At 51.6% G+C, this 63,166-nt stretch overlaps 1 protein-coding gene across 1 annotated transcript; it reads right to left on the reverse strand.

The window, feature by feature from the left end:
• Window positions 1-30,202: 30,202 nt before the first annotated feature.
• On the reverse strand, window positions 30,203-52,647 carry PLEKHO2 (pleckstrin homology domain containing O2). The gene is made up of 6 exons (XM_069596184.1): window positions 52,492-52,647; window positions 46,416-46,565; window positions 41,439-41,555; window positions 36,723-36,827; window positions 35,139-35,237; window positions 30,203-33,192 (listed from the first exon to the last, which is right to left on the reverse strand). The coding sequence occupies exons 1-6, from the start codon at window positions 52,501-52,503 to the stop codon at window positions 32,176-32,178; spliced, it is 1,500 nt and encodes a 499-aa protein (XP_069452285.1). The 5' UTR covers window positions 52,504-52,647; the 3' UTR covers window positions 30,203-32,175.
• Between the last annotated feature and the right edge of the window lie 10,519 nt (window positions 52,648-63,166).

Below are 63,166 nucleotides of genomic sequence, written 5' to 3' on the forward strand. Positions count from 1 at the left end.
TCCAAGCTCTTTCATCTCCAAAGTACATCTATCACAGGTACATACCAGGCTTGTCATTTTAACTCATTTATTTCTCACCACAGGTGTCTGAAGTAGGGACTCTGATTATCATTCCCGTTTTACACGTGAGGTCATTATGGTATAGAGAGATTAAACAATTTTCCTAAAGTCACGCAGATCATAAATGGCAGAGCCAGGGTCTATGGCTCCAAAATCTATGCTCTCAACTCTTCCGTTATGTCACCCGAGGCTCACAGGACCATAAATAATAATTTTTCTTGTCTCAGGGTATCAGCAGGCACAGTATATAACATTAATCAGGTATACTGCTACTGCTGCTGCTAAGTCGCCTCAGTCGTGTCTGATTCTGTGTGACCCCAGAGACGGCAGCCCACCAGGCTCCCCCGTCCCTGGGATTCTCCAGGCAAGAACACTGGAGTGGGTTGCCATTTCCTTCTCCAGTGCATGAAAGTGAAAAGTGAAAGTGAAGTCGCTCAGTCATGTCCGACTCCTAGCGACCCCATGGACTGCAGCCTACCAGGCTCCTCCGTCCATGGGATTTTCCAGGCAAGAGTACTGGAGTGGGGTGCCATTGCCTTCTCCGATTAGATATGCTAGAATTAATTTAGCCATTTCCCTAATAATGGGCAGATAGATTTTTCCAGTCTCATGCTATCACAAACAATGCTGCGATGAATTTCTCCAGTCAGGTGTTTCTGTTGTGCTTTTGTGCACTTGTGGAAACATCTCAGTAGTTTAGATTCACGGAAGGGCAACTGCTAGCTCAAAGGATAAATTTAAGTTCCTCTCTTTTTAAAGTGTATCCATTTATTTATTTTTGGCTGTGTCTTCACTGTAGAGTGCAGGCTTCTCGTTGCAGTGGCTTTTCTTGCTGTGGAGCACAGGCTCTCGGGCGCACCGGCTCAGTAGTTGTGGTTCCCAGACTCTAGAGCACAGACAGAAGTTGTGACACGTCGGCTTGGCTGCTCTGAGGCATCTGGGATCTTCCTGGACCAGGGGTGGAACCCATGTCTCCTGCATTGGCAGGCAGATTCTTGAGCCGCCAGGGAAGCTCAAGAATAAACTTAAATCTGAATGTTCCAGATGCCTATGGTTGTATAACAAACTACCCCAAAACTCAGTATATAAAGCCACTATTTTATTTGAGCTATGATTCTTAGGTCAGGAATTCAGGAAGGGCTGAGCTGTGTGGCTCATCTTTGGTTCTCTTCCGAGCTGGTTTTAGCACTTATGCATCCGAGCCTCGGTGTTCCTCAACCTCCCTCTCTCTCTCCCATGTGGTGTCATATCCTCCAGGGATTCCCAAAGCCATGGTTTGGCTTCATCAGAGCAGGTAATCAGGTAATCACAGTTCAGGTAAGATGTAAGAAGTGAAGCCCACTGGACAAGCTAAGGGGATGTACTTGGAATTAGGAGAGTATCACTTTTGCTGCATTTTATTAGAGAACTCATAGACTAGCCAAGGTCCAGAAAAGGGGACACAGACCCCCATCTTTCTATGGGAGAAGTGTCAAAGAATCCATGGACACTTTCACTCTACCACAGTAGGCATTTCCAAATTGTCCTCCAAAATGTTAGTCAGTTTACATTTCCACCAACAGTGTTCAAGTCTGACTTTCCCCACTGATACTGCTCACTGTGAAACAGTTTGATTGGCACCAATCTGGCAGTTGAAATGGTATTTGTTATTTTGTTATGCATTTCTTTAATTATGAGGGAAGGTAAGTATCTTTCATGTAATGACTGTTCATTAAAAATTTTTTCTCTCCTTGTGAATTGTCTGTTCATATACTTGGCCCATTTTAAAATTTGGTTGTATTTTTAAATCCTGATCTCTAAAATGTGTATATTAAGATTAGCTCTTTATCTGACATTGTGTTACAAATAGTTTTCCCATTGTGGACTACAGTCTTTTGACACACATATTTGACATACATATATATAATTTTCTCCATTCAGGTTTTTCAGTGTTTTCACATGTTCAAATTATATTGACTTCTGAGTTTTATGTGGCACGTTCCTTTCCTTTTCCAGAACTTTCCTGCTGGTTTCAAATGTTTATTTTTCTAGAAGATTAATATCATTTTCCGAGGCTTCCTCTCCAAATCTATTGGTGTTTGGATTAACAGATCCCATAAAGAAAAAAAAAAAAACGTGAAAGTGTTAGTCGCTCAGTCTCTTTGCAACCCCATGGACTGTAGCCCATCAGGCTCCTCTGTCCATGGGATTCTCCAGGTAAGAATACTGGAGTAGGTTGCCATTCCCTTCTCCAGGGGATCTTCCTGACCAAGGGATGGAACCTGGGTCTCCCAAATTGCAGGCAAATTCTTTTACCATCTGAGCCACCTGGGAAGTCTCGTAAAGAAAATGCACAACTTTACAATTGTGGGGGCAGGGCTGCAAATCACTTTGTTGTCTTCCATAGGACATGGAGGCTTATTGAGGGGGGTGACAATGCCGTCTTGAGGAGACCCCAGCACTCTGGGTACCTAACAAGAAAGAGAGCCCAAGAGCCCAAAGGGCAGCGTGGGGTCAGGCAGGCTCCCCACAGCCCTGTCCGTCTGAACTTGAGGACTGGCCAGGGGAGGCCTGTGACTCCTAGACCTCCACCGCAGGGTGAACTCAGGCCTCCTTGAAAGGAACATTCCTTGCAAGTCCGGGAGAGGGGCCAGATGTACTCTCAAAGAGCTAATTCACAACGTAGGAGATTTTACAGAGTAGCATCCTGTTCAGGAGACCAAACACAGTAACACCTTTGCCAAGGACAGTCCTATGGACTCAACATCACAGACTTGCGGTGAGGCAAGGATCTGCTCTGGGAACCTCAGATACAGCAGGTTGCTCTGAGCACAGGCCGTCAGGCTTACCTCCTACCCAGCCGGGCTCCGCTGTCTTTACTCTGATCTGTAGCCCCAGACAATAGTGTCCTTCACCCAAACTTTCCCCAGGCAGGACCCAAAGGCCTTCTCCCCAGTGCCCCGGGAGACTGAGTAGGCATTCGTTTATTTTTTTTAATTTATTTATTTGGCTGCTTTGGGTCACAGTTTCGGCACACAGAATCTTCATGCATCACGAGGGCTCTTTTGTAGCAGCAAACGGGCTCTCCAGTTGTGGCGCACAGGAGCACACTTGCTACACAGGCCCACAGGTATAGCACCAGGGCCTACTTGCTCTGCTGCACGTGGGATCTCAGGTCCCTGACCAGGGATCCTTGCATCGGAAAGTGGATTCTTAAACAGGGAAGTCCCAGCATTCATGTATTCAGGGATTATTTATTGATGCCTGAACAACAACAAATATCCCAAGAACTCTGACTGGCACATAGTAGACATCAATTATTCAGTTGCTCTGTTGTGTCCGACTCTGCGACCCCATGGACTGCAGCATGCTGGGCCTCCCTGTCCTTCACTATCTCCCAGGGTTTGCTCAAACTCATGACATTGAGTTGGTGATACCATCCAACCATCTCATCCTCTGTCACCCCTTCTCTTCCTGCCCTCAATCTTTCCCAGCATCAGAGGCTTTTCCAATGGCTCTTGGCTCTTCAATTCAGGTGACCAAAGTATTGGAGCTTCAGCTCTAGCATCAGTCCCAGAGAATAAAAGAGATGAGATTTCTTGCCCTCCTGGAACAATACAATACAGACAATTGTATTGTACAGACAGTACAAATAACCAGAGTGAATATGTAAATATGATTTTCAGGAAATAACACTGAAAAAGAAACAGGGCAAAGTATGAGATCTTGGGAACTGGAGGCAAGCAGATGAGGGACATCCATTTGCCATCAGCCTGGTTAAGCGATGGGCAGCCCTCACAGAGGAGGCAAGAAGGAGAGAGAGGGGTTTATTCTCCCAGCTCTCTCCCTGTGGGGTCACAGCTCTGGCCTGCTGGCCCTCTCCCTCACCTTCTTTGTTCTGGCAGCCACTTCTTTCCTTCCCGCTCAGGCCTGGGAGTAGCTAAAGGCACCCCTCACTCCTGTGCCTGCGCACTGCTTTCTCCCTTGGGGTTTCCTTGCATCCCATCCACATTTCTGCCAATAGTCCTTCCATAATCCTGAGTGTTGTATTCTGCTGAAAGACTGAGAAGTAGAGTGACATTTGAGCAGGCTGAGGATCAGGCCATGCTGATATCCAAGGGAGGCGAGTCCTGGGCAGAGGGGACCATGCTGGAGATATGACAGTACACTTGACCCTTTTTAATTTTTTTTCATTTGGCTGTTTCAGCTAGTTGTAGCACATGGGCTCACTAGCTGCAGTGCAAGGACTCCGCAGCATGTAGGATCTTAGCTCCTAGATCACGGATTGAATCCACGCCCCCAGGATTGCAGATTGAAGATAAAAGGAGAAGAGGGCAGCAGAGGATGAGATGGTTGGATAGCATCACCAATTCAATGGACATGAACTTGGGCAAACTTCGGGAGATAGTGAGGGACAGGGAGGCCTGGTGTGCTGCAGTCCATGGGGTCACAAAGAGTCAGACACGACTTAGCCACTAAACAACAACAACAACCCCTGCAATGCAAGGCAGATCCTTAACCACTGGACCTCCAGGGAAGTCTCATACCTGACTGTTTTCGAAGAAAGTCTGGAGGGGCTGGAGCAGAGTGAAGGGAGCAACAGGAAATGGTATCTTAGTGGAGTGTGTTGAGGAAGAGGGCCACTGGAGGGCTTCAATCTGAGGAGTGATATGATCTTTTAACAGTCACTCTGGCTGCGGTGTTGAGAACAGACTATGGAGGTTAAGGATGGAAATAGGGAGGTCAGTGCGGGGGCTACTGCAGTGTCCCAGAGAGAGACAGTGGTGGCTAAGGTGGCAATGGGGACAGAGTGAGCCCATAGGGTTTGCTAACAGATTGGGTGTGGAGTATGAGAGAAAGGAAGCAAGGGTGAGCCAAGGACTCTGGCCTGTTGGATTTAGCTACTAGATTTCTTGGGATTTCTCTGCATCCACCCAGCCTGGGTTTCTGAGTGCTGTGGGCATGCGTGCCTGCGTGTATTTGTGTGTCCAGCCTCTGAGGCTGTACGCTGCAGACACATCTCCTCTTTGGCAGGCTGAGAGATTTGCCAGACTTAGCTGGGTACAGGGAGGGCGGTCCTTAAGCAAGCCACAGCTCCCTCTGCTCAGGGCCATCTCTGTGTGGGTCCTTGGTTCAGGATCAGTATGGATCCAGCTGCTGTGGCACTGGGAAGGGAGGCTAAGCCAGATCCCCAGAGGCAGCCCTGTGAGTAGACTGACGGTTGCCACATCGGTGACCTGCTTTCTGGGGCACTCCCAGGCCTATGCTCTTCAGCCTGGGGTTCTGAACTGAATGTGATCTGCTTCTTCTCCCATTACTTGCTCAGCTGGCTTCCTCTAAGGCTCCTGCCCTCAGTGGGGGCATCCGAGGGGAGGGGAGAATAATGATCTCACTCAGGGGTGGCCCAGCTCCCTTCCTTAGGGCTCTGAGCCTTCACCCTTCTTGCTGGCCATGTTTTTTATGAATCCTGGCTTGGAGGACCTTTTCCCACAGCATCCTGTGGGGTCACCTGGCTGGACTCTCCCTGCTCCAGCCCCTGAAGTCAGGCTGAGCACCTTCTAGCCCAGATGGGCCTGGCCTCCACGGAAAACAGCACCACCATCCTGAACTTTCCCTAAGCCGGTTCCATGCTGAGCTCTCCACAGGCCTGTCCTCCTGGCCCCCTGGGGTCCATTTAGTACAGTGATTTGGTTAGAAGTGTGGGTTCTGGGGTACAAGTTCTTCCACTCATCTGCACATAATCTTGGGAAGTCACCTAACTTCTCCAAACGTCCACGTCATCAGCTGACCTTGTAGTGGCCCTTGCACATTGGAAGCCCTTGTCAGTATTTCTGAACAAGCTACTACATGTAATATGCTTAACACAGTGCCCGACCCACAGTATATGCTCAAGAAAAGTCAGCTATTTAAGTAATCCCCATCTCCAGTTGAAGAAACTGAGGCTCAGAGAGGAACAGAACTTGTCCAAGACCACAGGGCTGAGAAATGATGGAGCCAGACCCCCTTAGGCCCTGCCCCTGCATTTGTCCCCTTCTTCCCTGTCTCTATGAGGCCAGCACAGAGTAGGTATCACCCGACAAACAGAGAACCCAGGAGCTTACACTCTGAGAACCCCAGGGGAAGGGGAGGCTCCTGTCATAATGGGAGATACAAAGATTAATTAAACACTAGAGGCTGCCCATTCTGGAGCCGAGAGACATGTGCTCTGGAAACAGCATCCCTCCCCACCTAAAGCATCCAGGAACCTCCATGGAGGGGTGACACCTGGGTCCCTGATACAGGACTGGCTCATCGAATCACAAAGGTCATAATAAATGGTGACCATACAAATTCCGAATTTCTAAAGGCAACCCAAGTTTCAAACATTCCATCTCATTGTTGGAATAAAGCAGCAAGAGCCTCAGAGTGAGGCTCCTAAACATTATGTCATCTAAATAATCCCTCCCAGCCAGATGGGTCACAAAAATCCATGTTACTTCACATGTCCTGAGCTCAACTTGGAGGAAATACAGTCCCCATTCTTTCAGGCACACTGATGCCAGCTGCCCCTGCTTCACCGGTGTGTGCATGTCCACACAAACACTAACATCAGCTAAGGCTATGGGTCACCTAGTCTTGGGACATTAGGTGACTCTGTGGCTTGAGAAGCGCCCTCCCCCGTATTCCAGCAAAGATTCTAACCCTAGAGTTGGGCACTGTAATGTCTAAAGGGGCCTTTTGAATCCTCGGACTTCCCTGGTGGCTCAGACAGTAAAAAAAAATCTGCCTCTAATATGAGAGACGAGCGTTTGATCCCTGGGTCAGAAAGATTCCCTAGAGAAGGGACTGGCAACCCAATCCGGGATTCTTGCCTGGAGAATTCCATGGACAGAGGAAAAGCCTCTGGCTTGGCACACTCCTTGTCAGCATGAATGGCAAGATCTGGTCTAGGTGACACAGCGTCGGGAGTCTCTGACCAGCTGGTTAGGGAGGCTGTGCTCTTTCAGTGTCGCCTTTCAATCTTAGCGTCTAGCTGCAGACCTGCCTTTCACATTGCCTTCTGCCAGAAGTTTCGGTTTTGGTTTCTGATAGCAGAATTGAGTCCTACCCTTTCCCTCTATTGCCCTCCACATTCTCCTTCCTCCTCCCTTGTCTCTGTCCCTCCTTCCCTCTCCCACGCTGGTGAGACGTGGCCCCCTTGCTCCCTGGCTCTGTGGGAAGAGGTAAGGGAAAGAAGAGAGGGGATAGAGAAGTGGGGAGAGTTAACATTTTCAGGGCTGGGCAGCCACTCACATTTGCACAAATTATGCACTGCACAACTCTAGGGGCACAGTCAGCTCAGTGTCACCAGGTTTTGCATAGTTATTAGCACACTTTTCAGGCAGATGGCAGTAAAGCATCCTGGGGTGGGGTGGGAAGGGCATCTGTCTGAAGGGAGCCGAGTGGGATAAAGGGGCTGAGTGCATTTTGGCTCTGAGTGCCTAGAAGTCCTAGGCCATTCTCTGTCCCACACACTCCACTACCCCCAGGCCAGTGCTCTAATCCACTTGTCCCTCACTGCTCAGCTTCTCAGCTGAGCTAGAGCCACAGTGAGAGGCTCTTGTTCCAAACAGGCTGGTCAATCACCACTAGTGGGAACCCAAGCAAGTCTCTTCCTTTTGGAGCCTCAGTTACCCCATCTATAATATGCAGAGGGGACAAAATGATCTCTAAGGGGCTTTCTGGATTGAACATCTGAGTCTGTACTACGGGTGCCTGGGAGGCAGGTGAGTAACAGCGAGGTTTGGCCTCAGGGTCCCCTTCTCACTGAAGAAGAAGGCTGTCATTGCCCTGACTGAAAGCAGAGCTCCAGAGGACCCTTTTGTTGAAGGATGTCAGTGGAGGCCTCATGAAGTCACCCAGAGGAGCTATATGACTTGGAGCAAGTCCCCTAACTTCTTGTTTCTTCTCTCACAAAACGGGGGTGACACTCACCTTGCAGGTATTTGTGAGGATTAAAGGGAACACTGTGTGCAAAGGTGCTGGCACAGAAGAGGCCTTCAGAGAAGGGCAGAGGAGAGGAGCCCTGGGGAGCACAGGGGAGCCTGGCGGCGCCAAGGCTCTGATGGAGGCGTAGCAGCCTGCAGGGCCCCTGGCTCACCACTGCCTGAGCTCAGGCTCCAGGACAGGAAACCCACCTGGTTTCCTCTGGGCCTAACGGCCCCCCCCAAACTACCTCCCACTGTGGGCTCCCCTCCCCTCTCTTTGTATGATTGCACTTCCGGGACAATGCCAAGGGCCTGCCCAGCTCTGCAGGAACCCCAAATAGCCCTAACCTCTCAGTCTGGCAAGCAAGGCCCCTCCCTAGCACCCTCAGCACCCCTGACACTCCCCAGTCACCTAGAGTTACCTGACCCTTCCCTCCCCACATCCCTGCCTCAACAAGCCATGCACTGTTACACCTCCAAGCCTTTGTCCATGCCATATCCCTCTGTGTCACAGGCCTTTCCTTCTCTCCTCTCCCTTCCCCACTAAGAGAGCTAAATCCTGCTCATTGTTTAGGGCCTGGCTCAAATGTCACCCTCTCTGGGAAGCCTTTCCCTATCCTTCCAGTAAAGAAAATAATCACCCTTCCTGTTGGCTCCCTCAGCTCAGGATTCATAGTCTGGAGTGCAGTGGAGCTGAGTCAGTCATATCCACATGGAGCCTAGGCGCCCTTATCTATAAGACCGAGGCAAGTCACCTCTACCTAAGCGGGAGGGTGTTGGGAAAATTCAAGTAAAGGAGATGCAAAGCCCATATCCACAGTGCGGACGCACAATCGGTTCCCAATAAACACTGCTTGGAACCTAAAGTTCAGCGGGCCAACCCGGCAGGGTGCCGGAAGGATGTGTCAGGTACGTTTCTGTCCTCTCTTTCCGCTATTTCCAGTGGTCCTCAGGTTCCCGCCCAGGGACACTGCCATCCCACAGCTCATTGGAAGATCAACTATGATTGACAGGCCCCGAGCCCAATGACTGACCTAGTCCTTCCTGGAGCCTGTAGTCCAGCCCTCGGCTCTCTTTGGCACCTCTACTGAGGAAGACAGAGGGTGAGAGTCATCTGGGGGGACTGGACTAATTTTCACGGCAGACTTGTGTCAGCTGTGCAGCCCCACTGATGACTCAGGTCTACTCCCCACCCTTCCCCTTCAGGAAGAGGCCCTGTCATAATCACAGTTGTGCTACATAAAAATAGCTTCAGTTCACAGTGCATGAATACTAGGCCTTCCCACCGAGGGAAGAGGAAGGCCATTTCCCCACCTACATTCCCCTAGCCCCCATTCAAAAGCGGATCCTTAGGGGTGGGGTCTTCACACTTCTCCTTGAATGGCTTGAGCAGCAACGTCCTCCCCAGCTTTGGGGCTGAAGGTTTTTTGCGGCTTTGCAATCAACTTCTCAAGTTTTCTCATTTGTCCCTCATACCAGAGATATGGGACATAGCAGCTGAGGTTATTGTACCCATTCTGCAGGTGTGGAGACCCAGACCAGGGGAGGGGAGGTGACTTGCCCTCCTCACACCGTGGGCTCATGGCGGAGCTGAGTTGCGGGCACCTGACTCCTGTTACAGGGTTCTCTCTGTTCCGGCATGTGCCTTCTCCTCAGAAAATGCTGTGGTCACAGCCAAGGCAAAGAAGAAAGCTGGAGGAGAGAAAGGCTGGGCAGAGCACAGCCTTGAGGAGCAAGACATTCATACAGCAAATATTTGTGGGACTTCCCTGGTGGTCCAGTGGTTAAGACTTTGCCTTCCAATGCAGGGGGTAGGTTTCTATCCCTAGTCGGGGAGCTAAGATCCCACATGCCTCACAGCCAAAAGCACAAAACGTAAAACAGAAACAATATTGTAACTAATTCAATAAAGACTTGTAAAATGATTCACTTTTTTTTTAATGAAAAATATTAAAAATTGCCAAGCTCTGCTACATGCCAGGCACCACACTAGGCACTAGGAGTACAGTAGAGAGCAGAAAAGAGGTCCAATTCCTGCCCTCATGAAGCTTACAATTTAATTGAGTGAGAGCTGACATTGACCAAGCCAATACCAGATGCTTTGCAAAACATGTGTACATGGAATAAATCATTTAATTCTCACAAACATCTCTATAAGGTAGCATATGGGACATTTGTCATTCGTGTTGGCCACTCAGCATCTGAAACCCCTTCCTATGTGTGGAGTAGTCTTCATGCATGAGGAGAAGCCCAACTTCCATGCCTGAGACTAAGTATGCCAGATACTCCTTTTCCCAGCCTTCCTTGCAGTTAAGGCTGGGCATGTGACCAGACCTGGCCAATCAGCATGACCATCCCATACCTACTATTGAAGCAATAACTGCACATATCCAACATGGCAATCAGGGCCCCACCTGACTTCCCAGAGGCATCAGCAGCCATTTGTAGGGGCAGGGCCCCTGGTTCACTGCTGGTGGAGCCAGTGTCTGTTGTCAGTGGTTGAGAGCTAGTGTTGTCCCTCCAGCTCTGCAGATAAATGTTTGTTTTGTTTGTCTTCTGAAATGGTAACCCACTCCAATATTCTTGTCTAGAGAATCCCATGGACAGAGAAGCCTGGTAGGCTACAGTCCACGGGGTCGCAAAGAGTCGGATACGACTGAGCGACTTCACTTTCACTTTCTGCAGAGAAATTTTGAGTATTCCTCCTTAGCTAGTAGAGAAAGGAGAAAATCCTGCCCTGCCTACAGGTGGGGTCCCTGCTGCTTCCCCCAGGGAAGTAGAGGAGATGGGCAGAACCTGGAAAGGGCAGGGAGTCTGGACAGAGGTAAGACTTTCTCTGAGGCCTTCCAGCCTAAACCCAGTGGCCTGGGTTGGGGAGGAGGTGGGCACTCGGTGGTTTTAGAAGCTCTGCCTGGTGGCTGCATGGTTCCCCCTTCCGCTGTCCATCCTCAGGCTGTCTCTCTTCTCCCAACATCCCCTCCTCTCCACTCCCTGTCCCAGGCCTGATTCTAGCTCCACAACCTCTGCCTGGACACTCCCCTCCTCAGCCTCTCCTCCTTGCTCCACTCACTAGCATCCTTCATCCTGGAGGCAGAGTGAGCCTCTGGAACACAGGACTGATGAAAGCACACCCTTCCTTACATACCTGCCAGGATATCCTGGCACCCAAATGCCTTTGCCTGGCACTCAAGGTTCTTCCAACCCCCCCTGACATGCACATCAATCCTCCAGTTCAACCCAGTGCTCTGACCACACACCTCTCTCGCCAGTTGCTCCCGTTCCATGGCTACTCTGCCCTGCCCTGTCCCTTGCACCTTCTCGCACTGCCTTGGCTTATGCCATTGCCACTGTTAGGGATACCCTTCCCTGTCCCCTCCCACTCACCTAATAATAAAGTCTCATTCATTCTTAAATCAGCTTCAAATGCCAACTCATCCATGAAGCTTCCCTCCACCCCACCTAGACACCCGCTAATACTGTTTCCTTTATTTTGTCCATGGAAGTTCTGTGGACCAGCTGCTTTGGAGAGGAAAAAAGGTGTGCCTGTGGAACCAGGAGCCTGGGCTTTTGGTCAAATAGACCCGGTTTCAAATCTAGGCTTTGCCATTTACATGCAGTTCACCTCCCCAGAGCCCCATCCTTCATCTTCTCTGACCTCCCCCAACCCATGCCACATTGGTGGTTTCCTGTTCATTCTGCCCTGTGAATGACACCCCCTCCAGGCCCAGCACTGTGGGCATCAGCTCTGGGGCCAAACCTGGGTCATGGAGGCCTTTGCTACCCATTGAAGCCATGCCTGATCCCCTTGGTTCAGTTCCACCCCTTCAAACCCACCCTCCACTACAGAATCATAAGGTAGGTCACAGAGCACCAGGCGAGAGCCTCTGATTGGGCCTCCCCTGGCACAACGGAGAGAAATGCACAGGTATGTCTTATCTGTGCACCCAAATGCCAACAAGTACAAGCAGGTGGCTCTGTGTGTGTGCATGCAGCTGTGTGCAGACTTGGGGGAGGTGTGTATGTGGGAGCATATGTTGCTTATCTGAGTATGTGTGTAGCTGCTGTGGTTGTCAACTCAGAGCAAAAAAAAAGAGCCCACATTTCCTGTTAAGAATCAATTAGAACATTTTTTTAAAAATAGAAACCCAAGTCTCCCCGGGTGTCATCAGAGCTTGGGGAATGAAAGGTGGGAAGGCAGGGCAGGAAGGATGGGAACAGGGGGCAGGACTCTGCTGCCAAGCCATTGTGTGACCCCCCAAACAACACTTCTCCTGGGCTTCAGCTTCCCTTTCTGTAATAGCAGGATGGAGACTAGGTGATCTCTGAACCCTCTCATTCATGGAGACAGATCAGTATACAGAGTACACTCTTCAGAGGGAAACACCATGCACAGTTCGATTTCTCTTTAGGCACACTGCCCACCTCACATTGATCTAACCCTTCCCAGACTACCCTTGGAAACCTGGGCTAGACTCTTCCGTGCGGCTGTATGGGGGAGGGGACAGGGAAGATGTTTCCAGGGGGAAAGGAGCAAAGTCTCCCACCCTCATCAGCAACTTCCTCTTCACTCCTACCTCGCCCTGCTCCCTCCTGGTTCCCACATCCCCAAACAGAAGAGAAACAAATTAGTTCCTCTGTAGGAAACAAATTAGTTCCCCTGGAGAAGGAAAGAGCGACCCACTCCAGCATTCTTGCCTGGGAAATCCCATAGACAGGAGCCTGGCGGACAAACACTCTTACCTTCAGGAAAGGGCAGGAATCCCTGTCCTTCCACCCACCCTATCTGCAGCGGGGGAAGTTGCATGGAGGAGAGGGCAGGTTCACACCCAAGTTCCCTCGCATTTCACAGATGAGAAAACACAGAGCGAGACAGTGGTGTTGTCAGGATTGCACCCAGCTTCCCACAAGCCTTTCCACACCATCAGTCTGCCCTTCCCTGAAGGAGGATGTGTGTTCAGTCGTGTCCAATTCTTTTGTGACCCTATGGACTATAGCCTGGCAGACTCCTCTGTCCATGGGATTTCCCAGGCAAGAATACTGGAGTAGGTTGCCATTTCCTCTCCAGGGGATCTTCCTGACCCAGGGATCAAACTTGAGTCTCTTGCATCTCCTGTATTGGCAGGTGGATTCTTTACCACTGTACCACCTGGGAAGCCCATGAAGGAGGGTCCCTAACTCATTTCCACTGAGGGTGGAATACAAGACAGGAACTGACATTGCAGCCAGGGACTTAGTACAGAAGCCAGGAAGCAGTTCCCCTGGGGTTCTCCAGTAAGGTGCCAAAGGAACACTCACCTCCTCACAGGCATGCCTTTAGAGTAGAGAATACCCTAGAAGGCAGTAGTTCCTTATGGTTAAGGAGAGAGCTGAAGAGGCTAGGATTTCTGCTTGTTATCCTGCACGGAAGTGGGCAGGATTCCCAGAGAAGGAGAAAAGCTACCATGGCTGGACTCTATGCTCAGTATTCACACCTGTGCCTATTTTACAGATGAGGAAACTGAAGTCCAGAGAGGCTAAGTGACTTTCCCAAGCTCACCTATGTGGTATGACCCCAAAATCTTTCTTTCCACTAAACAGTTCCTCCACACAGACCACAAAGTGAAGTGAAGTCGCTCAGTTGTATCCGACTCTTTGCGACCCCATGGACTGTAGCCTACCAGGCTCCTCTGTCCATGGGATTTTCCAGGCAATAGTACTTGAGTGGATTGCCATTTCCTTCTCCAGGGGATCTTCCCGACCCAGGGATCGAACCCAGGTCTCCCGCGTTGTAGACAGACGCTTTACCATCTGAGCCACCAGGGAAGTCCCACACAGGCCACAAGATGAGTTTAAAAACCTGATCTATAAGGTGAGTTTAGATGATATGTGGATGAATTGTTCATTGTTTTACTACTATATTGATCTGAGAATTCCCTGGTAATTCAGCGGTTAGGACTTCATGTTTTCACCGCCAAGGATGTGGGTTCAGTCCCTGGTTGGGGAAATAAGATCCCACAGACCACATTGTGTGGCTAAATTTAAAAAACAAAAACCGATATATTGATCCAAGTATAAATCAAGAAACAATAAATCTGCCATCAAACTCATGAATTCACAGATATTATTGCTTGAGACTAGACTAAGTTTTGAAAGGAGTTGAGAATTATCAAATGGTTAATCATTTAGGTAACAAAACTCTGGTAAGTAATGCATGAATGGCTGAAGCTTTAGAAGCAATCCTTGTAACCACTCCGAGAGGCATTAAATATGGGCCTCTTTTGGCAAACACCTGGGAGACTCCTGAGTGTGTGCCCCGTCCCCACCCTGTCTGCCTATCTGGTCCTAGCCAAGCAGCTCAGCCTCTGGTGTGTGTGTGGAGGGGCCAGTTCATCTGAGGTCACGCTGCCTGCCCTGGGGGAGGTGAGATGGAGGAGAGAGGAGCTGCTGGCTGCTGTGGAGGGAGGTGGGCATGAGGAAGGGCAGCCTGCATGGTTCGAGAGTGAGATGCTGTCCCTGGGAGCTGCAGTCAGCTCTGAGGAGAGCGCCACTCGGCATGTGGTATGTGCTGTGTGGGTGCGCCTTCCTCTCTAGGTTTTAGCTCCTCATTTTGGGTCCCAGTTCCCACTTTCCTATGTCCCTATCAGTTTCAGCCTTGCTCATTTTCTGAGGCGCCGTCCAGGCAGGAGGGAGACTCTGGACCTCACCCAGGAGGCAGCTCCACTCCTGGGCCTTTCCTCCTGGGTCTCCAGGCCTGGCCTAGAAGCCATGTCCACGCGCATCTGAGCATCAGGCCTGGCGGCAATCCAGGTGCCTTGACCCAGGGGACTGAGGGAGGACACAAAGCCTTCGAGGGCCTATCCGGTTGACCCTGCAGCCTGGGGTCAGCTCCACAGGGACTGGCCACGGGGAATGGCGAGTGCAAGCACCCCTAGGCCCTCTGGGCAGCATCTTCCCGGTGTCAGTAGGAAGCCCTGTAGTGTAGGTGGGGGAGAAGCTCCATTTCTCTTCAGCCTCCTCCCCACACTAGCCCTCTGGTGAGTCCAGCCTGCCTTAATGACTCATGGCCTAGTCACCCATCCAGGATTTGAATCCTGAAAGATCAAGATCATATTCATCAATAAACATTTTTCCAGTATTTTCCCCAAAGCTCGGCGTTAAGTGCTCTTGACACAGGTTTTTATTGAATCTTCATAACACTCAGGGTCAATCCTGTTATTGTCAACACTAAGCAAGTAGTAAACTGGGTCTCAGAGAAGTGAAACCATCTCGTCCAAGGTCAGACATCTGACAGGCAAGAGCCAGGATTCAATATGATTCTGAATCTGTGCTGTTTCCCCATCTGTGTGAAGGGAGAACTCACTATTAAAGAAGAAGATGGATTCTTCAACCTAACTCCATCCCCAATTTCAATACCAAGCACATTGATAATAGTCATCTTTTCCTTTCTTTTTTTTTGGCTGTGATGCATGTGGGATCTTAGTTCCCTGACCAGGGATGGAACCCACGCCCCCTGCACTGGAAGTGCAGAGTCTTAACCACTGGAGCGCCAGGCAAGTCCCAAGAGTAGTCATCCTTAGAGCGTTATCAGTTGCCTATACCTTAGTGTGAATGGATGATCATTGTGACCTTGTACCACTAATGTTTTCCCATTTAGGATCTTATTGAGTTCATGCCAAAAAGAGCAGATATCATTACGCCCATTTTACAGCTGAGAAGCACAAGACTCAGGGAGGTGTGGTGACTGGTCCTACAATGCCCTGGCTGGCACTGAAACCAGCTCTTCGGTGAGGCGGGCCACTCCCTCTACCCCAGCCCCTCTCATCCAGGACCCTTCTCCCAGCGCCCTTTTTAAAAATTAATTAATTGATTGGGCTGCACTGGCTATTGGCTGCAGCACTTAGGGTCTCTGATCTTCACTCTGGCACGCGAGGTCTCTAGTTGCAGCATGCAAACTCTTGGTTGCTGTGTGTGGAATCTAGTTCCCTGGCCAGGGATCACACCTGGGGCCCCCTGCTTTAGGACCATAAATTCTTAGCCACTGGACCACCAGGGAAGTCCCCCCAGAGCACATTTTGTTAAGAGGAACTGTTGCAGGAAGGGGGACCCCTTCCAGGGCCCAAAACTGGGCTCTTGTCTAACACTCGGAAATGAATTGTCCAAGGAGACACATGTGCTGACAAAGCAAGAGATTTTATTGGGAAAGGGCACCCGAGTGGAGAGCAGTAAGGTAAGGGAACCCAGGAGAACTGTTCTGCTGCGTGGCTCGCAGTCTCGGGTTTTATGGTGTTGGGATTAGTTTCCGGGTGGGCTTTGGCCAATCATTCTAATTCAGAGTATTTCCTAGTGGTGCACGCATCGCTCAGCCAAGATGGATGCTAGCAAGAGGGATTCTGGGAAGTGGACGGACACGTGGTGTCTCCTTTCGACCTTTCCCCAACTCTTCAGGTTGGTGGTGGCTTATTAGTTCCGTATTCCTTATCAGGATCTCCTGTCATAAAACAACTCATGCAAATAGTTACTATGGTGCCCGGCCAGGGTGGGCGGTTTCAATCAGTGTGCTTCCCCTAACAGAACCAGGACCCCAGAGAGACAGGGTGATGAAGGAGAGAAGTGGGTAGCAATGAGAGAACAGAGACTATCCAGACGATGGCTGGCCATCGTAGGCCGTCCCTCAGGGGAAAGACTTCTCTGCTAATAGGCTGTTACACACGCTCACCTGGAGAGCTATGGGTTGCTCTCCAGTGACAGCAGAAAGTTGAATTTCACTTTGTTTTTTTTTTTTTTTTGGTTGCCCAGCATGTGAGATCTTAGTTTCCTGACCAGGAATCAAACCTGTGCCCCTTGCAGTGGAAGTGCAGAGTCTTAACCACTGGACCACCAGGCAAATCCCTAAATTTCACTTGATTATGTAAAATAACCAGATCAGCATTCAACTTTCTGATGTAACTGGAAAATAGTCTTATAAAAAAATCAGGATCCTCCCAAAAGACAGTAAGGCAGACCTAGAATGGGGCTTCCCAGGTGCCGCAAGTGGTAAAGAACCTACCTGCCAATATGCAAGAGACATAAGAGATGTGAGTTCAATCCCTGGGTCAGAAAGATCCCCTGGAGGAGGGCATGGCAACCCACTCCAGTATTCTTGCCTGGAGAAGCCCATGGACAGAGGAGCCTGGAGGGCTACAGTCCACAGAGTTGCAAAGATCTGGACACGATAGAAGTGACTTGGCACTGGCACGTGCACACATACACAGGCCTAGATCAGGGGCTTGTAACCTTGTGTGAGTCTATGCCATAACCTCCTTTGTCATATGGAGAAGCCTATGGACCCTTTCTCAGAATAATGTTCTTAAATGCATAGCATAAATAACATAGGCCTATGAAGGCAACAAACTATATTAAAATGTAGTTATCAAATATTTAAAAATATTTTAATGTAGATAGTGCTTCCCAATCAATGCATAAAGTACCAAGATCTAGCAACAAGTATAATCACTAATGTAGTTTCAAAACAGCAATGAATGTAAACCATATTTTGAAGCATCTGAAAAAAAGTGATTTGAAAATAACTGTAATTCTCCCCATGACACTAGCACCATTCCTCCTAATACTGCCAGTGCTAATACTGCTACTGGCAATGATGTTGCCACATTATTGATGAGGAAAGGAATATTCAGGTAGAGGTCAGTGAAAAGAATAATTTTTATTTTCTCCTTCCAACTTTCAGACTCTTGAATTCTATCCTTTGACCTCTAGGGATCCCACAGACCCCAGATTAAGAATTGGCTTAGTTCTATCTTTTATAGCACATGTGTATAATGTGTAGATGTGGTTTTTAAAAATCTGATTAAGTTTACAAATAAATGAGACTAATTAAGAATGAGAATCTTAAATGAGAATAAATGAGAAATGAGAGTCTCTGTGCCTAAGGCCTAGAGCTCCTGCTAAGGTTACTCCATTTGTTCTTCTAGGAAAAACAGAGCCTCTGTTTGCTCATCCGCAAAGTGGAGCTTCCAGGGTTACATCAAGCACTGTGCCCCAGATGCCCACAGACCACTTGGCATGGAGCCAGGCCTTCCTCCACCAGTGGGGCCTCTGTGCCCGTCCTCACACTGATGCCACTTGGCAGGAGAAGAATTACATTGGATCTGGGAATATTTTGACTGGCCCCTGACCTGGAGGATGGAGGCTTCACAGCCAGCCCTGAGAGCCCCAGCCTCTCAGGCCCCCTGAGTCCTCTCACACCCAAACCTCAAATGGCCTGCATCCCGGGAATTCCCCAGAAGCCTTTAGGCGCCTGCTTCCCTTCTTGACTCATTTGTGGTCACATGAGGAACAGAGTCACGAGCCAGTGTGAGTAGGTCAGTGCTGACAGGCTCACAAGACACTTGGCCTGGAATCAGGCAGCAGACAGTGCAGAGCTGCAAGGCCCTCAGACCCCAGAGGACAGACGGAAGCCTAGAACAGAGGCTGACCCCAGGCCCTCGGGCTCTGACTCCCCAGATTTCAGGCCCTACTCCTCCTCTGCAGCCTCCCCCATGGCCAGGCCGGGATTTCCAGGTGGCGCTAGTGGTAAAGAACCCACCTGCCAATGCAGGAGACATAAGAGATGCAGGTTCGATTCCTGGGTTGGGAAGATCCCCTGGAGGAGGGCATGGCAACCCACTCCAGTATTCTTGCCTGGAGAATCCCATGGACAGAGGAGCCTGGAGGGCTGCAGTCCATGGGGTCGCAAAGAGTCGGACACGACTGAAGTGACTTAGCAGACACACATGCGGGGCCAGGCCGCTCTTTCCCCTGCCTGAATTGTCAATGCCGTGGGGCTCATTCCCTTCCCTCTAGCCAAGGTCTGCCATCCAGGTGCCCCTTCTCCAGAACCTTTCCCCCTCATCCTTTCCACATTCCTATCAAAACCCTCCTACTCTGCGTCCTGTCAGCCTCTGCTTTAAGGCAACTCCCAGTTATCTGAGGTAAGCGGAACTTGGAGTGAAAAGACCTGTATTCAAATATTGGCTCTGACTAGCTATGAAGTCCCCTCCTCTGTGAGCCTTGTTCAGTGTCCTCATCTATTACATGATGTGTTTTTCGTTAATTTATTTATTTATGGTTGTGCTGGGCCTTCGTTGCTGCACACAGTCTTCCTCTGGTTGCAGCAAACAGGGGCTACTCTCTAGTTGCTTCTTGTTGCAGCGGCTTCTCGTTGCAGAGCATGGGCTCTAGGCACGTGGGCTTCGGTAGTTCTGGCATTCGGACCCAGTTGCCCCACAGCATGTGGAATTTTCCTGGACCAGGGATTGAACTTGTGTCCCCTGCATTGGCAGGCAGATTCTTAACCACTGGATCACTAGGGAAGTCCCACATGATGTGTCTAAATTGCTGCCCTACCTTTCATAGCTGTTTTGAGGACCAAGAACATTTTTAGATGTGAAATCACTTCATAAACTCTAAAGCATTTTCAGAGCTATAATATGGGACTCATCCTGGTTGACAAGTTACAAGATGTATTTCGATTATCAGGATCCTATTGGAGAAATGAAAGTGGTGGTGTTTCAGGAAGAGTGTAGATCCATTTAACTTGAGGCCCTGCCACACAGTTCCACCCCGTCCCCTAAATCATATCCCAAATAAGACATGCCCTTGGAGGCAGAGTCTGGTCTTGGATCTGAGTGGGAGTTTGAAAACTCTGGAAAAATAACACCTATAAACCCAACACAGGAAATTGACTGAGAAGATGCTGTGGGTGATGCAGATTTGCTTCTGCTTTACAAGTGATTCATCCTGTTTGTCTCAACCACTGTCAAAGAGGGACAATGAGAAGAGGGAGATTTGGAAGGATGGGACCCATTTCTGAGGAGGAAAGAGGGAAAGGTGCTGCACCCCAGAAGCCAAGCTTGAGGCTCACAGGAGGGCATGTTCAAACTGTCGGCATGGGGGCCTGGAGAGTCATCTGCTGGGAATCACGCCGGGTTTCACAGCAGAAGGCCTGGATTCCAGACCCTGCTCTGCTGTGCCCAAACTGTGTATCTGTGGCAGGTCACTGGCCATCTCTGGGTCTGCACACCCTCTCTGTAAAGGGCCTGTGATAACCCCGATTCAGGAGGGTCTTCCTAGGATTCACATGTTCAGGAGATACAGAAATGCCTGCAGGGTGAAATGAGTTGCAGGGGGAAGTGCCCACCCACCCCAACTCCCAGCACAGCGTCTATCTAAGCCTCTTACATGTTCATCTCCTGAGTGGGCTGACCTGCAAGAGAAAGCAGTGCATCTCTTCTGTACTCACAACTGGGGGCACCTGTAATTACTATTCCAGAACTCACCTTACAGCAGGGCCCAAAGCCCAGGAAGGCCCCTTCCTCCCTGTGAGGCTATGATCACATGTCTACATCTGTACTATTCTCACATATATCATTTACCTCTCCCCTCTGGGGTCAGAGAAAACCTCAGCCCCAGCTTGCAGTTACCCCAGTGTCTGGGAGAATTTCATCAATGCCCTGTCTTCCTTCTTTGGGACTACAGAGTCTGGATCAGACCCCAGCTCTGACACTAGGTATAACCTTGGATAAGTCACTTAACCACTCTTTACCTTGATTTCCTCATTTGGGAATAATAAGTCAGCCTACTGCTGGGTAGATGTATATTCAGCCTGACAAGAAAATATCATATTGTTTTCTTTGGGGGACAGGGGGAGTGTGGTTGTGCCACTTGCCACAAACAGGATCTTAGTTCCCTGACTAGGGATCGAACTCATGCCCACTCTGCACTGAAAGCTCTTAACTACTGGACTGCCAGGAAAGTCCTTCAGATTGTTTTCTAGAGTGTTTTTGCCAATGTGTATTCCCAATAGCTGTGTTTTAAGAGATCTGATTGCCCACATCCTCTTCTGCCTTTGTATTATCAAACTTCAGGCAGCCAAGTGGATGTAAATGGTATTCATTATGATGTGTGTTTGTATTTTCTTGAATGCTCATGAGGTTAAGTACTTCTTCATGTTTACTAGTCAGATATATTTTCCCTTCAGGGAAAAGCCTATTCATATCTTTTGTTCACTTGTCTATTGTATTATATACCTTTTTGTTAATTGATTCATAGGAATTGTTTTTTTCTATACAATCTTTTTTTTCTTTTAGACATCTGTGTCCCTTTTTTATTTTGTTTAATTAATTTATTTACTTTTGGCTGTGCAGAGTCTTCACTGCTGCACGGGCTTTCTCTCGTTGTGGTGAGCGGGGCCGCTCTTCTTTGCAGTGCGCCGGCTTCTCGTGGTGGCTTCGTCTGTTGCGGAGCACAGGCTCTGAGGTGCACAGGCTGCCGTAGTTGCAGCATGTGGTCCCAGGAGCTGTGGTTCAGACTCTAGAGCACGGTCTCACTAGCTGTGGCACACTGGCTTGGTTGCTCTGAGACACGTGGGATCTTCCTGGATCAAGGATCCAACCCATGTGTCCTGCACTGGCAGGTGGATTCTGTACCCCTGAACCACCAGTGAAGCCGTCTATATATTCTTAATACTCATTGTTTGCTGGTTATATAAAATGATTATCTTCTGCCAGTTTGTAGCCTTGTCTTTCATTTTATTCAAGGTGTCTTTGATAAGCAGTTCTTTTTTTCAGATAATTGTATTTATTTATTTTTGACCACACTGGGTCATGGTTACTCTGCTCAGGCTTTCTCTAGTTGCGGAGACTGGGGGCTACTCTGTTGCAGCGCACAGTTTCTCATTGCAGTGGCTTCTCTTATTGGGGAGCACAGGCTCAGGTGCCTGGGCTCAGTGGTTGTGGCCCACCATGGGCTTAGTTGTTCCACATCATGTGGAATTTTCCCAAATCAGAAATCAAACCCGTGTCCCCTTCACTAGCAGGCAGACTCCTAACCACTGGGCCACAAAGGAAGTTCCCCTGGAGCCAATCTTCACAGATCTTGAGGGGGCAGGAAGGGAGGGCCCAGATACAGCCTGAATGACACAGAATTCCCTCTGCCTGACAAGCACTTCAGGGGGGATGTCACATCCGAGGAGCCTAGAGACGAATGAAGCCGCATTGTAGCTTTGCCCAAGCAGCCCCTGCCTGCCTTGGAGCTCAGCATTAACTATTTTATTAAAGATGTAACACACACATATGGCAAATAATGATGATAATACTTCAAATAGTGTTCCAAAGTATCAAATGAAGTTAAATTTTACCACTACCCAGAGGTCGTCACTTCAGTAATGGCTTAGTAATGATTTTTAGCTCTTGTGAATTCTCTCCCTGTCTGAAAATAATATGCTTGATGCTTCTTGTTGTTGTTTAGTTGCTAAGTTGTGTCTGACTCTTTTGCAACCCCCTGGACTGTAGCCCACCAGGCTCTACCTCCTGATTTATCAACTCTAGAATCACTCTGCTTATTCTCTGCAGCAAAAGTTAGTTTTCTTCCATCTCCCCCGTCGCTCCTCCCTTCTCAATCATTCTCAATGTTTGATTTTTTTTTTTTAATGAATGCTACATGCTTTGCCAACTCCTGCAGTTACTGCCACAACTGTATTTCAGGAAGCCCAGCCCTGTGAGGTTCCCACCCCGACCCCCCCATCCCAGCAGGAGGACGTCAGACAGGACACTTCCCATCACCCCGCTTCCTGATTCCAGACATCAACACTGAGCTGAACAGAAGGAAAACAGCCTGTTGGTATCTGGGGCTCTTCCCAACAATGGTGCAAATGAAAGCACTGGGCCTGTTTCCTGAGTGGGGGTGGAGAGCCCCAGGACAGGGCAGGAGAAGAATGTTGCCCAGACCGGTGATAGCCTTTCACAGGCTCCCTTGGGTGACATTGGGCAAGTCCCTTTCCAGTGTCTGAATCTGTAAAATGCAGGTTATTGAGGTCCCTCCTACCATGAACTTTCTGTGATAAGTTCAGAGTGACTTCTCTGAGGAGACCTTTTGATAAAGGGTAGAAAAACTTCAGGGTCCCTCGGGACTTCCAGAAACAGGTTGGGAGGAGGAGTTAACCCTTTCTGAGCTTGCAAAGACCGTACCACCTAGGCCTACTACAGGAACTGCCCCTGGCTCAGGCTCAATGGACGGTTCTGAGACCAGTTTCTTTCAGAAAGTCTTTTTCTCAGCCAGAGGAGAGTGGGGGACTGTTTGACCTGAGGAGACCTTTGCTCACCCATAGCAGGGACCCCAGACAGTTCAGAAGGGCCTGGGGCCTAGTTCTCTCTCTAGCCCTCCCCAGGGGCAGAGCCATTCACACACTCTCCACTCACAGTCAGGCACATTCTTGGCCACACCACGTCCTGGAGACTCTGGGGACCCACAGGCTAAGTCCAGCATGGCCTGGCACTGGCCGCAGTTGGGCAGGCCTATTTCCCTTCAGGCCCAAGGCCACAGCCCAGGAAGGAAATGAAGGTGGGAGGGGCCCAGAAATGCTGACTTGGCTAGAAGTCTGCCTGGGAGGGAGGAAGCACAGAGGCCCAGCCCGAAGCTGTGGGCAAAGCCAGCAAAGCTGCCCTGGCATCTCTGAATATCCAGGGCCACCAGGGCCTTACCTGGGCCACTCAGCCCTGGCTTGTGGCCAGGAGGCTGGAGGGAGGATCTTGACAAGGTCGCACTGTGAATGAAGGACTGAGCCCACGCCTGGCCTCAGCTGCCCAGAATATGTGTTTTTTTCCCTCACCAGCAGCAAGGGCCAGGGCTGGTGGCTCTTGGGCAAAGAAATGCCTATAGCTTAAACAAGCCCCTTCCCCAAGTGTCCAGCCTGGGAAACTGTACTTCTAAGCCCAATAGCAAGAAATGAGTAAAACAAAGAGACACAAATGAAACAAAGTCTTCGCTTTTGTAAGAGGGCAAAAGGCCCTCCAGGCTGGGGCAAATCTGAAAAATCCCCTGAGCCTAGGTCTGAGCACTTGGACCCTCCCTGATATGTGGCCTACTGGGGACAGATATCTTGCCAGCCCACCAGTGAGCACTCACTCTGCACACACATTTCTGGTTGTGGCAGTGGAACTATAAATTGTCTGCCAAGGTCAGGGTTTCTGAACCTCAGCACCACCTACATTTTGGGCCAGGTATTGTTGGGTGGGGCAGGGTGGGGGCTGTACTAGGCATTGTAGTATGTTTGACAGTGTCCCTGGTCTCTGTTCACTGAACGCCAGTAGCACCCCTCCCAGTTGTGACAAACAAAAATATCTCCAAGCTCTGCCCAATGTCCCCTGGAGGGCAACAGGGTCCCCAGTTGAGAAGCACTGCTCTAGATACATTCTTCCTATCTTTGGTAATAAGGTTTTTTTGGCTGCACTGGTCGCTCAGTGGTAAAGAACTAGCCTGCCAATGCAGGAAACATAAGAGACGCAGGTTCAATCCCTGGGTTAGGAAGATCCCCTGGAGGAGGAAATGGCAACCCACTCCAGTATTCTTGCCTGGAGAATCTCATGGACCGAGGAGCCCGGTGGACTACACAGTCCATGGGGTCGCAAAGAGTTGGGCACAGCTGAAGCGACTTAGCATGTACACATACATGAGGAATGTGGGATCTTCCCTGACCAGGGATTTAACCCATGCCCCTTGCGGTGGAAGTGTAGAGTCTTAACCACTGGACCACCAGGGAAGTCCTGGTAATACGACTTTTGATTTTCAGCTGACATGTAGTCACCAGGATCAAATTTCAAGACCACCACTGCAGTTATGTGTAGCCATGTGGCTAAGATCTGGCCAAGGAGAGGTAGGCAGAAGTGCAACTTCCAGGAACTGTCTTAAAGGGAAGGTGTGTGTCCTTATGACGCCTTCTCCATGCCCACTGGCTAGAATGCAAGTGTGGTAACCAGAGCAGTGCCACTCATGAGTTACGGAGGGTATCAAGAGCTAATATGGCAAAACACATGGTAAGGAAGGAATGCCGGGTTGTTGATGTCCGTGGAGATGCTGTGGTGGAGAGGGACTCTCCCGCTGGACTTAACTCATGGAGAGAAATAAACTTGAGTCACTGTTATCTTGGCTGTCTCTCCAGAGCTGATTATAGCCTCTGATGAACTCTCCTGATACCACGGCCTCTTGTCAGTCACAGTCAAATCTAATCCTAAGTAACATACATAACTCTGCCATACTTGTGGCTTCAATGACCCACTGTCCACATGTCTGTGAACTTGAGATTTGCCCCAGTCCAGTCCTGGTAGTTCACTGGACAGTTCCACACAGTAGCCATCCTCTGTCCAAGCTTCCCCTCCCCCAGTGCTCCCTGTCTTAGGAAAGGGCACCTCCACACTCCCAGCCCCGACCCCCAGAGTCATCTCTGATTTCCTGCCCCCTACTCCATCTCTCTTGTACTCGTAAGACCCCAAATCCCCCATTTTGCTTCCTATAATAAAAAGGATTTATTCCTTCATTCTACCTCAGGAGCAAGTGTCCCAGCTCAGCCCCTGACCGCTCCACACCTGGTTCATTGCAACCATCTCCTAACTGGTCTCTCTGCCTCCAGTCCCCACCCAGCCTGTCCCGGCCCTCTTGAGAACTATCCCATGACTCCCTTTAGTCACTAGGACAAAGTTCAAGCTTTCTGGGAAACATCATGACCCCCCTGCCTTCTGCCACCTCATTTCACATCCACTTACCCTTCCCTTAGCACCTCCTTCTACAGGATACTACCCAGAATTTGTCCCAGTTTCAGTAATAAGCTGTGATTCTGTTTTTGCACACTCTGTTCCCTCTCTCCAATGGTCTCCCCAACTCCTGTTTGTAAACTCTTACTCCTCCTTCAAGGCCCAAGCAAAGGTCACTTCCTTCATGAGGCCTTGCCTGATTTCGCCAGCAAAAGTAGCCTGTTGATCTCTCTTCTGTGCTACTGCAGAAACTTGCCCCTCTATCCCAGGGCTGATCCCACTGCATTCACTGAGTCAGGGTGTCTGTCTCATTTTAATGTGCTGGGAACCCACAGCACCTAATGTAATGTTGGCAAGGCATATGTGTCCAATACAGTAATGTCACCCATTTTCTAAGCCCTTACTCTGTGCCAGGCCCTGAGCTAGATGCTTTATTGAAACAATCTCACTTTATCCTCAAGATCACCCTTCCGGAAGAGATGAGACTGAGTTTCAGAGAGGCTGCAGCTGCTTCAGGTCACACAACTTGTGCACAGCAGTGTCAGAGGCTGATTCTCCACCTGCCACACTTGGTTCTTCCTTAGGATCTTGCCTCACCCCCACTGCCAACCTCAGAGGTCTCCAGCGAAGTACCAACACCCAGAGCTAACCGGACCTGGGTGCAGGAAAAGCTCTTTGCCCTTTTCTTCAACTAACAAGTTGAGATTTCTTGAAAAGTAATTTTAAATAGTAAACCAAGAAAAAGCACTCACAAACATATACGTACATGAAAACACAGCTGCTCAGTTGTGTCTGACCTTTGTGACCCCATGGAGTGTAGACTGCCAGGCTCCTCTATTCATGGAATTTTCAGGCAAGAATACTGGGATGGGTAAACCATTCCCTTCTCCAGGGTATCTTCCCAATCCAGGGATCAAACCCAGATCTCCTGCATTGCAGGCAGATTCTTTACTGTCTCTGCTACCAAGGAAGCCCCAAACACATATATACATACACATTAATATATGTATGTATGTATATTATATACATACATATCTATTTTAAACAAAATAGATGGGCAAGTTATTCAGGTCCTCCCTCCAAGCTCTTACTTCCCACACTCTAAAACCAGCAGGAGGGACTAGATGATCACAATGATCCATATCAGTCCTGATAACCTATGATTCTTCAACTAGTTGCCCAGATGGATCTGGACTGATAAGTTTTGTTGGGAAGGGCAGGCCACTAGGGACACAGCTAAGGAAAGAGGAGGGGAAGGTCTTGCTGCAAGCTGACCATTCCCCATCTGGGTCCCCACCCCTTTATGACTAGACCTTAGAGGTCTAAAGGGAGAAAGAGACTTGCCCAAGAACCTCTCCTCAGCCTCCTCCCTCTCACCTGGCCCTGCCTGGCCAACCTGGAGTCCAAACTGCGTGCTTCCTGCAGGACCTACAAGGGTCCTGTCCCCTCTCTTGTCCTGTTCCCGCATCTTCCCTCCATAGGCCACCGCCTACCCTGGGCTCCCGGGCCCTGGCTCCTCCTCCCCACTCTGGCTAGTGGGACCCTCTGGAAAGCCCCACTGAGTGCCGACACAGGAAGGGGAGAGGGGAGGCTCGTGGGCGAGTTCCTGCAGAGGCTGACTCTCAGCTGTAGCCGTTGGAGCCTGTCATTTCCCTTCCCCCGCCCACCCAGCTGAGAGGCCCAGAAGTTTCATCACTGCTGAGTTGCTGTCCTTATAAGGGAAGGGCCTCCTGAGCCTCTCCCTTGGGCCCTGGCTGGCTGGTAGAGAGCCAGACCAAACTCGGGGTGCCCTTTAGGGGCCAGGAAAGGTGGGGATGCCCAGGTCAGCCAGAATTTGTCACAGACTCTCCAGAGAAGAAACAGGAAGCAGTTGATTGTCACCCCAGGCCCGGAACCTAGGGTGTGGAATCCCAGGTCCCGACGCTTAACTTGTGGTCTCCTAGGCAAGTTAAGTCTCAGTTTCCTAATCTGTAAATGGACTGAACAGAAATCTTCCTCATGAGGCCACTGGTGACAGTGAGCGGCCAAAATAGGCCTGCCAAACAGCAGGGGCTCTGAGAGGCTGGGCTGCCGGAGCCTATTAGCCTCGTCTTCCGTGAGGCAGACCATGGGCTAAGTGTTCCACAATAATCCTGTGAAGAGGGAGATTAGCCCATTGACAAACAGGCAAAACAGAGGCACATTTTACCTAAGGTAAATGGCTTTACCTAAGGTAAACGCATCCATGGCTAGAATTTGAATCTAGATGTGTCTGCCTCCAAATCTAAAGTCACATTTTTCTACTTACACCCTGCTACTTCCTCCAGGAACTTTGTTCCTTTAATAAAATTATGACAACAGGGCGGAATTCTACCACGACCTCTCCACCCTCCATGTCCCCCCACACAGCCTCCTGGTAATGTCTCAGAAAACTCCACTTGAGTGAGTTCATGAGGTCTTTTTTTCTGACAGCCCTGCCTCATGTCTCTGACATGTCTCCTGTCTGGGATAGGAGAGAGGGGTTGGGAAGGTGGGGAGGCAGGAACACAAGATTGGGGGGACACAAAATATGGTGGCTCCAGAAAGACACAGGGAGGTTCCCGGGCTCGGGCTCAGGTGGGACCAGAGGCAGGGGCACTCTGGATGTCCCCTTCCCCACCTGATCCTCCCCCTCTGTCCTGAGTCCTGCTTGAAGGCAGTCATCTGTGGTTTGCAAAACCCCACAGGGCTTCAGACTCGTATTTAGAAGAAAAAGGCTCTGCTTCTCTGCACAGGCCTCCTGCCCCCAGGGCCAGGAGGAAAGAAAGTTCTCACCACATCCTTCCTCAGTCTTGCGGCTGGCTGGCCACTGACACCTTCCTGGCAGCTGCTCCCTTCAAGGCGGCCCTCAGCAGGAGACCTTGTTCCTGGGCCAGGGTGGGGGCACACCCCTGTCAGTGAAGAGACTTCTCTCTCCCACCTCCCTCACAGATGAAGTGAACCGATTCACCTGGGGTCCCCCTGCTTCTGCAGGCCACCCACTTGGTATGGTGGACACACGTCAGGCCAGTGACAGGGGAATTCCTGAGGGATAATATGAAGGTCAGAGAACAGTCAGTAAGTTCCGGGTCAGGTGCTTCCTGTTGTGCTGACCACCAGGCCTGTTCAGCAGCCCTCACAGATAAGGAAGGGAGCTGACCTTTGGGGAGTAAATTGCAGTGCTTTCCCACATTAGGAGTGGGTGGCACTGTGATCCCCTTTATGAGTGAGGAAACTGAGGCCTCCAGAGGCTGAGCTTCACTGAGGTCCCTGGTGGGACTCGACACCTTGCCAGCAGCTTGACTTGACTTGGTCGCTTGACTTGGAGCTGTCTGCTGGCCCAGGGGTTTCTAAAGAGCACTCAACAAAGCCCTGGGTCCTGCTGAGATGTGCCACAGGCATCACGTGAGGCCCAGGCTCACCCCAACCAGGACCAGGCTCTGAGGTTTAAAATGGCAGCTGGAATAATTTTGAACCATCATAGGAAATACCTGTTCAGGCAAGAATCATCAGTGGAGACTAGATCTAGAGGGAAATTTTGATGAGATGCAACACATTTATGAATGGTTCTTTTTTATTTTTTTAAGGCCGCACTATGTGACATGTGAGATCTTATTTCCCTGACCAGGATCGAACCAGTGGCCCCAGCAATGGAAGCACAGAGTCTTTGTCACCGGACCACCAGGGAAGTCCTGTCCATGGTCTCTAAATGTCTCCCAGATTGCTTATTAGTTACAAAAGAAAAATATGTAACTATATGGTAGAAAAATTAGACATTTTGGGTGATCAAAATTAACATTATCAGTGAAGGGCAGATGGAGATTGTCTCCAGATGTCCTGAGAAGGACCTAACATCACCTGCGCAGTTCTCTGGCTGAGACTCTATGACTTTGATCTAACTTGATATATGAGGAAACCGCAACAAACCCCAAATGAGGACTATTCTATTAAAAATCTGGGGAGGACTGTATTCTTCAAAAATACCCAAATCATGAAAAATAGAAGCTGTGGAAACATTTCCGATTAAAGGAGACTTAAAGGGACATGTATGCAATATTCAACCCTACCCTGGAGGCAACATATGATTAAAGGATATTAATGGGTCTAATGATAAAACCAGAATATGAACAGTATTCTATCATTGTTAAATTTCCTGAAGTTGCTAACTGTACTATGATTAATAATAGGATATGCTTATTTTTAGGAAATACACACTGAAGTATTTAGAGGAAAGGGGCCATGATAACTAATCCTCCAAAGTCTCCAAAAAAGAACTGTATGTCTATAACAGAAAAAAGGCACTCAAGAGATAAGCCAACAGGTCAACCTGAGCGTGTAGACGTTCTTTGTAACTGTACTTACTCTTGCAATGTTTCTCTATGTTTGAAATTGTTTCCAATGAAGTTTTTAAAAACTGTTCAGTACTGTTCCCTATGATACTTAGCCCTCAGGCTGTAGAAACGTGTTGGGTGGAAGGGGTGAGACTGCAAGGCCAGACCAAGTTTAGCGAAGATGGAGCACTGTGAGAAGGCAAGCCCCTCTAGCCTGGCCTATGAGAAGGGGGCCCTGGAACAGAGTTTGGAGGACTGGTGATGCCCTCATCAACCACCAACTATCCTCTGCTTCCATGAGGCCCTGGAGCCAGTCTCCACATCAACAAACAGGCTTGTGGTAGAGAAGTTCCATAAAAAGGGATTTATTGCCAAACTCTCAAGAAAGGCGCTTCATAAGCAGAAGACATGGAATGCCACCCTCCTCCAGGAGGCCAGCCAGGCAGTCCCTGCATATCCCGGATCCTCCTCCCCTCCCCTGGAAGCTGACGTCCCCCGTGCGTCCAGGCTGCCAAGGCACAGGCACCCCGTAGGAACCAATGGCATCAAGCCACTGAGGTGACCCCGGAGCTGCTTGCTCAGCCTGGTCACTTGTCAGAGCAGGAAACTGAGGCTCTAGTCCCAGGAAGGAGGTGATCTGGTGAATGCCTCACCCAGCCCAGGTGGCTGGTGAGGGAAGGCTGTTCCCCAAAGAAGACGGAAGGGGCCACGTGAAGGTGGGCCCCTGGTGACATTCTTGCTCTCATACTGGAGACATATGGAGAGATGGGTGGACCTTGATCTAATCTGATGTATGAAGAAACCTCATACAGGCTAGGTCTGGGAGCCTAGTCTGTCCAAGGAGTGTGGTTCAGGGAGGCCAATGGGGGCTCACGAGTCATGACATTGCTGCTCACCCACACCCCTGCAGAGTCAGGCTGCAGACTGGACATGTGCCCCTCCTGATACCTGCCACTACCCTCAAGAACCAAACAGAAGCAGAGCAAAGAAGGCAGGGACCTGCACCTGCAGGCCTCAGTGGGCATGACTAGTGGCTGGGGGTGGGGCGATGGACAGGAAGGCCAAAGCACACAGCTGTGAGCTTCCCTCTCTTTCAGTAAACAAAAGTGCACTTGCAGAAACCCCTGAGCAGGCCTGTCAGAAGCTGCTCCTACTCCCACAGGCCCCAGGGAGCGGCTGCGGCCCTCAGAGCCTCCGCACCTTACAAACCCTGCCCTCAGTCCAGCCGCTGCAGCAGGACAGAGACCGGATGTGCTCTGGAGCCAGAGATGATATTGCAGGGATGGGGTAGGGACAGGACGGACCAGGAAGGAGATAAAGCTCCTTCCATAGGGAAGCTCAGGAGGAGCAGTCCATGTGGGGCCAGAGCCACAGGAGGGGAAAGGGGAGAGGGAAGTGATTTCAGGCCCAACCGCTCCCGTCAGCATTTGAAGAAATAACTGGGGTACTGGACCTGTCTGGGTTGAGAAAAAACCAAGGAGACCCAGATATAAATCCCATCTGGAAAGCAGAGAAGTTGGGGCAGCTTCACTCCTGAACGTTGATTTATAATGAATTAAATACAGGATTTTCTGATGCTGACATCAGGTTTACCTGAACAGGAATGTGCAAGGCTGGACCCAAGCTGGTCCGGGGCAGGGAAAAGACTACGAGACCCTTTGAGTTCCTCCTCTACCCTGGAGTCCACCAAGCCCGGCTCACCAGAGGGGAAGGCCTGCAGAATAGGAAACGGGCCCAGGGAGGGGCCACACAGCTAATGGCTTTCTCACACAGATGCCTCCCACCTGCCTTCAGAGGCCCCAGCTGGGATCCAGGTCACACTCAACTGAAGGCCGAACCTCTGGTCTAGACCTGAGGCCCCAGCCACCTCTGGGAAGAGGTGGGTGGGGAGGGTCAGTTATGGCCTGAAGCTGCCTCTGCCACGAGGCTCTGCCTGGGAACATCTGGCCATGTGCTCTATTCAGAAGTCAGGAATGTAAACCATTGAGGGCGGGAAGTAGAGATGATGCCGCCCCCGGAAACCCCGAGCACTGTGCCAAGGCCCTCGGGCTGTTCGGAACAACCACACAAGCACAGACGTCCCGAGTGTGTGCTCCCAGCCCAAGCCCAGAACCGAAGGCCCAGCCAGACAGCAGCCCTGGGCGCTACCTGGCACCTCTGGCCAGGGCAGGGAGGGAAGGATCCCAGGAGTCTCTACAGGTCCTGGCCGAACCCAGACATGCCTGATGGCCCTTCTACAGCCTGAAGAAACACATTTCACAGCAGGGCTGGGCTCTGAGGGACTAAGCCAGCCAGCAGGGAAAGTCCCTGGCCCGGCAGGCCCTAGGGTGCGCTTCTCCTGTAGAGGGTCACCAGCTCCCTCCTCTTCTCCCGGAGCCCAGGTGCTTCCTGGCTCATCTCTTCCAGATCCCTGATCTCCTGCAGGACCTGGGTGGCCTGTCTCAGCTGCTCCACAGCCTGGCTGAGCAACGTCTCGGCGTTTACAGAGGCTGATTCACTGCCCAGCACCTTGTTCAACAGTTTCTCTGTCTTTTCTGAGGCCACCTTCACCTCCAGCTGAGCCCGATGCAGCTGCTCCCCAGGCTGCCACCGACGTCGGGGGCCTTCCCCCAGCAGGTCCCCCAGGGAGGAGCAGCGGGGATGGAACTGAGGTTGTGGGTCCCAGGGGGGCAGGGTGGTGGATGTCGTTGCAGCCTTTGGGGGAGTTCCTGGGGGTCCTGCAGCCTGGGATGACTGGAGGGGCTCAGGACTGTCATCCACACCATTCACTGAGACCTCTGCTGGGCCTGGAGCAGACACCTCAGAGGCCCCAGGACTCTGAGCTGGCCCAGAAGCTTCCACGCCATTCATGGACGCTTTCAGTTTCTCCGATAAGATCTTGGGCGGGGGGGTAGGGGGCTTCCCACCCTCCCTGGGCCCAGCCTCAGAAGTCTCAGCACCCGGCACCTGGGACAGTTCTGCACTCTCAGAGTCAGGGGCCTCCTCAGGGCTGGGGTTCTCCCAGCTCACCTTCAGCTTGTCAGGCAGGATCCTGTTGGGGGGCTGCTCAGAGTCACTGTCCTCCACCACTGGAGTCTCTGAGTCTTCCTGGCTTTCAGGGTGGGCCTCAGTGCTTGCTGGGGCAGGGGTAGGGGTGCTCTGCCCCACAGGGGTCTCCAACCTGTCACCAGCACTGCTGGTCTCAGGTGCTGGGGAAGGCTTGGCAGGAGGCATGGGCGGCCGGGGTGTCTCCCGGGGCTGGGCTGCATCGACATCGTCGCTAGGGGCTAACACTGGCGGCCCGCTGTTCGGAACATCGAGGTCCAGACGCAAAAGCCCATCAGATGCAGCACTGGCTACCTGCAAGGGCAGGACATGACATCAACTTGGATGACCGGCCACTGGGTCAGCTGTGCCCACCTACAAGAGTACTCAAGTCCTCTCATCCAGGCTTCCCATGCATCTGGCCTCCCATGCCGTCCATGCCCTTTGCTCTGGCTTCCAAAGCCACCTGATTAGTAGCTAAAGTGATTCTCTAATGAATCCTCTCATCTCTCTCACTTCCATAAAATACCTGGTTTTGGAATTACAGGCCAGGAAGCCAGAACCAAGGTGTCCTCTCAGGCCTCAGCCTGGCTCTTCCAGCTTGCGTAATAGGCTGGTCTTTTGAAAGGCAACTGTGCTGGCCTGGGTGGCAGGGAACATGGTTTCCAGCCCTATTTCAGCCCCCTAGTTGGCTGTAGGCCTTGGGAGGGCCCCTTCTCTGCAACCACCCACCCAGCAGGCGACAGGATCAGATCTCACACACGAGTCTCCTGCATCACCCTGCGCTCACTTGCTGTGGAGACTTCTGTCCAGCCTGCCAGCCCTCTGGGCCAGAGCTCTCCAGCCTTCCCCTGCCCAGCTGCTCAGCAGCCAGTGCCCTTTCTCCTCATGTCATCACACGTGGCCCCAGACATGGGCAGCCCGAGACCACAGCTGACCGCCAGAGGAGAACAGCTGCACCCAGCAGGCAGCTGTCCCCACCTGGCCCCAGGGGCCCACAGGGACACCCAGCAGCCCCAAGATCATGGGGACAACTCCTCGGAGGGCCTGGAGCGGGACTGGGCAGGAGGCCCCTTGCCCGAGGTCCCTCAAGGTCTTCACTCCCTTTCACACGCAAAGGGTGACCAGGCCTATACGTGTACTCAGTCACAGGACACGAGTCCCTCCCTAAATTCTTCTCAGAGGGTCCCCCTCCCCAAGGCTGGCCCTCCGCATAGCTCCCAGGCTTCCTCCCTCAGACACGCCTTTCCTCTCTGGCTGCTTCAGTCACTCCCTCTGCAGGATGTTTTCCCTCAGCTGACAGACATGAACAGGCTGTCTCATTTCAAAGGCAAACCATCCAATGAGCTAGACCCCCTTCTGTCTCCCTCCTTCCCCGCCACGGTTTCCTTCGCACCAGCACCCCCGGCTCTGCACGCCATGACAGCCCAAAGCCGACTCCTTCTCTGAGCAAATGTGCTGGAATCATCACCGTCTGCCTTTTCCCCAGTCCTGTCCCATGACCTGTGGCTGCCAACCTGGCTGATGACCCACGGTCCAGGGCCCTTCTCTCTGGATGCACCCCTCTCAGGCCTCCTCTTCCTTGGCTCCCTGTGCCCCTCATTCCTCAAAGGCAACATCTGCTGAGGTTCCTTCCTGTCCTCCAAGGTCTGAGGAAGGACTCCTCCCTTCCCCCTCCCACGCCCGAGTCTCCTGGCATGTGGGCACTCTGACAACCCTGCGTGTTCACTCTGCTTCCCTGAGCCCTGAATTCAGTCACAAGCCCAGGTGGCTCTTGCTGCCCAGTGTCTCTCCCACTGGCCCCTCCCTTTTCACCCCTCCTGGACCCTGTAGGCCGTACCTCTGCCTCTATTTCCTGGCCCCCTGGCTTTCCCTGCATCAACCCAACCCATACTACCCAGGGCCTCCAAACTGACATCTGGAACACACCCTTCCATCCATCCTGCCCCCAAACCCTGCTTTCAAGACCTCCACAATTCCGCCCCCCAACCCCGCCTTCCCACACCATCTCCCAGTCAAAGGGACAGAGCACATCTTAAACTCCCCTGCTGGGGCCTCAAACTCACACCATTCCTTATACCCAGGACCTCCCTCACTCCAAGTCTCCCTACTGAAACCCTTCCTGTGCTTCAAGGGTCAGCTCAGCCTGATGCCAAGAGTGCTTAGGAACAAGGTAGCCCCCTAGCCCGCTGCCACCTAAGCAGCTGCAGTCCCAGGCTCAACTGACCCCCAACCCTTCCAAGCTGAGGGCAAGGCCTTACCTCCTTCAGGTGGACTCTCGTAGGGGGCCGGCGCCGCTGGTCCCTACGTACGCGGTCCCGTGTCACATGCTCCAGGACACAGCTCTTGTCCACCTTGACCTAAGAACGAGGAAACCGTGTCAGTCCCCACCCAGCCTTGGGGAGGGGAAGAAATGGCCAGGTGTGATCTGACCCAGAGGTGGGGTCTGCACCTCCCCCTTGCTTGACAGGGTCCGGTGCCCCACACTGTCTCTCTGAGGCCTCTCCCTGCATCCAGGTCTCTGCTTTTCCACCCGTCTCTACATGGCCTTTGTCGTCCCTCTGCAACCTAAGGCTCGCCCTCTTCTGCAGCTACCCTCTGTGCCTCAGTCTTTCTGCCCAAAAGCAGGCCATCAGCCCTCACTTCTCAGTCCACTGCAAGTATATAAGCAGCTCTGTGACTGTTTTTGTGCCTAGCCGGGGGGAGTGGGGAGGAGACACCCCATGATCCCCTAGTACCTGGCTTCCAGAAAAGGCCTTCCTTGGCCCCAGTCACTCTCCCAGGACCCCTGAGGATCCTGAAAGAAAAGCTTAAGAAAGACCAGGGGCTCTACTCCCCCTGGGGCGGGAAGCCTGGAGGGCACCCTCTCTGCGGGTGAGGAATGTGGGCAAGGAGTATCCAGGAAGCCACAGTGAGTCATGTGGGAAATCCAGACTGAATCCCAGTGCAGCTGGTCCCTGTGATGGGGGGTGTTCTAAGACTCTTCTCCCCTGAGGTGAGACTCAGGCCCACCTGGGGGTCTTTGCAGTGGAGCAGCTGGTCCTGCTCCATCAAGGCTGTCGGCTGACACCATGCTCCTGTGGCCTCCAACATCCTCTCCCATGCAACGGGGACACTCTACCAAACTAGTGAAGGGCTGAATATGACACAGTCACATAAGACGTGACCTGGGAGCCATGGCTGCCAGTAAGGGAACCTGGGTGTTAAGAGGGAACTTGCCTGGGAGAATTCGTCCCCATCAACCTCAGTCTTCTGCAACCCAAGGGGTCACTCTAGGTGACCCCCTGGTCCATTAGAGCCCAAATAGCTATGAATCCACAATGTCAAAGATAAACCCTCCCTAGGAGATCTGGCCCTGTGGAACACCCTTCCTGCCCAGAGCCTGATCATGGCCCTGCTGGCATCAGGGAGAGGGGGCTGGATGGCCACTGCAGACAGGTAAGGAGGGCCTGGCCTAGAGCCAGCCAAGCTCGGACTTCACAGCCCAACTGAAGAGTAAGCTGTCAGGCTCTCAGCTCACCCCAGACCTCTCTGCCCTGGGCCCACCTGCTGTTACGGCTGGATCTGGGTTGGAAAGGAAGCATGGTTGCAACCATTTAAATTCTACCCATGTTTTAATTTAAAAATACGTACTTAAATTTCCTTACACCTCAGTTTCCTCATCTGCAATATGGGAACACAGACATTTACTTTGAAGTGTGTTGTGAGGATTAAATGAGGTAACAACAGCAGGTGCCCCAGTGTTTGTAGCAGCGACATAATCAAGGGGTTGTCTGGGGTGGGGGACAGGGTCCACTCTGAGATCACACGCGGAGGGAAAAGAGACCCAGAGGACTGCATCGCACCTCATCGAAAGCCTTGTTCTTGCCTCGGTTGATTCCTTCGTTGAGGGCTTTGATCCAGGATTCCTTCTCCTCCCCACTGGGTGCCTGGAACTTGATGTCATTGACCTGCAAAAGGCATGGGTATGATGAATGGCAGGCATTTATAAGGGTTCACACTTGGGGTCTTAGGGAAACTTACCACCACAGCCTGAAATCTACCTTCCCACAGCTGGTCAGGAGCAAACCAAAGTGACCCCCATATCAGGTCTCACATGGGGACTCCAGAGCAAGGGAGGAGACAGACCCATCCGAGAAGGGACCCTCTCCATGTATACAGCTGCCAGGGATTGGGATTCAAGTCGGCCTTGCCCAGATCTGGTCTCACCCTCTGTGACTCCCCCAGACTGCAGCCTGGCCTCTGAGATTTCTCTGTGAAGTAGGAATGTAGTCCCAGTCTACATCTGCCAGACTGAGTATGACACAGGTGACAGGCGTGAGGGGTGGCCATCAGAGAAGGCGTACGAGAACAATGGCCACCTACAGCTGCCCAGGGGCCTCACACCTAGTCCTTGCCAAGAGAAAAAGTCCCAGAGGCTCCGTTCTGGCCTTGAGTCATGGACTGAAAGAGAGAAAGGGCCTTAGGGGGCCCATTTCAGCCCCCTCATCATATAGACAAGGCTCATCAGAGAGACGGGACTTGGCCAAGGCGGCCTGAAGTAATCCCATGGCTCAGCCTCACATCCCCCCTTCACCCTACCCCAAGCCACAAGCTCCAAGCTCCTACATTAGAATCAGAGGCAGCTCAGAGAGGCCCCTCCTGGACAGGCCCCAAGGTCAGACAGGAAACAGTGGAAGGAGTGAAGCCACTCAGACCGAGGAGCTACCTTCCATGGCGGACACAGCAGGAGGGCCCCTGAGCTGGACAGACCAGCACTCACAGCTGGCTTACCCTGAACTTCAGGGAGCTGTGAAGATCAATGATGTAGCAAAGCGTTAAACGTGGAAGTGGGCACAGACAGGGTGCTCAGTCATGGGAATTGTCACCATTTCTCTCCTGCACAAAACAGTCCTAGTTTCCTTATCTGGAAAAAGGGGTGCCACTGCCTACTACAAAGCGATGCTGAGGGAACTGAACACCCTGGTGACTCAGTGGTAAAGAATCCGCCTGCCAATGCAGGTTATGCAGGTTCGATCCCTAGGTCAGGAGGACCCCCTGGAGGAGGAGATGGCAACTCACTGGGAAACCCCATGGACAGAGGAGCCTGGTTCACTACAGTCCATGGGGTCACACAAGAGATGGACAAGACTTAGCAACTAAACAACAACAAAGCCAGGGCCTGGCACATAGTGGGTACTCAGTAAGTAGTTACTGAATGAACAGCTCATCAATGAATGAGCTGGCCCTTGGTTCCCGTTTTGGGGCCTCTGCCCACTCTCCGACCTCGAGATGCCCTAGCTCTTTGTCGGGCAGGTCACCAGCTGCCCATCCCCGCCCGGGTGTTAGATCGTGCCTTCCCTCCTGCCGTTCTCCTGGTTATATAACACACGGCCCGCCTGGCCCCCTCAGCATCCTCGTTATATAACTTCCTCCTGGCTGCCTCTGAGTTCTCCTCATACAGGGCCCTGGTCCCACCCACCTCCCCATGCCAGGCACAGCCAAATGCTCATTTGCATGACCAGGGTAAATTCGATCCTGGCAGGAGATCGGCAGCTAAGTCAGAAACCCCAGGGCACCTTGGCAACTGCCTCAGCCCAGCCATCAGGGCTGCTCAGGGCTCAGGAAGAGACAGCACTGCATCAAGTTCTGAAAGGGCCCGCTCAACCCTTTGATGGGGTTTGTGAGTACGGTGGCCCCAGGCAGCCCATCAGCCCAGCTACTGCCCCTGCTTGCAGCCCCAGAGTCAGTGGGGTGGGGCCCCTGCCTGGTGCAGGACTTAGCATCCCAGACAGCTTGAGAAGCATACACTTGAACTCAGAAAAAGATGCAGCAAGAGTGGGGCAGAGAATGAGCACTGACTGAGGAGTCAACATCCGAGTTCTAGTCCCACTAACCTGCAATGAGAACTGCAAGGATCTCTTTACTAATTGGGGCCTCAATGGGACAAAAAATCCAATCACTGCACCCAACCCAAACTGTAACTCTTTCCCATTGGCCAGCCCATCTAAGCAGGCTGGGGGCAGTGTGCTGGCCCAGGGGTTCCCCAGGAGAGGGAATACGAAGTTATACAGGACCCAGCCCCACCCTAAGGAACCCAGTAATCCTGCCTGAATGAGCTAGGCATCAGAAGAGGGACAGACAGAAGGGTGATCAGAATAGGGACAGACAGAAGACCAAGAAGTTGCTCCTCTTGCCCCACCCCCACCCCACATCCTGAAGAGCCACAGGCTGCACCGATGGTCCCTCCCCAAGCCTTCCCAAGAAGCCCCAGGGCTCAGGCCCCACTAGGAGTTCAGAAGCTAACAGGACTGGACACAGAGAAGGCCCACTTGGCTGGGAAAAGGGGGAGGACAAAATGGCAGAGAGGAAAGAAGTGGGAGGGGGAGAGAGGAAAGAGGAAAGGGCCAAGCTGGCTGAAACCAGCAGGGCAGCAAGGTCCCGCAGAGGCCACCCTGCTTCCTGGCAGCGTCTGCCTGTGACCTCATGGCAGGGGTGTGGGGATGGGGAGGCAGGAGGGAGAGGGGCATGCAAGACACTGGAGTCTTTGTTTATTTGATTAGAGGGAAAAAAAGGCGGCCTCAGGACCAGACAGCCGGGGTCATGTGACCTCCTGGCCAGCCCGTGGCCTCACTGAGGACGGGAACACCCAAGGCGATAGGAGAGGAGGGTGAGGGTGTGGGGGAGCTGGGGGCAGGGGAGCGGTGCTCCGTGCAGTCCACCATGTGATCTCTGGAGAGCCCCCACTCTCTGTGTGAGCTCCTGGGGTACCAACGGTCAAGGGCCCTTGAGCTGAAACCAGGGTGGGCTGTGTTCCCGCTACCCAGCAGCCCCCACCAATCACGCCACAGCCCCAACTTGCCAACTCACTGTCCTGTTCCTAGAGTCACCCAGAGCCAACCTGAACTCCTGGCTTGACTGGGGGATGAAAGGGAGGGTGTTGGCCGAAGCAGCTGAGAATGCAGCTGCACAAACAGGCCGCTTACTTGGAAGGTGATGTCCCATCCTGAGTGGGGCCCGAACCACCTAGCCCACCATCAGCTGGTTCTCAGAGAAACGAGGTGGTCCACAGAACGGCACTGGCAGAGGACAGAGAAGACCCCTCTGCCCACATCCACAGGTGCTCACCGAGGGACACACAGACGCAGACAACCCCTGGGCCAGGCGGACACTCTCCTGCACACAGAGGTGCACACACAGGCCTCAGGCACACAGGCCAACCTTCACACACAGCGCACTCTACACGTCTCCCAAACACACACATGCACGCACACACACACACACGCCAACCTTCACACAGAGCGCACTTTACACGTCTCCCAAACACACACACACACACACACACACACACAGGCCAACCTTCACACACAGCGCACTCTACATGTCTCCCAAACACACACACACACACACACACACACACACACACACACAAATACAGCACCACTCAGAGGGCAAGTGCACCTCCAGAACAGTGTAGGGGTTCTAGGGCCTGAAAGACCAAGATATGGCTGCTCTCCCCATCTTCCTCATGGAACCCTAAGCAGCAGAAGTCAAGTGAAACCTGCCCCTGACCTTGGCACAACCCCATCCCCGGCATCAGAGCTCCATGCTTCCTTGCCCCACCTGCCACTGAGTGGGACAGAAGGTTATTGAGTCAAGCCATCATGGTCTCCCCTGGGGACATAGAGTACTGGGCTCCTGGCCCTTAAAGCTATGAAAGAATCAGAATGGCCTGGGGCAAGCCCAGACCAGGCCCGCTCCCCAGCCCCCAGCTTCTGTGACTCAGCCCCTCTCTGCGAGGCTCCACATGACGAGCAGAAGCTGGGGCGAGGCACGGCCCAGCTGCAGATGGGCGCAAGCTGGCGAGCAGCACTGTGCACACCAGCCCCCAAGCTGATCTCCCTCCTGACATCTGTGAAACTCCGCCACGTGGCAACACCCACCCAGACTCCCTGCCAGAGATGAGGGGTGCAAACAGCGAACTCTGTCCACGTACACAGCCTGTCCCAGGGAATGAACCTCTCAGGCAAGAGACTTCCTCCAGCTTCCGCCAAGAAAGGACAATGCAAAAGGAGGAAGGCTGGAGCTGTGGGTCTGAGCACTGAAGCTAGGATGGAAGGTAGGAGGGGTGGCCCACCCAGGAAGGCCTGGGATGAAGGAAGGGTGTGGTTGCCTGACTGTGGCAGGGTGCCGAGGTCTGGTGGGGTGAAGACCTCATCCCTAGCCTTCCTGCCTCAGCCCCTGGCCTCCTGTGTCCAGGCGGTGGGAGAATGCCAAGGGCCCACCTCCCAAAGACTACTTTCCAACTACAGCCCCCAGGGCCTGGAAGGGGAGACGGGAGTGGAGCTCTCGGCAGAGGCCTAAACGCACCTCCTCTCAACCAGGGGCAGGGCGGCTCCAAGACATAAACAAGCCAAAGGTCCCACCACAGCAGAACCTGGGTCTGGGCCTCTGCCACATTGAACAGAGACCCGTCAGGCTTGCATCCAGGAGCCCAGACTGTTTCGAGAACCTTCCAGGGTGACCCTCCCCAGCAGACCCTGGCCTGGAGGGATATCAGCCAGCAGCGGGCTCAGCCCTACCTTGTTCCCTGGGGACCGCAGCAGGATAAATCGATGCTTCCGCTTAAGGAGGGCACGAAGGTCCTGGCACTTCTCATAGCTGCCCAGCTCCACTGTCTCTACACACTTCTGTTCATCCTGGGGAGGGAGACAGAGGAAACACAGTAAGCGCCAGATGCCCATAGACCCTCAAACACCCAGGCCTGCCCCAGAGCCTGATCCCACTCAGTGAGGGCCTCGCTTGGTCAGAGAGGGCCCTCGGGCTGCCAATCAACCACCAAGAGGTGGCATTCAGACCCGGCAAGTAGACGATGTTCAGTCCACACTGGTTGGAGGGATGTCCTCAAAGCTCTCCATCCACATAAGAAATGGGCTCTCAGCACATTTCTACCCACAAAGGTAGGTAGCAGGATTGATTCAGATATGCCTAAGGCCAAAGGAGGAAATGGGGGAAGCTGGAAGGGCTTAGGCAAGTGTGCCCGGGAGCCCGTGCAGGCCCAGAAGCCAGGCAGAGATCAGTGCAAGAGGTGGCCTGGAAGGAGGAGCAAGCTGAAAGGAAAAAAGGGCTTTCCAGGTAGGGCCACAGAGAGAAGCTGTTTGGGGCTATACGACCTGACTTCACCACAGTGATCCGAAGTTGACTTCCCCACTGGGCATCTTCCTCCTCTGACCCTTCACCTGGGGTGAGAGGCCACTCTCTGTGGCCAGCACAACAGACAGGGCAAGAGTTCCTTCAAGAGCATCCCAAGCCTGCCACCGTGAGGATTCATCACTAGTAGGGCTGGTGGCCAGGACAGTGACCAGTCTCTTCTCAGCCACCTCTGGACACTGCCTGGGCCACCTTCCCTCATGCCAGCCCTGGCTCTTGAGTGTATTCTCCTCCTGGGCTCCACCCCCCAGGTGCCTCTCCAGCAAGTGTGGGAGATGCTCCTCCCTCAGTGGTGGTCAGCTGCTTCCTCTTCTGGGGAAGACCAGGCTGAAACAGCTTCCTCAGCATGTCACACTCTCCCCCTGGAGACTCCAGGGAAGTAGTTGCATGCCCTGGGAGACTGGCTGGCAAGTGAAGTCAACTCTTGCTGTTGACACCATGCAGACCCAGCAAGAGCATCCAACCAGGGACCACCTCAGGGCTCCTCAGTTTTGGGTGGAATATCTGGGAGGGAGGCAGTTGACTTGATTCTTTGCAGAGGAAATACCCCAATTTCCCTCCATGATAATTCTCACCTACTAAGAAACCCTGACACTTAGCAAGCTCTTTTGCTTCCCTGATTTTCCAGAGTCCCTCAAGCACCCTGAAATCCTAGAATCCCAGGATTTGCCTCATTTTATAGAGAAAAAGACCCACTCCAGTGTTCTTGCCTGGAGAATCCCAGGGACGGGGGAGCCTGGTGGGCTGCTGTCTATGGGGTCGCACAGAGTCGGACACGACTGAAGCGATTTAGCAGCAGCAGCAGCAGCACAGAAAAAAAGAATGAGACCTGGAGGCAAAGGGAACTGCCCTAGGCCACAGACCCAAATATGGGCTTCCTTGGTGGCTCAGCAGTAAAGAATCCACCTGCAGTGCAGGAGACACAGGAAATGCGGGTGTGACCTTGGGTCAGGAAAATCCTCTAGAAGAGGACATGGCAACCCACTCCAGTATTCTTGCCAGCAAAATCCCATGGACTGAGGAGCCTGGCAGGTGACAATCCGTAGGGTCACAAAAGAGTCGGACATGACTAAGCAACTGAGCATACATAGACCCAAACGTAGGAGCAGCGCCAAATGGAAACACACATCCTCTGACTCCCAGGCCAGAGCCCTTGTAGCACACCACACTCCTTCCAGCCAGAGCCAGAGACTGGACAGTGGCCCTAGCAGCAGGCTGCTCTGCACCAGTGGTCCTCCAGGTGTGGTACCTGGGCCAGCAGCAGTCGCATCACCTGGGGACTTGTCAGAAATGCTCATCTTCAAGCCCCCACCCTATTGAATCATAATCTTGGGGGAAGGGGTCAGCAATCTGAGTTTTAACAAGCCCTCCAGGTGATTCTGATGTTTGCAAAAGCTTGCAAACCTCTACCCTACACCAGAGATTCTCAACCTTGGTGGCACCTGTGTGCTTTAAAAATCCCCATCCCAGGCAACATCCCAGACCAATTACATTAGGATCCCTGGAGGACAGAGCCCAGATGTTAGTATTTTCCAAAGCAGGTGACTGTACAGCTATGGTTTGTAACCACTGACCTACTCTCTTCAGCCCCTCAGGGAAAGGGCAATAGGTAGCCAGGGTGACCTGTCTCTCCCATCTAGATTCAAACAAGTATCTTTTCCCATTCCTGCCTCCATGCACCTCTTTCTGATCCTTAGTCTTCAATCCATTGCAGGTGTCTGCACTCAACACAAGGCTGGTAAAATCCACCTGCTCCAGGAAGCCGCCCTGCTCTCCCACACAAGCCTGAGCCTCAGTGCTCTCTCTCCTCTGACACTCCCCATCTGCAGGCATCTTACTAGGTGCTAGGGACACGCTGTCATGGGGAAGGAGCCACCTTTCTCCACCTTTGTTGCCTATGTCTCCTTTCTGTTCCCCTGCCAGTGCCCTATAAGGAATGGCGCTCCAGAGGAAAAGTTTGCTAAACTGAATGCCTGACTCAGAGCAAGACTCCAGGTTTCTTCCCTCCGATCCCAGAGAGAGATCCTCACCTACCCTATGTATACAGGCCTCCCCCCACTGGAAAGATATCTGGCCCAAACACACCCTCCTCTGTCTGGAAACAAAAGGTCAGTCCATCTCCACCACCCAGTTCCCCATGGCTGCCTGACCTGGGTCTCCTCTCAACCTGAATCGCTGAATCATCTGGCCCTTCTGCAGCTCAGAAAAATCGGATAACCCAGCAGGCACTGGGCGGGGGCAGCACTTTTGGAATGTCAGCCTCACTGACAGCAAAGAAACAGCCAAGAGTCATTCGCACTCGCCTAGTTCCTTACATCAGAAAGGGGAATTGAACATTTCTCAATTCCCTCTCCTGTGCCAAGCTCCCCCACCCCCGAGTGCTAAGTTCTTGAAAACGCCTTGAGGTTTTTAATAGTGACTTTTTTTTTAAAGTGTGATTTAGACTTTTCGTGTTTAGGGGATGTGAAATCCTTCCTGCTTCCCAGACGTGCCCAGATGTAGAGAGGTGGCCCAGGACAAGGCTGGCAGCACCTGACGAGCTGACAGCTGGGGGCCTGTCACTCAGTTCTTATGGTAGCTGGAACTGGAGGAGGCTGTGACAGCCCCCTTTACTTATAAAAATAGCCCCCTGCAGCCACCACAGCATATCCTAATTTGGTGGCAGTGCAGAACATCTGGGGACTGTCTGCATGATTCACCCCCTTAGACTTCTCTGGCTGTTTCTCTGACACCCCAGCTCCATGAGCCTGGGGACTCAGTCAGGAAAGGTGAGGTGCATCTCAAAGGCAGCTCCTTTAAATGCCTAGATCTCTCTTGGCCTGGGACAAGGAAGAACTGACCAGGTCAGCCTGAGGCACACCAACAGGGGCTGATGGGGAACAGGCAGGATCCCCCTTCCCCTGCCCCCAGCCCAGTTCTTCTCCACATACCCATTGGTCAGAGGCACACAGAGACAGCCCTCTTACAGCCTCAACCCCAAAACACAAATAGCATTCCCAAGTAAAGACCACCTTTTCGCCTCAGGTCTTCACCCAGAACTTTATCAACACTTATTCGACACACAACTTCCACATGCTGGGCTGTCTAAATTCCAAGCCTTCCAAATGGAAAGGGGCACGAGTATGAAGTGGAAAGATGCGGGGACTGTGAGAGGCACAAGGACAGCAAAAGAGGCAACCGGGAGGTTGATATTATAGGAGAAAGAACAGCTGAGAAGTACAGTCCGGCAGTAGGAACAGCTGGCGCACCAGGGACTGGGTCACTGAGGAGGACTGTTTAGCCAGCATCTTCTGCTGGAGCAGGCAGACAGGAATAACCAACATGTCTTAGAGCAGCGGTCCCCAGACTTTTGGTCACCAGGGAACTATTTTGTGGAAGATAATTTTTCCAAGGAGCAGGGGTGGGAGGATGGTTTTGGGGTGATTCAAGCACATTTCATTTATTGTGCACCTTATTTCTAATCTAATGCTGCCGCTGATCCGATAGAGGTACTGGTCCTTGACCTGTAGGTTGGGGACCCCTGTTTTAGAGGATTTCCATAAAAAACAAGTTTTAGAGTTTACTTGCTGGCATAGCTGGATGGAGAGCTCCCTGACTTTGGGTCTAGATCTGACCTTCTTTCACTGAGCCACTGAACAGGATCCGGCCACCCTGGGCCTCAGGATCCTCCTCTGTAGAATGTGACATGATGGCTGCTCTTCAGGGACTGTGTGAGCATCATCCAAGAAGTTGCTGTTAAGTTGCTCAGTCGTGTCTGACTCTTTGCAACCCCATGGACTGTAGCCTACCACACTTCTCCGTCCATGGAATTTTCCAGGCAAGAGTACTGGAGTGGGTTGCCATTTCCTTCTCCAGGGGATCTTCCCGACCCAGGGATCGAACCCAGGTCTTCCGCATTGCAGGCAGACGCTTTACCATCTGAGCTACCAGGGAAGCCCATCGTCCAAGAGGGGTAGGCAAGATCGCCAAACAAGCATTAGAAGTTAAGTCTTATTTCTACTCTCATTACTGAGTGGAGCAAGCTTCGGTTTTCTGGAAACTTCACGTAAGCGGAACCTAGCCCCGGGACAGCGAGCTGCAGAGTAGGTGGCCAGCTGAGGAGACGCACGCATCCCTACTCACATACACCTCAAAGAGCCCTCACCTGGGAGCCCTACACTCACACCTAGAGGTACCGCCCTGTACTGCACAGGCCCAGAGAAAACCAGGCACTTGCTCAAGGTTGCATAGCAGGCCCAAAGTGAAACAGGCCTTCCAGTCCCGGGTCCAGGATCTCTTTCTGGCCTGGGCTGCCCTCACTTGGCTCCCCAACGCAGAACACTCAGACTCAGGAGCAGGCCGGTCCTTACCTCATTCTCGTAGACCAGCAGCTGGGCCTGGCAGAGGAGCAGGTAGCGGTCCTTCCAGAGCCCTAGGAAGCCCCCGCTGCTCTTCTTGATCCAGCCAGCCTTGTCTGCTGTCTGCGCGCTCCGAGGCTTCTGGCCGCCCTCCTTCACTCCCTGTAACAGAGCATTCGGACACACCATGAGGGCTGCTGCCCGGAGGCCACACAGAGATGTATCCCTCTGCTGGATATCACCCCACGTGAATTTCCCCCCAATCCCTGAGGCAGTTACTCTCAATCCAGTATCAGAAATGGCAATAATAATAGCAACCACAATAATAACCGCAGGCACCTTATATTGAGTCACTGTATTATGTTTTACACAAACTGCCTCATTTAACCCATGCAACTTGCTCAAGGATGCTCCTAGGTGGTAGCATCCTCATCCACATGTCACTGCAGACTGAAGCTCCGACAGGAGAGGTGACTTACCAGAGTCACGCCACTGGGAGGACAAAATCAGAATTCACACTGGGCCTCTGACCTCGCATTCCCCTCCACCGTTCTGCTCCCCGTGTATTCATTCAACCACGTCAATACACGTGGTACTGAGCACCCACAATGTCATGGGTGCTGGAGTAGGCAGGGAAGAATAAAAATAACACATCTCTCCCCTCTCAGAGCTGGCAGTGCAGGGAAGGAGGAGCTAAACAAATAAACACCAGAGGTAAACACACAAACAAGTGTGAAATGCTATGAAGCAATCAGTGAAAGTGAAGAGGAGGGAGTGAGACAGGATAGTGGGGGACCTGGTTCAGGTCAGGGTGGCACAGGACAGCCTCTCAGAGAAAAGGATGTCCAAGAAGGATCAGAAGGATGGGAGGAGGCAGGCAGGCAGAGTGGTAATCTTCCTCCTCACCCCTGCCTTTCCAGAGAGCCCTCTTGGCAGCCCCTGCATCCGGCCCCAAAGCAGGAGGTTCCACTGCCCTCACCCGCAGCCACCCCACCTGATGAGGGCTGCCTTCAACCACAGGCAGGTACAGCAGGTAAACTCAAACCCTTCTCAAGGACACAGCAGCCACCCTGGAGCCTTCAGGCCAGTCACTGACATCTCGTGTCTCTTGGTTACCCACCTGGGTAGCTGGGTGCCAGGTATATGCCTACCAGGTGGGGCCAAATTCACATTTGGTACCCAGCACCCAGTACTGTTTCTTTACACATAATGGGTGCTTGAGAAAGACCTGTGAAATGAAAATAAAAATACACCCAATTTGCTAACCACTTTGCTTCAATGACTGGTACCCACAGTGATGAGTGTGAAGGGGAGGGTGGAGGAGAAGGGGCTCAGAGCATGTAAGAATCTACAGGATGCTAGAAGGAAATCAGCACTGACTAATTTTGACTACTTTATAATTTACATAAAGCTTAAAAAGGGGGGCTCCAGTTAAAAGGAGCACATCTCTCCCCAGAGATATCCTGTGGCCACCGATGCTTTTAGAAGGACAAGTCCAGAGAGAAGAGTGGTGAGCTGTCAGGAGTGGGGCAGGGCATGGCCTCCCTGAGCTCCATCACAGCAGGGAACCCCCAGTCTGGTCCTTACTGTGGCCCCCTCCCCCACTGCGCTGCATACTCCACTGGTCAGGAGTCTGAGCTTTGGAGCCCAAGCCACGCAGACCGGAGGCAGGTCACACGATCTCTCTGAGCCTCAGTTTCTTCATTGGTGACATGGTGATATCAACAGAAGTTGCAAGGACTATAACTCCGTGAGGCTGGGGATTTTTGTTTTGTTTACTGTTGTATCCCCAATGGCTAGACAGTATCTGGCACACAGTAGGTGCTCAATAAATGTTTGTTGCTAAATAAAAAGATACAACATATAAAGCAATGCCTGCTGCTCCTGCTGCTGCTAAGTCGCTTCAGTCGTGTCCGACTCTGTGTGACCCCAGAGACGGCAGCCCACCAGGCTCGCCCGTCCCTGGGATTCTCCAGGCAAGAACACTGGAGTGGGCTGCCATTGCCTTCTCCAATGCCTAGGACCCCCTAAACTTAGTCAATGGCAGCTGGCATTGCTACTGTTGTCACTGCCTTTCCCTCTGCCTCTCGGGGACCCTGTCCCTGGTTCAGAATTCAAGACAAGACCTATCTGGGCTCAGCTGCTGGGCCTCAATGCCCCCAGGAGCTCCAGGAATATGAGGTGCCCCCTAGAGATCTCTCCCTAACTTATAGACGCAAGAGGAATGGAGAAGTGGAGTGGTCCCAAATGGTGTTCCCGGATGGAGAATGAGGAAGTGAGAGGCTCGCTGGCAGGCTAGTTATGAGCCACCCTGATCAGGAGAAAGGACTTTGGGGCCCTTTGACAAGAAGGGGGGCTCTAGCATCCTACTATGCACCCAAAGCCCCACCCTCATCACTTGTGTTCAGCCCTATGGGCTTCGTGACCCATTGAGGCCTTCTCCACTCAGGGACCCCTGCAAGCTGGCCTAGGCCCAGGGCTGGAGGGGAAGAAGTGGGTCAAGGGAAATCCCACCTCCACATTTGACATGTCACACCCCTCCATTAGTAACTACAGCAGCTGGCCACTCCCCCCACCCCCACACCGCCTGCAGACTTAGGCTTCTCTTACACAAGACTACAGAGCAGCGGCCCAGATCTCCCACCTCTGAGCTCCAAGCTCGCCTCCTGTTTCCAGGGGCCCACCCACGACCCCATGGGATCTCACAGCCCCTCTACTTGTGACCTCTCCTGTCTGCCTCACCCACAGCCTGAGCTGTGAAAACTTCCTGCCAGCTGGAAGCTCCTGGGGGCAAGGCTGGAAGCTTGTGTCCTGATGCATCCTCTCTACAGGCAGCAGAGCAGCGCCCAGTGACTGCCATGATTGTATGAGCCAGAAGCAAGCCCAGAGCCTTCGGGGATGTGGATATCAGCATGGGGCTGAGACAAGGCACTCGGGGATGGGGGTGACAACTGAGGGACTGGAGGTGGCACAAACCCAAGCCCATGGGAGGGTCTCCTAGCCCGTAATCAGTCACAGCAGATACCAGCAGACAGGCCTGGCTGGAGGTCAGAGTCCTGCCACCCTTCACCCAGTCCCTCTCCCTGCCCCTCAGACACTCTCCCACCAGGAGGCTGGCTATCTATGCCCCAGTAAGTTTTAGTAAGCCGCCCCTCCCCTTGGTAGGGCTCAGAGGGGAGGTTTTGTCCTGCTCACCCCAGTTTCTTGGCCTTCTCTCGTCTCATTGACCAGCTGACCACTCTTCTTCCTGTTTCGCCCTCTCTTCTCCCACCCATCCTCACTCAAGCCCCTCCCCATGCCCACCGTGAGCAGCTTCTGAGGCACCCCTGGGCACCAGCCTGGCTCTGCTTTGCCTGAAAGGGGAGGGTCTTTGGGTCATTTGTTTAAAAAAAAAAAAGAAAGGAAAAGGAAAAGATACCAGGTCAGCCCAGCCCTGTGCACAGAAAGGAGCCATGCCAGGGAGAGACAGACCAGCAGAAAAGAACTTGCTGGCACCTCACATCACAGAAAGCTTAGGATAATGACCTTTGCTCTTGGATGGACTAAACCCCATGATGCTCTGACCAAACTCTGCTAAGAACCGACCATGTCAGAGCCCTGTGATGGGGCAATCAGAGAGAGGAAGCACAGGCTCTGCGTGGGGAACTTCCAGTCCAATGGGCGCAACACAGACCCCCGCACAAGGGAAATCCCCAGTCTGGGGGCTGGGTGGGAATCCTCTGCTTGAGAGGATCCCAGTCCGTTCGGAGGGCTCAAGCACCTACTAAGACGGGTACCCAGTCTTGGCTCTCTGGTAGGGTAAGGGCTTGGGGTTAGTTTGGGAAGCCCTTGCAGAAGGAAGGGTTTTGGTAGGATTGTGAGGAAGAAGACACATATCTTGGCCCAGAAAAGGACATCAAAGACCCTACATTCTCAACCCCTTCACTACAGGATGAGAAACTGCAGGCCAGAAAGAGCCGAAGATTAGCTTAAGGTCCCAAAACCCGTACTGGGACAGGCCACTGCCCTGCCACTCTCTAGACGGGTAAAGGCAAAGGAGCAGCCTGGTGCCACTGGAGGCCAAGCCAGCGAAAGGCATGACTGAGAGGAGGGGGGGCAGAACCCCAGGGCGGAGACAGGAAAGCCTGAGTCCAGTTGCAACAATAACCTCACACTGATCACTGCAGCTTTCAAAGCTTTTGCACATAAACCATCACATTTCTGGACTACCCACCTCCTTCATTTTACAGATGGGGAAACTATGGCCCTGAGAACACAGATGGGCAGATGCCCAGTGCCAAGACCCACACTTCTGCACCAAACCTCAACCTGAGGAAACTACCATCCTATTATATGGAGGAAAAAGGAGCCATTTGCGAGTGAGGTGAGGAGGCCAGCCTAGGGTCATGGGGCAGAGAAGGTGACTACAATCTAAGCAGTGTTTAAGAGAAAGGAGATGGGTACTGAGGCCTGGAGAAACAAGAGGAAGTGGTGGGGAGAAGAAACGGGAGGAAAAGAGGGATGCCAAAGGAGGGGTAGAGAACAGGGAGCCCCTGGTCATGCAGGGAGGTGGTGGGCAAAGCTTTAGATACCCTAGGTACGCAGGGAGCTTTTGGCATCTGGGAGTTAGTAAATGGCAATGTTAGAGACTCAAGACCAGAGGAGTAGAGGGCCGGGTTGACCACCAGACAAGCCATTGGACGAAGAGGCCCCAGGAGAACTTCCCTTAATTGAGGGGGGTGCGGTGGTCAGAGCAGCTCGGAGATCGAGTAGTCCTGTCCCACATCCTCTGGGAGAAGAGGAGAGGAAGAAGCCCAGCCCTCACAGTAAGGGTAAGGGAGCCCCACCCCTGTCAGCAAGAAACCACAGCAAATCATAGTGGCCTGACTGTGCCCCCTATTTCCACCCACTCTGAGAGAAGGGGCTACAATCAAGACCCGGGGAGGAGACCAGGCCCAATATTTTATAGAAGAGGAAATGCAGGCTTAGAGGGGAAGTGACTTATCTACCATCCCACAGAAGTGCAGGGCCTGGCCTGAGGGAACTCAGACAGATACCCCAGCTGCTCCTGGACAGTGGTCCCAGGAAGCAGGGAGATGAGCGCGGATGGGGACACAGGCAGTCTGGTCCTCAGCTGGCCAGGGTTGCCCCAAGAGTGAAGGTTTCATCTTTCCTCCCCACCTATCCACGCAAAGACATAGCCCCTCCCCTGGGTTTGGGAGGGGCAGAAGCTGAGACCCCCTTGGGGGACCAGAAGCAAAATCCTCTAGTCTCAGCAAGCCCCTCCCTAGTTTATTCATTCCACAGTCACACATTAAGTGCTGGCAGCGTGCCTGGAAGAGGGGCTACTGAGGGAACTGAGTCTGCAAGTAAAGGGCGGGGGTCACAGAGTGCTTGACCACACTCCAGACCATGAAGGTCCTGAGGGGAATGAGGGAGGCTCAAGGACCACTGCTGGTCCAGCTGCCCAGCTCCTCCAGGGAATCAGCCCTCCAGGGATGTGAGGATGGCAGGGGCAGGGATCAGCCCTGATCAGGGCCTGACAACTAATCAGGGAAGAAGCTGGACCCACCAGGGATAAAGGACCTACAGGGATTTAGGGGAGAAAACGCAACTTCTCCAGTCCTCCAGCCACAGGGTCACAGCCTCAAGATTCCTTGAGACAAGGATTCCAGAACCCACAGGCCCACAACACACACACACACACTGTGCCCTTTTAGGATCCGACGTGGACAGCACAGGGAGTCAGTGATAACAAGGGTTCGAGCCCAGCGACTCATGCTACTTTTAGCAAGTCATCAAACTCACCGGAGTCTCAGTCTCCCCATCTGCCCAATGGGAACAACCAGCACCACCACGACCACAGTTGGTGGGAGAAGACAGAAAAAATGAAGGAGAATGGGTCTGCGATCCCTTACTCCCGCTCCTGCCTCATCTCATCGGGCCTAGGCTCTGCCTGGGGGATTGGCGTGGCCAGGGTGGGTGGGGGTGTCCGGAGACCCGCCGCAAGAGAAGGGCTGGCTGGAACAAGGGCCTGAGCCAGGGACCCCAGCCGCCGCAAGAGTCTCAAAGACCCCAGCCCAGGCCCCCCGACAGGCCCGGCCCTCACCTCCTCTTCCATGACGAGTCCGCTGAGGTCCGGCTGCTCGACCGCTCGGCCGCTCACTCCCGGCGCCGCGCGGTCTCCGATACCTCCATCAACCGCCGGCCGGGCGGCGGCTCTGCGCGTTCTGTCCCGCTGGCTGCCGGGGGCCCAAGAAACTTCGGGGGGGCGGGGCCGAGGGCGGGGAGAGGCTTCCGGGGGCCGGGGGCGGGGTCCGGGGAGGGGACTAGAGGGGCCTGAAGGCCCCGGTCTGGGCGGGAAACTAGGACCGGGGCCGGGCCGAGGGAGGAGCCTGGGCGGGGCCCGGCGGGGGCTTGGGACTTGGATGGAGGAACCCGAGCTGGAGGAAGACAGAGGGGACCGGGCGGAGAGAGGTTCCCCTGACCCGCGGAAGGACTGGGACTGGAAAGGAATAAGGGGTGCGGGGGACCGGCAGGGGGAGGGAAGAGAGGAGGGGGCTTCCGGCCAGAGGCGGAGGCAAGGGGAACAGGCGGGGTCCGAGGGCGGGGCCGGGGTGGGGCAGGACCGAGCGAGCCCCCGAGGTGCTGACTGCTTCTGCCTTTGAGATCTCCTGACCGAGTGGGCTGGGGTTGCCAGACTAGGCTAACCGGCCGGGACGGCCCAGAAATGGGGGCAATCAAGAGATTCTTTCTTTCCTCCCTGACCCTGGGGTAGTAGCAACGACCTGGTCCTCCTCCCCGGAATCTCCTGGCAGGGCGGCGCCTGGAGCTCGGATCCCAAGAGAGTCGTCTAACGGGAAGACCTGGGGCTGGGAGTCTGGACTCCCGCGTCCCTTTGCGGATGGAGGTCTGCCTCTGGCTCTCAGAGCCAGATGTCCTGAGAGGGCCACAGGTCCCCAAATCAGTGTTCTCCTGCCCTCGCTGGGCATTGCTCAGAGTTGTCCACCTCTCTAATTCCTGTATCTGAGGGGTCCCCCCCACCCCCATCCAGCAGTGAATCTTGCAGCCTTGACAGCCTTGCTGGGAAGTGAAATGTAAGGATAATGGTGTTGGTTAGACCTTGTGCCCTCACTTTACACTTAGAGAAACAGAGATCTACAGAGAAAAGATGACTGGCAATATCCCAACCTCCAGCACCTTCATACATGCGCGCGCGCACACACATACACACCTCTTCCCTCTTAGCTCTCTGGGTCAACCCTGCCTAATGCCTTTGCAGGAAGAATTAAGTGTGGGTGGAATCAATGGTGACCTTTGGCTCTGGCTGCCATAGCAGCAGCTGTGCCAGTTGACCCAGCTCCCTTTTCACTGCCTTCTACTGGCCCTCAGACTTCCAAGGCACTTCCAGCCAGCATGGAAAAGGGCATCCTGGAGCTCCAGGACCAAGGAGATGGAAGATGGGGTCATACTTTTTCTTCATATCTGTGCCTGGTTTCCTTCATCTAAAGGGATAAAGAAAATCCAGCTTGGGGAAACAGAGACAGTCAGTGTACATGGCAACAACCTCTTAAAGCCACCACATGGTACAAGTCCCTCAACCTGCAGAACTGTGCAGCTGGTGTACCCAATGCCTGAGGACTCAGAAGGTCCTGTATCTAGAAACTCAGGTTCCACCTGCCTGAGATCAGAAACGCTGGGGAATTTATGTGGTTGCATAGAAGCAACTCATGGTGGGGGTGGAGTGGGAGTGAGGTCAGTTCTGAAATTCAGTCATCTCTGTTGCTACTGAGAGTGAGCCACTGATCACCACTTTGGTCTCAGTTTTTCCCCATCCAGCCTATGCTGTCCCTCTAGTTGTTGCCTCCACACTACACACATTCTTTCAACACGAATATTTTATTTGCCCTAATTATTTGTCAGGCCCCACACTAATGGCTGGAAGATAACAGAAGGACCAAGTGTCCTTGGCCTTTATCAAGAGAGAAAGGCATGTAAACAGAGAAAACTATGTGTTAAATGTGAGGGAAAATGCATAGAGGAAGGGCACCAAAACTGAGACAGAACAGCATTCCAGGCAGAGGGAACAATGTGAGCAATGGTGTGGAGGCAGGAAACAGGTGTGTGTGGGTGTGGGTGTGTGGGTGTGTGGGTGTGTGGGTGTGTGTGGATGTAGGGAGACCAGACTGGAGAAGAAGACAGAGCTCCATACAGTGAGGACCATGAAGGTCATTTTAACCTCAGGGCAATGGGATGTTATTGAAAGTCTAGGGCCTTGGAAGGGATGGAGTGTGTTTTGCATCTGTGCCATTTGATCAACAAAGTTTATTGAGTGCCTCTGAAGTGGTATGTTTTCCAATACATCATCCTGGCATTTGTCTGTCTCAAAAGAACTTAGGACACCTCCGATATCTGCTAACTGTACTAAACTCTTCACATATATTTCATTTAATCCTCACAAAAGTAGGTTCCCATCCATGAAATAGAATTTTTATCCTTTTACAGATCAAGAATTCAAAGCTTAGTGGCTTCTCTGGTGACTCAGTTCAGTTCAGCTCAGTCGTGTCCAGCTCTTTGCCACCCCGTGCACTGCAGCACTCCAGGCTTCCCTGTCCATCATCAACTCCCAGAGCTTGCTCAAACTCATGGCCATTGAGTTGGTGATACCACCCAACCATCTCATCCTCTGTCATCCCCTTCTCCTCCCGCTTCAATCTTTCCCAGCATCAATGAGTCAGTTCTTTGCATCAGGTGGCCAACGTATTGGAGTTTCAGCTTTAGCATCAGTCCTTCCAATGAATATTCAGGACTGATTTCCTTTAGGATGGACTGGTTTGATATCTTTGCAGTCCAAGGGGCTCTCAAGAGTCTTCTCCCTGGTGGCTCAGTGGTAAAGAATCTGCCTGTCAATGCAGGAGACACGGGTTTGATCCCTGATCCAAGACGATCCTACGCGCCAGAGAGCAACTGAGGCTGTGCACCACAACTGTTGAGCCTGTGCTCTAGAGCCTGGGGGCCACAACTACTGAGCCCACACGTGGCAGCTACTGAAGCCTTGCGCCCTAGGGCTCCTGCTCTGCAACAAAAGAAGCCACCACAATGAGAAGCCCTCACACTGCAACTGGAGAGCAGCCCCCGCCCACAACTAGAGACAAGCCCTCATAGCAACAAAGATTCATCTCAGACAAAAAAAAAAAAAAAAAAATGAATCCAAAGCTAGGACCTGTTTAAGATCGCTTGACTGATAAGTGGTGGCCCGAGGATTCAAACCTCGCCTGACTCCAGAGTCTGTGCTCTCTACTAAATTATGTCTTTGTGTGCAGCATTGTGTGAGCAGGCTACTCAAAAGCCTAGGCCCTGCCTTGGAGAGGTATGAATCAGTAGGAGGGTAGACAAGTCCTGAGAAGGGGTACACCATGTGTGCTAAGAGCTGGTTTTCAGAGGGCTGGAGTGGCTAAGCTGTATTCTAACAGGCTTAAATGGATGGGGGCAGAGGAGGAGTCGCAGCAATTTAGGAAGTGGGAATGTCTCACAAAGAGAACTTGTAGAACACCCTGACTTGTTAGCGGACTGCAGGCAGGTGTCTGTGGTCATATGTGTGTGATGGTGGTGGGGAGTTCAGAAAGATGCCACCAAGGAGGCAGCAGCAGCTAGAGTCCTGAGTACCTTGAATACTGACCTGAGAGACTGGAAATTTTTCCTGCAAGTAGCTGGGGGCTGCTGAAGCACTGGAGCAGGGTCTGACATGGATTTTCATATTAATACCTTATTTTTGGAACTGGTGTGTGTGTGTGGGATGAATGGAGAGAGTAGCGTGGAAACATATACACTGCCATATGAGAAATAGATAGCCAGTGGGAATTTGCTGTATGACTCAGGGAACTCAAACAGGGCTCTGTGACAACCTGGAAGCAGTGGGAAGGGGTCGGTGTTAGGAGGGAGGTTCAAGAGGGAGAGGACATATATATACCTATGGCTGATTCATGTTGATGTATGTCAGAGACCAACACAACATTGAAAGCAATTATCCTTCAATTAAAAATAAATTTTTTAAAAAACCAAAAAAAAAAAAAGAAGAAGAAGAACTAGTATGTGAAGAATGGTGACAGGGTAAGAGAGACATGGAGACCCACTGGGTCAGAGGTTGTCACAGATATCCAGGTTGGAGTTGACGGAGCCGGAACCAGGCCAGTGGTTTATACGGATGGTAGAAGCAGATTCAAAAGATAGTAGAGATAGAGAATCAGGACTTGGAGAGAATGGCTTCATTATTCGTTGATAAATATCCATTCAGTAATATCTGTTGAGAGGTTACCATGTCTCGGGCACTGTTCTAAACACAGGGCACAAAGCCATAACGTGACAAGGGTGATCTCTGCCCTCTTGAAGCCGGAAGAGAGTGATGATAGGCAAATAAACAAATGATCATGATAGCAACACAATGTGGTACGTTTTCTAAGGGAAATAAACAGGTAATAAAATAGTAATTTTAGATATAGTGTGAGTGGCGGGGGGGGAACCTTTCCACAGAGTGGAAATTTCAGCTGAGACATGAAAGTTGAGAAAGAGAAAGTCCCAGAAAGAGGCAAAGGGGAGAGGGGGAGCGGTATTTCATACAAAAGAAACAGCAAACGCAAAGACTCTGGCATGGGGTTGTCAAGGAACATGAAGGGGACAAGTGTGACAGAAGCACAGTGAGTAAAGAAGAAGGTGGTAGGACTCCCCTGGTGGTCCAGGGGTTGAGAATCCACCTGCCAAAGCAGGGGACACGGGTTCGATCCCTGGTCTGGAAAGATCGCATATGCCAAGGAACAACTAAGCCCGTGCACTACAGCTATTAAGCCTGTTCTTTAGAGCCTGTGAGCCACTCACCACCACCAGCTGAAGCCTGGGCACCTAGAGCCCTTGCTGCACAAGATAAGCCCTGCCAGGAGAAGCCCATGCACTGCAACCAGACAGTAGCTCCTGCTCGTGGCAACTAGAGAAAAGCCCGTGAGCAGCAATGAAGAGCCAGCACAGTCAATAAATTAAATCAATAAATCTTTAAAGAAAACAGAAGAAGAGGGTGGAAGATTTGAGGTCACAGTGGAAGAAAGGGAGAGAGTTGGCCTCAAGCTATGGTAAGGAGCACTAGCCTAGGAAGGCACTGAAGCCTTTAACTAGAGCAGTAGCAACATCTGATTTACATGTTTGTAAAGATCCCACCTGCTGCTGCTTGGAGAAAGGATTGTAGTGGGGACAGAGCAGAATCCAGGAATCCAGTGAGGTTATGAGTCATCTGCTCTAATCCAGGGAGCTTCCCAGGTGGCACTAGTGGTAAAGAACCTGCCTGTCAATGCATGAGACTCGGGTTTGACCCCTGGGTTGGGAAGATCCTCTGGAGGAGGGCATGGCAACCCACTCCAGTATCCTTGCCTAGAGAATCCCATGGACAGAGGAGCCTGGTGGGCTACAGTCCATGAGGTTGCAGCATCAGACACAACTGAGCGATTTAGCACGCACACATCCTGTAATCCAGGGGCGGTCTGACAGGCTGCTAACTCTAGGTTGTGGTGTGGGGATGGAGGGAAATGGATAGACTCAAAATACATTTTGATAACCTATAATAGAAAAAAAATCTGAAAAAGGATATCATACATATATGTAACACTTTGCTATGCTTGAAACAACATTTTAAATCAACCATACTTCAATTTTTTCTTTATTCATTCAACTAATGAAGGACATTTAGGTTGCCTCTATGTCTCGGCTATTGGAAAAAGTGCTGCTATGAACATTGGGGTGCATATATCTTCTGGGGATTTGTTGCTGTTGGTTCATGTATCTTTTTGAATCAGAGTTTTCTCCTGATATATGCCCAGGAGTGGGATTGTTTGGATCATATGGTAACTCTATTTTTAGTGTTTTTTTATTTTTTAAAATACATTTCAGTGATACTTAAAATTTTTATTTATTTATTTATCTTATTTCTGGCTGCACTGAGTCTTCATTGCTGTGCTTGGGCTTTCTTTGCTTGCACTGGTCAAGGGCTGGGCTACTCTCTAGTTGCAGCGTATGGGCTTCTCATTGAGGTGGCCTCTCTTTTTGCAGGGCATGGGCTCTAGTGCACGTGGGCTTCAGTAACTGTGGCTTTTGGGCTCTAGAGCATGGGCTCAGTAGTTGCGGTTCATGGGCCCAGTTGCCCCTCAGCACGTGGGATCCTGCAGACCAGGGATGGAACCCGTGTCCCCTGGGTGCACAGTGGATTCCTAACCACTATAGAGAACCTCTGTACAGCTTCTATTTTCCATAGTGACTTTGATAAGGACAGAGTAAAAGGATAAAGGAGGTAATTAAATAGTTAATTCCACCAGGGGATTGTAGGCAGAAAAAATATAGGAGACCCCTGGAAGTTAATGATTACTAAAGAGAGCAGGTTTGCTTAGCCACAAACCAAGCAGCCTTGCTTAGCAACAAAATCATGCAACAAAAGCACGAGATATGCCCCAAATAATAAAATGATGGTGGCATGAGGCACACATGCTGCCCAGGGAGCTCAGTAAGTTAATGAGCCCTAGGGCATGTTCTCTGGACACATAAAGCATGACCATGTAGGGACAAGAAAATTCCCCTGCCCACCCTAGAGGAGAAGCTAATGATGGGATCATGACATCTACTCAAGGGTGACAAAGAAGTTCTTCTCCTCCTCCCTACTTTTCCTTTGATTGTAAAACTGTAGCCCAGTAAGTTCTCAGCAGCATGCCCTTGTCCGCCTGCTTGTAAGCCTGACAGCATCCTATTGTAATAAATCACTTCTTCTCTATCACTCCGCCTCTCAATGAAATCTTTTCTGCACTGAGACATAAAGGACTATGGTACTGGCAGCTCTTTGGAGCTCCCCCCTCACAAACGACCCCAAACAGTTTCAGCTGTAACAATTTACGTTCCCCCAAACTGTGTACATTCTCCACACCCTGTCCAGCATTTGTTGTTTGTGGATTTTTTAATGATGGCCATTCTGACTGGTTTGATACCTCATTGTAGTTTTGATTTGCATTTATCTGATAATTAGTGATGTTGAACATCTTCTCATATACCAATTGACGAGCTGTATGTCATCTTTGGAGAAATTGGTCCTCCTCCCAGTTTTTGATCGGAGAAGGCAATGGCACCCCACTCCAGTACTCTTGCCTGGAAAATCCCATGGATGGAGGAGCCTGGTAGGCTGTAGTCCATGGGGTCAGGAAGAGTCGAACACGACTGAGCGACTTCACTTTCACTTTTCACTTTCATGCACTGGAGAAGGAAATGGCAACCCACTCCAGTGTTCTTGCCTGGAGAATCCCAGGGACGGGGGAGCCTGGTAGGCTGCCATCTATGGGGTTGCACAGAGTCGGACACGACTGAAGCGACTTAGCAGCAGCAGCAGCAGCCCAGTTTTTGATAAGGTTGTTTCGGGTTTTTTGTCATTAAGTTGTAAGAGCTGTTCCTATACTTGAAAAGTAAGCCTTTGTCAGTAGCATCATTTGCAAATATTTTCTCCCAGTATGTAGATTTCATTTCCATTTTGTTTAAATCAACTATACCTCAATTTTTAAAAACAAAACAAACATTTTGGAGGTGGAAACAATATTTTTCAATGGTTAGCTGGATGTTGTAGGTGAAGAAGGGATCAAGAATATGGTGTGGTTTTCAACTGGAGCTAAAAATGGAGGTGCCATTTATAGAGATGAAGACAAGAGAAAAACAAGTTTATATGGTATTGGAAAATGAAAGCCGCTCAGTCGTATCCGACTCTTTGTGACTGTATAGTCCATGGAATTCTCCAGGCCAGAATACTGGAGTGAGTAGCCTTTCCCTTCTCCAGGGGATCTTCCCAACCCTGCCATCGAACCCAGGTCTCCCGCATTGCAGGGGAATTCTTTACCAGCTGAGTTATCACGGAGGAGGAGATTAAAATCTGTTTTGGAGAGAGTGAGTTTAACATACCATTTTAGGCATCTGTGTGGAGATAACATCAGGAGGACAAATGAATACGGTCTGGAGATCAGAGGAGAAGGACAGGCGGGGGTCATAATACGGAGAATCAACATGTAGCTAATAATTAATCCGTGGGATTGGATAAAACGGGAGAAAAAAAAAAGTCCTCCCACATTGAGAGGGCTGGCTGAGGAAAAGGGATCAGCAGAGGAGAATGACATGAAGCCGCCAGTATGTAGGAAAAACGAGGGAATGTGTGTTGTGGAAGTTGAGAGTGTTTTAATGAGGGAGAATCAGAATCACCTGGACCAGAGGTTCAATAAAATGAGTGTCAGCTGCCCCAAAGAAGAAGCAGTGCGAGGTGAATTCGTGCTCCGTAAGCAGGACGACCACGAAACACCCTTTCAGGCTCCTCTGCAAGACTGTAAGCCTAGGACTGTAAAGGTGGAGAGAGCATGGCGAGAAAGGATCATAAAGGGGAAGGGCTGGCTATTTTATGTATCAAAAGAGAAAATGCCTAACAGTGCAATTAGTAAACCACCCCGGTGTGTGTTGATGTCGTCATTATTAGTGAGTCGGAGACTGGACTGAGACTGCCAAGTGGGAGAAAGCAGATAAGATGAACAGAGAGCGTTGTGGAGGAGGAAATGTCATAATGAAGAAAATCCATTCCTCCAGACAGCTTGCGTTAAAACCAGGCTTTGCGTTAGGCGAGGAGACCAGGGAGCAGTGTTGGCACTTCTCTTGGAACTAACCCCGCGGCGGCAGCAGTGAGCAGAAGCCCTGCGGCTGCAAAAGCTGCACGCAGCGGACAGGGAGGAAGTCCGGCCACAGAGGTGAGCAATTCATCTGCCTCCGCCTCCCTCTTTCATCAGCCAATCAAGATCCAGCTGAAGACCCGTGCGCTGGGGCGGGCAGGAGGGCGGAGCCTGAGGACCGTTAATCCATCGCCAGGCGGTGTCCAGCTTTCCTCTGTCTAAGGACTCACTGTTAAACCTGGTGGGCAGACAACCACTTTGGGAAAAGCTATTGAAGTTTCATATAAAACTAAATGTAAACTCCAAGACTCAGCAATTTTTCACCTAGGTATTTTTCCAAGAGAAAATAAAGCACAAATACCACAAAATCCAGATATCCATCAATAGGAAAATGGATAAACTGTAGTATATCCATACAACGCAACACAACTCAGCATTAAAAAGAATCAAACTACTGATACACTCAGCAACATGGATGAATCTCAAAATCATGATGAGTGAAACAAGCCAATACACACAAGAATACATATTGTATAATCTGTGCATTTCACTGTATGTAAAGTTTACATTAAAAAGGTAAGCATAAACTGTAGCTAATTCTATGCATGTTGAAGTGCTTAGTTGTGAAACATACTGTTGTCTGCAACTTTGAACTGCATCACAAAAGATGGATTGATAAATGCGGGGATGGATAGATGTGTTAAAACAAATACTTCCCTGAGGGCTCAGCCAGTAAGGAATCTGCCTGCAATGTGAGAGACCTTGGTTCTATTCCTGAGTCGCAAAGATCCCCTGGAAAAGGCAATGGCAACCCACTCCAGTATTCTTACCTGGAGAATTCCATGGACAGAGGAGCCTGGCAACCTATGGTCCATGAGGTCGCAAAGAGTCAAGCTTGACTGAGCGACTAACACACAAAACAAATACAGCAAAATATTAATTGTAGAATCTTGATGCTAGGTATATGGTGTTCAGTGTAAAAGCCTTTCAATCTTTCTGTACATGTTGGAATATATTTTCAGAATAAAATATTTGGGGTGCCAGGGGCTGAGAACAGAGGAATGGGAGTTATTGTCTCAGTTCAGTTCAGTTCAGTCACTCAGTCGTGTACAACTCTCTATGACCCCATGAACAGAAGCACATCAGGCCTCCCTGTCCATTACCAACTCCTGGAGTCCACCCAAACCCATATCCATTGAGTCGGTGATGCCATCCAACCATCTTATCCTCTGTCATCCCCTTCTCCTCTTGCCCTCAATCTTTCCCAGCATCGGGATCTTTTCAAATGAGTCAGCTCTATGGCAACCCACTCCAGTGTTCTTGCTTGGAGAATCCCAAGGATGGGAGAGCCTGGTGGGCTGCCGCCTATGGGGTCACACAGAGTCGGACACGACTGAAGCGACAGCAGCAGCAGCAGCAGCAGCAGCAGCAGCAGCAGCAGCTCTTCTCATCAGGTGGCCAAAGTATTGGAGTTTCAGCTTCAGCATCAGTCCTTCCAATGAACACCCAGGACTGATCTTCTTTAGGAATGACTGGTTGGATCTCCTTGCAGTCCAAGGGACTCTCAAGAGTCTTCTCCAACACCACACTTCAAAAGCATTAATTCTTTGGTGCTCAGCTTTCTTCATAGTCCAACTCTCACATCCATACATGACCACTGGAAAAACCATAGCCTTGACTAGACGGACCTTTGTTGGCAAAGTAATGTCTCTGCTTTTTAATATGCTGTCTATGTTGGTCATAACTTTCCTTCCAAGGAGTAAGTGTCTTTTAATTTCATGGCTGCAGTCACCATCTGCAGTGATTTTGGAGCCCAGAAAAATAAAATCAGCCACTGTTTCCACTGTTTCCCCATCTGTTTGCCATGAAGTGATGGGATCAGATGCCATGATCTTAGTTTTCTGAATGTTTAAGTCAGCTTTTTCAGTCTCCTCTTTTACCTTCATCAAGAGGCTCTTTAGTTCTTCACTTTCTGCCATAAGGGTGGTGCCATCTGCATATCTGAGGTTATTGATATTTCTCCCGGCAATCTTAATTCCAGCTTGTGCTTCCTCCAGCCCAGCGTTT

Source organism: Ovis canadensis, chromosome 7 (assembly GCF_042477335.2).
Source record: "Ovis canadensis isolate MfBH-ARS-UI-01 breed Bighorn chromosome 7, ARS-UI_OviCan_v2, whole genome shotgun sequence".
Lineage (NCBI taxonomy): Eukaryota > Metazoa > Chordata > Mammalia > Artiodactyla > Bovidae > Ovis > Ovis canadensis.

Coding starts and splice junctions, on each gene's coding strand:
- PLEKHO2 (XM_069596184.1), bottom strand. Junction 41,556..46,415: donor TGCTGGTCTACGAGAATGAG/GTAAGGACCGGC, acceptor CTCCCTCCCCAG/GATGAACAGAAGTGTGTAGA. Junction 35,238..36,722: donor AGAACAAGGCTTTCGATGAG/GTGCGATGCAGT, acceptor CCTCGTTCTTAG/GTCAAGGTGGACAAGAGCTG.